The following is a 72,089-nucleotide window of genomic DNA, read 5'->3' as shown; positions in this document are numbered from 1 at the left end:
TATCGTATTTTTAACACCAAATCGTACAACTATTGCAATTCAGACTTGTTCATCAACCTGTATCGATGAATGAAACATTTTATATATCAATATGCGTTATTCTGTATAGATTCATGGAATAATTGTAACTTAACATCTTTTGCTCCCAAATTAAATTCAATACGTTGTTCACGATAAATGAATAATAAAATATGAAACTATAAAACAACAAGAAACCAACTTTTACTTAAATAACACTGCACGCAATAGATTTCAAAAGTTAAATCCTGAAAAAGGACGTTCTTGGCTCGGTTTTGCTTTCTACGGTTAATTATCGTTTTACTTTCACTTATCTATACAAGTGGAAAAACTATCGCCGTACGTTAATCCTATTTCCCATTTCCACGATCTCACCGTTTAAATTTCTCTCGCGATTAATTTCCGGTAGATTTATATTTCCCTAAAAATACACACAATGATCCATCGTGCTTGTCATTGTCTTTCTTCGTTTGTTATTTGCTCCGTTCATTTTTTCCGTAATGTACCAGTGTTGAAAGAATAGAATCAACGCGGGTATTTATCATTGGGAGCAAGAGGGAAAGGTGCAACAGAAAATCGTACGAAAGAACTCGTAAAGATCCTGGATGAAGACGATAAGGGAGCAGCGAGCACAGGAAACAGGAAAGGGAAGGGAGAAGAGAAATTGGAGATTTCGGTTGGAGTGAAACGCAACGATTAAAGCGAAGAGAGAGATTGAGATTGAGATTCGGATCGAGATTGAGAGAGAAAGAGTTGGAGAGGGGTGACGAAAGGGAGTAAGAAAAAGGCGGTGGGAGGGAGTTGAAAGTGGGAATGATAAGAAGAGAGGGAGCGAGAGAGAGAGAGGAAAAAAAGGGAGGGGAAGAAAGGCGCGTGTTTTCTGTGAGAAATGTGGCGCGTGCCGGCGCGTGCCCCGTAGTCACGTGCTGCACGACATTGGCGTAGTTCGTGTCGTTTTATTCGTCGACTCCGAAAAATCGTCTCCATTCGCGGGTACATCGTTTTCTTTTTCGAAAATTTCCATCAGAATGTAACTCGACTCAAGGAAGAACCTACTTAAGAAGAAACCTTAGGCTTTCGCTCTTACAATTTTGGTAAAACATTTCTGTTAGTTTTTCATAAAATTGTAGTAAGAATATTTTTTCGAAAACTCCATTAGAATGTAATTTGACTCAAGGAAGAACCGATGAAGAAACCTTAGGCTTTCGCTCTTACAATTTTGGTAAAACTTTTCTGTTGGTTTTTCATAAAATTGCAGTAAGAAAATTTTAACACAAATTTTGCTATTTTTTGTCATTCGGTTTTTACACTCGACTGCATCTTCTTACCAATGATTAATTTCCTTTCTCGTCGTAGATACTTTGACAGTTTACCTCAGAATGACAAGTTTCAAACTCCTTCTCCGAATACTTGCAACGATGATTATACTGCGTTCTTAATGTCAATTTGTATCGTTTTAAATTTCATACAAAATAAATCAATTATTTATACGAAATTAATACGTAAATTGTGCCAAAATAGAAGAAGAGTGTTCCATACGTACGAGATATTTGTAACCCAAAGATTTTCAGTGTACAGTACGTACGTAATAGTAAATAAATAAGTGTTAAACGAGTCAATTATTTTTGTCGTGTTACAAATTAGTTACAATTTACTGTACGACACATTCGAACTCGATTCGATCCACGATTCCTGTTACCTGGTGTTTCGAATTAGAACATGGTAATCGCGATGGTTGGAAAAGCAGGTGGTACGCCAATGGATGATCCGCTTACCGACCAATGGAGAGGGAAGTCGGATGCGCTAGACTGGCTCGTCGTGTCGGGTGCACGTTCCGCTCGGTGCATCTTTCATGCACGCGCCTTCTCGAGCATGCGTGACCGCCACATTCTCGATAAATTCACGCCATCTAATCCCATGGAGTTTCACCTATGAAATTTCGCTCGATAAGAACGTTCCGATGATTAAACTTCCAATAATTGATGCGTCGATACTTTTCGCGCTGAAAATCGTCCAATAGTTATGGGATGAACCATTTATTAAAAATTGTGTAATAGCGACTATACGTGGCAAACGACATTGTAAACAACGTCTGTATTGCTATAGTCTGATTTATCGTTAACCGTGCTACTATGAGAAACTAATCGAGAAACAAGATTCTACGGTGGACGCGAAGCTTTGAAATTCGCGCCTATAACCTCGTTGATTATGAGATCGCTATAGAAGTATCTATCTTTTGGTATCTACCTCTACCAAGCGGAGTTGAATTGAAATAACTAGACTTCTTATCATATTTGAATCATCGAGGACTGATACAGGGGACTACAATCCTCAGTAGTAGCAAGCACTTTACTCTTGGTCCGTTTTTCCTGCTGGAGTTTAACAAACAACTCCATCAAAGACCTTGATTTCAAAAGAACATCCTAGGAAAAGACAATCTTTTAATTATTTTCTCTTTCCATTAGTTGAACATGTTGAAAATCGACACACATCATCTTGTGAAACAAAAGACCTTTTCACCCCAAATGTCCAACGGTTGTCGACATAACATCGAGGATTTTCCTAGAAAACCGAAGAAAGACAATCTTTTCATTATTTTCTCTTTTCATTAGTTGAACATTCTGAAAATCGATACACGAGTCATCTTACAGGACCAAAAACCTTTCTCCACCGAGTGTCGAACGGTTCTCGATGTAACATCGAGGATACGTCGCGTTAAGTTCCCTAGAAGGGCAAAAAAAAAAGCCCGTAAAAGGAATGTTCCGTACATGTAGCCGGCTGAAATTACGAAACTACGTGTGACAAGTGGCGAAACGAGTCTGTGAATTCCGAATGACTTCCGAGTGGCCGCGGGACTAACGGGAAGCGACCGCAACACGCGAACCATACGATCACAAATATCAGCCCCAATCTGTCTGTTCGTCAATAATTACGCTTACTCATTAATTGCCTCTCGCACACCTACTTTTCCTGCCGTTCACTTTTTTGCAGCTGGAACAGGGGGCATTATCGAAGTTCGAGTTTTCTCATCGACAGAATTTTTACCTGGATCCGTGTCGTCGCTGACAGAAGGGGTTTCGCAAAAATTACAGAATCCCAGCGGCCGAGGAAGTCGTTTTACACCGGCCACGTCAAAACTCATTTTGATCCGTGGGCCAATTTGCGCTTTACTACCATGTTGCAGTACGCAGATGTACAATTATCTTGCAACGGCCGGCAATATTTTAAAGGCCATTTTTCAGCGATACCAATCGTACCGCGAACAAACCGTGGATAGCGTTGAGAAGAAAACAATAATTTTCACGGAAATAAGCGGTAAGAAAACATTTATTTATGAAAAAGCGCAGCTGCGTTCGAGAAAAATTTCCTTCCTCGAGGAACGTCGTTCCATTTTTCGAGGACACTTCGGCCTCGTTGACATCGGAACGTTGAGATTTTTCTATAAACTCTCGAACCGACGTTACTCTTTAAATGAAAATATATGCAACGATGTTTAAATCGGTCCTTTCGTTGTAATATAAAGTGAAAAACATAGATTCGGTACATTCGGCACATTTTTTACCCAAGCACTTCGTGCAGTCGAAGAAAAGTGGATGCTTTGAGGTTAGGTTGCAGTGGATTCAATAACCTTAAAACTTGTTCACCGCAAGCGACCTCTACGTGATTCAAAGTAAATACAGATTACACAGGACTTCAAGTTGTATAATATATCTTAAGGGCAAGGTTGTCGGTGAGATGCAATTTTTTATGAATAATTGTATAATACATTTTTTCGTTGACCATCTTTAATTTCTTTTTTCACGAAAATACATATATACTGTAAATGTGCTGATCGTGACTCCGAATGCTGTGATTTTTATTCCTGATTAGATTCGAAAGGAAAGCAATCTTATTTACTTGTTTTTACAATTTTAAAAAGTGAAGGTAAATTGGATAATCGTTGTTCCAAGTTATCCACATCGTAACAAAATTCTTACTTTACATTACTTTTCAATTAAACAAAAATTTCAGATATTTTTCATTTTCTCCAGTACTTCTAGATATTTTTCAAAGTCATTGCATTCAGATATCCCCCTTTTTTATTACTTTCAAATATGTTACACTTTTCGTTGTGCCTTCGAATATTTTTCATTTTTTATTATTACTAAAAGTTTGAAGTATAATACAAAAATTTATCAATTCCTCCACGATATTAAGCACAATTTTTCGTCCCTGCCCTCTGCCGCAATTTTATATTCGTCTTGAACAAACTGGTATTCCAAACATACGTTTCATCGCGTTTCTTCTAACGTATCGATAAAGTGTAAGTCGATCGTGTAGGTCGTGTGTTCGACAGGTCTGATTCACACGATGTCGTTGTCGGTTGTTTTTCATCCGTTAATAATCTGACGTAAATATCGCGATTAAAAATCCAATAACACTTCTACGGCAGGTACCTGACTTACAGTACGTGTAAGTCTTTTTCTTTTAAGATAAAAGCACGGGAAAGTGACGTTGATTTCTCGAGCATTCGATCGAAAAGAAGATAATTGAATTAAGGTAATGGTAAATGTTCTCGATTATGCTCCACGTTGCGAATGCAAGCTGTTCCGTGATAATTGTTCGTACTCGTTAATTATTCCTTTTACTGCTGAACCTCACCCCTCAAGCTGCGCCCGCTATTAGGTATTCTTCTTTGCACCTGCATTTTAAGCACCGTTTCGTAACGATCGCTTGGATCTCGGCGACAGATTAAAAGCTTTCGCTCGAGACAAATCTGGATATGCCGTGCAACGTGGGAACAATAATTAACTGGAACTAAAACGGCTTGTACGCGGCACGGTAAAAACCTTGTTAATACGAATTAATCGAGGGAGAAAAATGATTACAGGTTAAACGTCCGATCGAATCGAAAAAAATAAATGACAGCTTTGCCACTGAACTTCGCACAATGACTGGTTTCAACTGCTTTTACAAGGAAACTTTTTCTTTAAATTGCGTGGCCTATTTTCAAAAGACGTTGTGATTTTTTCTAATCTATACACAATAGATTGTTCGATAAATTTTGTCGTTCGATGAAACTTATTGAACAGTATAGTACTTTTATCGAACGACAAAAGTTATCGAACATAAAAGTACTATACTGTTCAATAAGTTTTATCGAACGACAAAGCAGGGACAAAAAAAAACGTTTCGTGTCCGCGAGTCGCTCTCTCGAAAGTTTTCGGTTTCGAGCTTTCCTCTCGAAAAACAAGTTTCGTATTCACAAATCGCCCATTCGAAAGTTCTCGTTTTCGAGTTTTCCTCTCGAAAAACGAGTTTCGTGTCCACGAGTCGCTCTCTCGAAAGTTTTCGTTTTCGAGCTTTCCTCTCGAAACTTTTCGTTTTCGAGCTTTCCTCTCGAAACTTTTCGTTTTCGAGCTTTCCTCTCGAAAGTTTTCGTTTTCGACCTTTCCCCTCGAAACTTTTCGTTTTCGAGCTTTCCTCTCGAAACTTTTCTTTTTCGAGCTTTCCTCTCGAAACTTTTCGTTTTCGAGCTTTCCTCTCGAAACTTTTCGTTTTCGAGCTTTCCTCTCGAAACTTTTCGTTTTCGAGCTTTCCTCTCGAAACTTTTCATTTTCGAGCTTTCCTCTCTAAACTTTTCGTTTTCGAGCTTTCCTCTCGAAACTTTTCGTTTTCGAGCTTTCCTCTCGAAACTTTTTGTTTTCGATCTTTCCTCTCGAAACTTCTCGTTTTCGAGCTTTCCTCTCGAAACTTTTCGTTTTCGAGCTTTCCTCTCGAAAGTTTTCGTTTTCGACCTTTCCCCTCGAAACTTTTCGTTTTCGAGCTTTCCTCTCGAAACTTTTCGTTTTCGAGCTTTCCTCTCGAAACTTTTCGTTTTCGAGCTTTCCTCTCGAAACTTTTCATTTTCGAGCTTTCCTCTCGAAACATTACGTTTTCAAGCTTTCCTCTCGAAACTTTTCTTTTTCGAGCTTTCCTTTCGAAACTTTTCGTTTTCGAGCTTTCCTCTCGAAATTTTTCGTTTTCGAGCTTTCCTCTCGAAACTTTTCATTTTCGAGCTTTCCTCTCTAAACTTTTCGTTTTCGAGCTTTCCTCTCGAAACTTTTTGTTTTCGATCTTTCCTCTCGAAACTTTTCGTTTTCGAGCTTTCCTCTCGAAACTTTTCGTTTTCGAGCTTTCCTCTCGAAAGTTTTCGTTTTCGACCTTTCCCCTCGAAACTTTTCGTTTTCGAGCTTTCCTCTCGAAACTTTTCGTTTTCGAGCTTTCCTCTCGAAACTTTTCGTTTTCGAGCTTTCCTCTCGAAACTTTTCGTTTTCGATCTTTCCTCTCGAAAGTTTTCGTTTTGAGCTTTCCTCTCAAAAACCGAGTTCCGTGTCCGCGAGTCGCTCTCGCGGAAGTTTAGAGAGAAGGTGCTCGGTTTCGTCACTCGATGAAAGAAAAAGAGAGAAGCTCTCGTTACAGGTGGAGCCTCCTCGCGCCGAGCATCGGTGTCGTAACACGCGAGGATCGTGTAGCGAGTACCACCGACCGAGGAGAAACACACTTTTGAAGGCTTGACGCGCTCTTTCCGCTCCCAACAGCGGCGAAACGCGCGAGAAGAAAGATCCCGTGCATCCTCTCGAAATGACAGGAAAGTTTTGCGGTCGGATCGTGGGACGTCCATTCACAGAGTAGCTGGCCAGAGAACACGCAACTGTGTCCGAAAATGTCACGATGCGCGTGTTCAAAAGAGAACAAGGGATAGAAACATCTCGTTTCCATTCAATGGACGTCGACAACGAGTCTCTAGGATTTCGAATCGTGTCTATTTTCTCATTTTCGTTTCTATTCCGGATCACTGTTTTCCATCAGTGTCCAACACACTGTCTTCCATGTTCGAAGCTCGAGTGTTCACCGTGCAGGATGAAAGATGGCCAGAATGATCGGCAGAGTGTGGATATCCAGGATATACAATTTCACCATTGATATTTGTCACTTGTTCGATTATTCAATGTTCGAAATCACATTTTCGAGTTGGTTTTCATCTATCCCTTTCTATTTCTGGTGGCTGTTTTATATCAGTGTCCAACATGCTGTCTTTGATGTTCGAAGCTCGAGTGTTCACCGTGCAGGATGAAAGATGGCCAGAATGATCGGCAGAGTGTGGATATCCAGGATATACATTTTCACCATTGATATTTGTCACTTGTTTGATTTTTCAATGTTCGAAATCACATTTTCGAGTTGATTTTCACCTATCCCTTTCTATTTCTGGTGGCTGTTTTATATCAGTGCCCAACACGCTGTCTTCGATGGTTAATACTCGAATGTTCACCGTACGGTACAAAAACTGATCGAAGAGTCATCTGCGGAGGATGTCCAGACTGTACATTTTCTTCAAAGTTTGAAATCATACTTTCGAATTGATTTTCACTTTTCCGTTTCTATACCAGACGGTTGTTTCTTTTTTGTTAATGACAACTCAGACTTTTTTCAGTCCTATGTATCTCAAAACCGGTGCTCAAACCTAGAGTATACACTTGCTCCGGTGTTCCTCTTTTTTTTTATCAATGAAAGCTCGAGCTTCTCTCGGGTCTATGTATTCGAGTCTCCGATGTTCAAGGCTCGAGTGTTCGCCATATGGGACGAAAATTGATCAAAGAGTGATCAGTATAGTGTGTGTTCCATTCAGGAATCTTTTACCACCCAAGAACAATGAAATTCGAAAGTCACCCTTTCCGGAGGAATTAAGGAGGTCCTTCAACCACGTGCTCGTCATCCTTCAGGTACCGATCCAGTGAATGTAGTTCACATCTGCACGCCAGTCATCGATCTGGACACTATCCAAGTTATACGTCATTGACAATTTTCCCTTAAACAACAACTATCACTACGAGGTATGGTAAGCTGTCAGAACTGCTGTCCTAAACAACTAAAAGAGAAAGACACTTTGATCAGCTCTTTTGGATTTCCAAGTACACGATGATTTGGACTCTCATCGAAACAATCTGACCATTTCTAACATGGATTTTGGCAAAAAATGGAAAAGAACATTCTTGGCCAACTTTTCCAAATTTTTAAACACACGATGATCTGGACTCTCGTCGAAACAACCTGACCATTTCTAACATGGATTTTGACAAAAAATGGAAAAGAACATTCTTTTGGCCAGCTTTTCCAGATTTTTAAACACACGATGAACTGGACTCTCGTCGAGGTGACCTGACGATTTCTAATATGGTTTTTGGAAGACGAAACGAACACTTTTAGCCAACTTTTCAAGATTTCCAAGTACACGACGATCTGGACTCCTGTCGAGACGATTCGACTATTTCTAACATGGGTTTTGGAAATCGAAAAGAACATTCTTGGCCAGCTTTTCAGATTTTTAAACACACAATGATCTGGACCCTCGTCGAAACAATCTGACCATTTCTAATACAGGTTTTGGAAGACAAAACGAACACTTTTAGCCAGCTCTTTTAGATTTTCAAACACACGATGATCTAGACTCCCGTCGAGACGACCCGACCATCTCTAGTATAGGTTTTGGGGGACGAAACGAAGACTTTCGGTGAGCTTTTTCGGATTTCCGAGCACCGTGCGCAGGTTCGGCATTACCTACTCCGGATACGATCGTCACGTCGGGAAGCACACTTGTTCGGGCAAGCCGGCCGGTCGAGCGACCCGGCGCACGCGCGCACCTTGGAAACATCGCAGGTGCAGTTACCTGCTGGTCGAGTTCTTTCCTCGTCCCTCCTACGGCAGCCAATTATGCAAGTTTCACTTATCCGAAGTAACCGGGTAGCTCGTTATCGCGAGACGCGAGACCACGAGTGGGTTAAGGACATCGGGACCTGCTTTCAATACATTCCTCGATACGCATTCTTATAGCACGAAGGCACTCCGTATTTCGACAATGTATACCGTTCACGGATTTTCCATCCATTCTTCTTGCGTTCCTTCGTCTTCGTACTAAATTGTCAATTTTTTAACTGGTAAAGTTTTCCACGTGCACGCAATTCTACCATTTATTTTTGTTAATAGTGTACTTCTATTTCCATACTTCGAAAGAACAATCTCGTTACGTTGCTTATCGAATAGAGCTGATAATTGTTTCAATTTATATCCAATTCCGAAATTTCTCGTTTCATAGTAAGTAGTAACCAATTTTCGAACGACACAAGGGAAGAAAATGACAATCTTTTTCCTGTTTTTATTTCCCTTGTAATTATTATTAATGTATTCTTTGTATTAAAAAGAAGAAAGAATTTAGTATTGGAGTACGTAAGAACGAAGCAACCAAAATCACTAAACATCGAAATGTCTTTTTTCGAAATGTCTTCCGAATGAAAGTAACTCAAAAATTTCTTTAAGAATATATAATTATATTTTTAATCGTACCTATCTAATTTACACGAAATGTCTTACGAATGAAACTAACTCAAAAATTTCTTTAAGAACATGTAATTATATTATTAATCGTACCTATCTAATTTACACTTTTGTTCCACAAATATTAATGTTATTTATGATTTTGTTCGTCGAAACGAACAGTTTAGTCTTACCGTGCTCTCGATAATTGCTTACTTTGTTTTAAACCTTTTCTCTGTCTAGCGTAAGAGGTCAACTACTCGATCAAAAACGGGTCAAGTATTATAATTTCCAATGTCCATAGGTGTCGACTACTAACGCGTATTTAAGTTTTCCCAGAAAATTACATACATGCCGTTTACGATAACTTTCAACCTTGTAAGATGATAAAGCAATAGTCGACGCGTTGTTGTACAAATTTCGCGCGTTTCTTCTATAAGAATTGAAAAAGATATATCATTTCTTACAATTTTCCTCTGGAACGATCAACCACTACCGCTTTAATTAATTATCGTAGACTTCTAAGCTGAAAGTCATTTAAAGGTCATTGAACTTACTATATTCTTCATCGGTTACATGCATCGAAATAAAAAATATACAGTGCTGTTTGAAACAATCAACGTCAATTGTTCATCGTACGAAAAAATTTGTCGAAACACCGAAGTGAATTCGAATTCCATCGAAGCACCGAGTGAATTTCATTTATTAGCATAAATTCGGATAAAAATCGTGGTAACCGTTACGATGGACACACAATAGATCGACTTCACGGATGTCAATGAACGAGTGAGATCTAAAAGTTCTCTTTTAAATTGGTCAAATAAATACAAAGAAACACAGTCCAACGTACTATATAATAACTTAATCGGCGCTATTAAGTTTATTCGCTAATAACGACCTCTTTCGAAATTACTTCGTGTATACACGCGCATTTATGTTGCAACGTTACTCGTTATCAGCCACATATCAGATTACGTCCCGTTACATCTCATTATCTTACGCGTTTTACGTTACTCCGGACACGTAGTTAGTTTTTAAGGTTATCTTATACTTCGTCTCTTTAATTAAATCGCGATGTTATTTGATTTTCGGGAGATTACGTTCGTACGAAGAAGGTTAAATTCGACGATCGAAACGTTGGGACTTAGGCACACATTGTCGTAAATGAAGAGTTGCTCCGAATGACCGGAAACGAACAAGTCCTTCATTTTAGACAGGGGTGACACTACCTCTGTTGTGTACCTAGGTTTCCCGAAAGAAAACCATTGAGAAGTCGATTGTAAATTGTCACGCCCTCGTAGTTTTAGTTACTAAAACTACCAACCGGAAGAGAGAATAATTGACAAAAGATTATTGTCATAGTGGACAAAATACACTACTCCAAAACGTTTCCTAGGAAATGAAATGTTTTAGAACAAGATACAGTGTTTAGAACTTTTTACAGCAGGTTGTAGATTACAATTTTGTTAAATACCCATTTGAGACTTATTCAAAGTATTTTTAAATTTATTTATATATCAAAATGGTGGATTTTTCTGGAGGTTTTAACTCTCGTGATTTTTAAATTTTCTTTCCCTGTTAGATTCAATTGCTTATTGTTAAGGTTTTTAGAACTTTAACAGTGACCGTACAAGAATAAGTAAACGATGATTTCTTTCTCACGGCTAAAAGGTAGGTTATTAAACGATACTTGGGATTATTTAACACTAGTTTGTCACACTGATTTGAAATTGACTAAATAATACAAAGTTAAGCTTTCGAAGAAAAACTAACAATAAGACTGAATAATATAAAGTGAAGTTTCCGAAGTAAAGCTAACAATAAAACTAAATAATATAAAGTGAAGCTTTCGAAGGAAAGCTAACAATAAGACTAAATAATATAAAGTTAAGCTTTCGAAGGAAAGCTAACAATAAGACTAAATAATATAAAGTTAAGTTTTTGCAGAAAAGCTAACAATAATACTAAATAATATAAAGTGAAGCTTTCGAAGAAAAGCTAACAATAATACTAAATAATATAAAATCAAGCTTTCGAAGGAAAGCTAACAATAATACTGAATAATATAAAGTGAAGCTTTCGAAGGAAAGCTAACAATAAGACTGAACAATATAAAGTCAAGCTTCCAAAGGAAAGCTAACAATAAGACTAAATAATATAGAGTCAAACTTTCGAAGAAAAGTTAACAATAAGACTAAATAATACAAAGTCAAGCTTTCGAGTAAAAACTAATAATAATACTAAATAATATAAAGTCAAGCTTTCGAAGGAAAGCTAACAATAAGACTAAATAATATAAAGTGAAGCTTTCGAAGGAAAGCTAACAATAATACTGAATAATATAAAGTGAAGCTTTCGAAGGAAAGCTAACAATAAGACTGAACAATATAAAGTCAAGCTTCCAAAGGAAAGCTAACAATAAGACTAAATAATATAGAGTCAAACTTTCGAAGAAAAGTTAACAATAAGACTAAATAATACAAAGTCAAGCTTTCGAAGGAAAGCTAACAATAAGACTAAGTAATATAGAATCAAGCTTTCGAATGAAAGCTAACAATAAGACTAAATAATACAAAGTCAAGCTTTGGAAGGAAAGCTAACAATAAGACTAAATAATATAAAGTCAAGCTTTCCAAGGAAAGCTAACAATAATACTAAATAATACAAAGTCAAGCTTTCGAAAGAAAGCTAAGAATAAGAGTCGTTTTGAATTCCGTTTGGCCAGGTTATGGCCTCGATGAAACGCCGCGTTCGAAACGCTCGCGCTAAATCGAAGGGAAGAGATAAAGCAACGACGAGGGAAAGTAACGCAGGGGGAAACGGTCGTCCGTGTGTTGCGGGTAGCGCGGAATATCGCGGTACTCGAGCGCGTCTATGGTCCTGACCTACATCGTGGTAATGTCGGTTGTAGGAACCACTACGCGACGCGACATTGCCTCGCCTCGCCTCTCGATGGATGTTCGGGACGCGATGTCGCGGGTGGTGGTTTCAAGGTCGTCCCGTTTAGCGTCCACCTAATCTAGATCCGGCTAGAGCGACGCGCAACAACCGCTCGAAGGTGGATCCAATTCTAGGAAGGCGGCCCAATAGAACGTGTCGAGTCGGCGCAGACGCACTCCCGGTCTCTCCTTCCTTGCGCGACTCCCGCCGAATCAAATCTACTCGCGGCGCTAGTATGCGCGCGCATCTTTCACGCTTTACCGTCTCGACTGCCTATTGGCCTCGCCGAAACGTCCCGCTTCGCGCTGACTACTTGCCGAGTTGTCATTAACTAGACCGCGCCGATGATTTTCCTCTCCGTCGTGCTACGATCCGTTCGCCATTTTCCTCCGGCTCCGAATCTTCACCGTTCAGTTCCCCCCCATCTTTGACGAACACGCGGACCGATTTTGCGTAGATTGTACTCGCGTAACTGCGCGATAAGTTTACGGAATTCTTTCGATCAACTGTAGAGGAATTGCAGCGTATTTGGAGGAACGGTTACTTTAAAACGAGCACAAAATTATGGTAAAGATCGAGGACAAAGACTCTCGATGGTTAATTTGGAGTAACGGTACTCCGATTTATCTTTGTTTTATAAAATTGAAGAAACAAACGAATAGGAAGATTGTTTCGTTTTACGATCCAATTAGAAACAAAGATCACATCATAAGGACAATTATCGTAGATAAATATCGTACTATTTACGTTCCATGGTTGAAATACTATACCGATTCTGCTTCCATTTTGTTTTCGCTGTAATTCACATTGCAACGTAAAAATTCAACCGATTTTAAAGCTAGAATTGTACAAGTTAAAAACGAATGTTATATTAATAAATTTGAAAGAAAAATTTCATGTTAGTACATATTTTTAAATGTTACTTTAATAAATTTCTTTAACACCGTTTCGAAGTTATTTGTACATCTATAATTTCTGATAATAAACGAGAACTAAAGCTACCTACACTTGACATCATACCACCGGAAATGGGTTAAACGGATAAAAAAATTAAAATTAAAATTTGGTAAACGTCGAATCTATGTGTAAAGTCATCGAATCGAAATAGACGGCGATTAATTCCAAAAGGACGGTTATGGTAACATGAAAGTTACGGGCAGTTTTGTTATACGTACGAAGAATCATTAGCATAAACGAGATCGTTATAATTCTACCCCCAAATATGGTACGGCTGTAAAGAAGCGGTTGCCGAATCTCCTCCTTTCACCGTGGCGTAGCAAATGTTTATATCTCGTTTTATTTGTAGTTCCCCCGTTACAGCGAGATAAAGTCGTCGAACAAGAAAGAATGATTAAATACTTTCCGATCTCGATGCACAATCGAGAAATCTATTCGCTCGATTACGAGTTAGAAGTTGGTAGTCGTTTATCATAGCTCGTCTAAGTTTGAGTAGAAAATCCATACGAGCAAATCGAAGCGTCAGATCGATGTTAACCGAACGACTATTCTGTAAATTCTCTGTAACTATTATTAACGTATTTTTCGTATTAAAAAGAAAACTTCCACGTTGAAACTCACAGTAACCAACCGTCAAACATCACCGAACATGAAAACGTTCTTTTGTCCTGAAATTAAACTTTCTACGGGGCCAAATCGTACCTTTTCCTTAAAAATACTTAATTGTATCATTAATTATACTTATCAGAATTTTTATTTTGTTCTATAATTTCCAGTGTTACTTACAACTTTACACGACGAAACAAATAATTTGATTTTCTATGATTTCGATCTTTCTTACTTATTCTTCTTATTTTACAGTCCTCTAATGTCAAAAACAGATCGAGTACTTGGATTTTGAAGTTTTCGCGAAAAGTTAAGTCTGGGGAAAATCCACCAGGTGATCGAATCGTCAAATCGAAGTTTATCGAACAACTATCTCTACAAATTTCCTTATTTAAGATTAATTGTCCCAACGTTGCTCAAAACGTGGTTCACATGAACATCTTTAAACGTGAGTTCCGTGATGTAGTAGCCATGAATACTAAAACTATTGCTTGTAACTCTACCGATTGGGGATCACGAAATATAGAAACATTTGCATCTATATCGCTAACATTCTTTTTGTCGTTAACCATGTTATTCTTTACTACGAGTAGAGTAGCATTCTCCTGGTATTCAGTAACTGAAAATTAATCTTTGTTCGAAATTTCTTACCTCGGTTCGATTGATTCTTTGAAGTGTAGTTCCTGTAATTCCAGAGTGTTTGTTTATTATTCTCAAGGTAAGTATCTGTGGCCAGGACAAACTGTGGCACCAGTCTTCTGTGCGTGAAAGACAGTCGCATTAGGTAGCTCGTGGAAGAAAGACATATCTTCTTTTGAATAAAGTATCATCGGTATAAAAGAAAAGGCTGATTATATATTGCAACGAGTAACCTGTAATCCTTACATCGCCCTAAGGAAACTATTTCTACCGGTAGAAGACTATAAAGAAGACCATTCTCAAGAAACATTGCACAGTGGAGTATCTAGACTACAAACCTGGCAAAAACTATTTTAAAACGTGGTTAATGTTAAACTGTCGCAACTTTGTTAAAATTCGAACATTTTACTTTCCGAATTTATAACATAACGCACTTTAAAGCAGAAATTCGTACTATTTCTTCGCAACGTATCAAAATCAAGGAACTTAATCCAAAATCTTAACAAGGGACAGTGTTCTAGAAAATTGTTAAGACAGAAACGTGTATCGTAAAATATAACAATTTATGTCAAACTTGTAAAATCGACTTTTGAGGAACTTTTCGGAAAATATACTTCCCTGTGCATTAAATATAAATTATAGATCGACAAGAAAGTGATAAATTAGATCAAATTCGTAAACTCGACTTTTGATCAACTTTTCAAGAAAAATACTCTCCCGTGTATCGGATAGACATCATAGGTGAACAATTTACGTCAAATTTTAAAAATCGACTTTTCGGAAAATACACTCCTCTGTGCACTCAAATTTACATTACAGATCGACAAGAAAATGACAATTTACATCAAATTCAAGAGAAACACCCTTCGGTGCATCGGATAGACATAGTAGATAAACAAGTCAATAACAATTTATGTCAAACTTGTAAAATCGACTTTTGGGGAACTTTTTGGAAAATATACTCCCCTGTGCATCGAATATAAATTACAGATCGATAAAAAACTGACAATTTAGATCAAATTCTTAAACTCGACTTTTGATCAGCTTTTCAAGAAAAATAGTCTCCTGTGCATCGGATAGACATCGTAGATAAAGACGATAAAAATTAACATGATAATTTTAATGAAATATCGCTTGTCGAGCAACTTATCGGGAAAAACACTCCCCGTGCGTCGTGCACGGATACCTCTAGGTAAGCGCCGAAGAGAAGGAAAAAACGGAGCGCCTCCACCGAAAGAGGATGAACAGGGGGGTGGGGGGTGGGGGTGGGGGAGATCGTCCGGGGGGCAGAGACGTAGCGGCGCCCCCACCAACGCGGCGCTAGGTTCCCGTGGGCTAGAGTCGCGTGCAAGCGCGGTGGGCGTGGCCTCCAGGTAGCCGAGACGCGCGCGAGCCGGCGGGAAGCGCGAGGTGCCGCAGGTGAGAAGAGAGAAACCCGAGCGCGTAAACGGGCCGAGCTACCGGCAGACTGCGACGCGCGCTCCACGCGAGACCGTGCGTGTACCCTCCTCGGCCAGACCGAGGTCAGTCAGGGTCCTGCTCTTAGCCAGGACGCTACGAGAGCATCTTCCTGCGGAACGATCGCGGCGGACAGCCTTGGCCCCGGTGCTCCACCAGTCGCTCGAACACCACCGGTGACCACGATCCATTCGTCTCACGAGTCGATCGTCCCCCGTGGGGGTGGAGTTGAACGCTCATCGATCCCGGAACCGTCCTCCGTGTTCCAGAGGCGCAGTGTCGCGTTCGAAAGGAAGTGTATCCCCGATCCATCGATCGATCAACGGTGCCGACCCAAGACATTCGGGCGCCGCGAATCGCCACCAAGGATCCACCCCATCAAGGGGAGAGATCGAACTGTTCCAGCGATAACTCTCGACAGCCATTGGAACCGAGTCTGTGGATTTGAAACATTTGTGTTTAATTTGTGCGCGAACCGCGAAACGATAACCCAAGGTGACCCGTTACCGAGGACCCTGCTCCTGGAATTACTGTTCCTCTCCATGAACAGTCGGAAGCTTTAACGCCCCATCGATCGATCAACGAGTCAGACGCAATGTGCGGTGAGTCTCTCTTAACGTGTTTCCGTATTTCTCCGGATGTGGGAGTATCTTTCTCGTTTATGTCGAAGAATCCAAGTCGGGTTTTAACCTAGATCGTCGACACTTTTGTTTACTGGAAGTAGGAGAATGTTAGTTCAGATGCTCGAGTCGAAGATGGTGAAACTTTGTTTTAGAAGTTAGAAGCTTACTTGGATAGGTTTGTTAACTTAAAGCGGGCGAGAATATTGGTTCAGAGACTCGAGTCCTGGGTGTACGAACTTTTTGGAGTTTTCGAGGTCCGAGTTAGCTTAGGACACGTTCAAACAGCTTCCAACCGAGATCACCGAAAGTTTGTTAGCTCGACACGGGCGAGAATGTTAGTTTAGATACTCGAGTCGAAGGTATGGAAACTTTTTCGCTCGCTAGCTATAGTACACAAGTTTGGGTTTATGCTATGGACTCGCATATGTACATCGATTTTTCGCGATCGAGCTTTTATCGGTGATCCAGAAGAATTCGAGCGTTATGATCGATGTTTCTCGGTTAAACATTAATCGGAGAAGAATCTATGTTGAAGAGTATCTATTTTTTAACAAAACCTTCCACGTGATCGTAAATATCGACAAAATTTTCAATTGAATTTATTTCGAACGTTGAACGACTTTTTCGAACAAATTTAACGTCACGAATACGGATACATTGAAATTGACACCAGTGTTCGAAAATAAATCAATTTCTATAAATAGTACACCGATAAAGCGAGCCAAAGATATTGTTGTACAAGTGGACGACCGTTCAAGTTAAAAGTTTCTTCCGTTCGACCGTATAAAAAACTCTTTGAACCAAAAATATCCCATATGTATCGAACTCGTGTTTGTAAATTTTCAATACAAGAAAAAAAAGAAAATTCCGGAGCATCTATATCGATCTCTTCGATAAATGCATAAATGCATTTATTTCGCCACGGTGGGAGTGTTTCAATTTTACAGGATCGTATTTTACAAACGAGTACTAATTTTGCAAGACTATAGCTATTAGTTTATAAACATTATCTCCATAAGATTACAGATATCTGTTTATAAGTATCGTTTCGAGAAAACTGTTGTTATCAGTTTATGAATATTCGCTAAGATTATAGTTATTAGTTCACAAATACTGTTTCGAGAAGACTGTAACTATCAGCTTGTAAATATATTGGGTTGTTCGGAAAGTCGTTTCGTTTACCAAAATATAGAATATATGATTAAATAAAACGTTTATACGCTCTACAAAAAAATCGTGTTTCATTTTCACTAAAAAAAAACGAAATGACTTTTCGAACAAGCCAATAATTAGACCATAACCGATGAAAGCATCGTTGATATTATCTAAAATAATTTCAATTCTAAAAACAACAGTATATTACCGGAAATCGATCGCTATAGACCAGAGGAATGCAATGGTGAAACGTGGAAACACAGAGACGCACAAAGTGACCTAACAGTTGCCTAAAAGCGGGGTTCATTCGCAACTATTAATATTCAACGATTCCACGTGAGAAGGTACCCTTGAAATTTGCACCCTTTTGAGAAACGAAATCGTCAACGGTTCGATGAAACGAGAAACGTAAAAATTTTCACAACTTTTCCGGCTGTTTTCACCGCGAGAAAACACGGTTTTATTTGTCACAGTGACAAATAAAATTGCCCGGCGTTACGTTCAACGTAAATGGCAGTCACCGGGATAACCGGATAAACGAGGTTATACCTTCTCACTGCGCTTTGTTTTTTCCACCTTATCTAATTTTAACTAGGCATGAAAAACATAACATCGAAACGAAGTCGTAGCCGTTAATCGAAATGCACGAATTGAAGTGCACGAAGCGATAAATTTATCCCTGGCTACAACTCGGGGATGTGCAGTTCCTTGCAAAGTTCGAATTTTTTGCACGAAACTTTACTAAAAAAACTCGTGTTTTGCAACATAAAGCGACAGACCCGACCAATCCGTCAATTCGATACCTCGTGTTTCAAAAATACAAAATTTTCAGACTTTGGAAAAGTGGAAGTTGAGAAACTTCTGTGCTCGATATTGAAAGACACATTAACAAATACAAATACGTAATATTTATTCGAAGTATATAAATGTACAAAAATGTAGAAATATACGTAAATACAGTGGAGCTTTGAATCGATATGGAGGCGCGTAAAGTATTCGAATAATTAATTTTTACAATGAATATTAATATGATCGCTCTTTCGGTATTGAGCTTCGTTTCGTTTGAATAGGAATAGATCCGACAGTTTGGTTAAATATTTAAGAATCTTTTATCATTGCAACAACTGTATTACGTAAATAATCGTATATTGGAGCATTCGGATACGGTGGGGGATACACATAAGTGTATGCAATCTTCGTAAAGTGCTTACTTCGAAGTAGAACAAATTACGAAACGATGACGGGCTGTCTGTTCAAAAGCGTCGCAGTTCGAGCTTAAGTACGTTTCCATGATAAATGTGTTTCTTCGTTATTTTCACCCGTGAACAATAGACGTTGACGTTCCTCGGCCGAAATTACATCCACGGAAACGTATTAAATAACCGAGCAAGGTTGCGCGTCGAAGAAGAATTTATTTTCGTCGTTCAGGTGTTCCCCGTTTCGAATTTTCTTCGTTTGAAAAAGAAAACGAGAAAAAAAAAGAAGGAGAGAAAAAAGGAAAAAATAAAACGAGCTGTTTGCGCAACCTGTTCCCGTTGTAGCTACGCGTCAGATTTCAGTGAACATCTGTTCTTGTCGCCGATTCAGAATCTTTTAGCGGGGGCGGGCCCAGAAGCGTTCATTAAGAGAAAGAAAGGAATACGCGGAGACGATCGTTTACCAACGACACTTGTTTACACATTCTTAATCGACCACTTGGTACCACGATGTCGAACGATCGATATCTGGTTCGATGTAGTTTTCGACGTTTCACGAAAAATCATTGTTTATCAGCTTGTTCTAGCTTCGATGTTTCGCGTTTAATTCGAAAAGGTAGATAGTCTGTTAAGAGCCCCTCGAGTTGAATTAAATAGCAAGAGGACGTAAGGAGAATTTAGGGGTACCATTTAGGAGACTTCGACGCCATATTGTTTTTAGGAGTTTTCGACGAATATATACTTTTTATAGTTTTCACGAAAAATCATTGTCTTTAGTTGGTTCTAGCTTTGCGTTTAATTTGAAAAGGTAATTGATCTGTTAAAAGCCCCTCGAATTAAATAGCAAGAGAATTTAAGGGTACCATTTAGGAGACTTCGACGCCATATTGTTTCTAGTAGTTTTCGACGAATATATACTTTTTATAGTTTTCACGAAAAATCATTGTCTTTAGTTGGTTCTAACTTCGCGTTTAATTTGAAAAGGTAATTGACCTGTTAAAAGCCCCTCGAATTAAATAGCAAGAGAATTTAAGGGTACCATTTAGGAGACTTCGTCGCCATATTGCTTTTAGAAGTTTTCGACGTTTCACGAAAAATTATTGTTTTTAGTTAGTTCTAGCTTTGCGTTTAATTTGAAAAGGTAATTGGCCTGTTAAAAGCCCCTCGAGTTGAATTAAATAACAAAAGGACGTAAGTAGAATTTAAGGGTACCATTTAGGAGACTTCGTCGCCATATTGCTTTTAGAAGTTTTCGACGTTTCACGAAAAATCATTGACTTCTGGTGATTCTAACTTCGAAGTTTCATGTCTAATTTTGAAAAGTAAATAATCTATTAAAAGCTCTTCGAGTTGAGTTAAATAGCAAGAGGACGTAAGGAAAATTTATTTGCCATATTGTCTTTATTTTTTATATTGAATTCTTATAGCGACATTGGTTAACACTTTCTAACATGGAGAAACAAACATGCCCAAAAAGACACAAGGAAAAGAATATTTTATCGTTTCGAGGAAATAGTTATCTACCTATTTTCGATAGTGCATTATTGACACGATATTTGTTAACACTTTCGCGCAAATAAGTGGACGCAAGGCGATATACGAGACGCGAAAATCGATAAGCTATAAGAATTATTAATACAATAGTTCGATGTTATGTTTCTTATTTCGTGTTTTCAATGAAAGAAAGGTGTTCAATGATTAAATATTTTTATATATTCGACATTCGATAGTTTCGTTATAGTAGAACACCCCTTAGTACGATCCAACGTGTACAAAGATCGTTGTGTTTAATTTAAATTACTATATTCTATTCGATTATTACCGTATTCGAGTAAAGAATACAAAACGAATTCGAAATTATTCGAAACGATCGGAATTTCCAGCAAGTGTGAGACATGTTTATACTAAGTGTAGGTATACAACCTAAAATCAAAGATAACGTTAACTGACACTAGATAAGAATTCATTCTCGAAGGATATACTACCTACGTAATTTGCATAAAATCATTTATGCCACTGATAGCTACGCGAACCTCTTCTTGCATTTAGAGAAAAACACAGAGTATCGGACAAATGTACAGACTTTCGTTAATATTTCTAAAAAATTTATACTTTTATTAAAATTGGTCGAATCTACCATTTCAATTTATTTATAGTTTCTTCTCCCTCTGTGGGTAATTTTGTTTATTGAACGACAACCAAACAATTAAGAACATTGCAACGTGGATAGTTCCTCCTTATTATATTTATAAAGTTATTTCATTCAGCAAAAATAATATTAACAATACCGATACAATTACACGAAAAATAATTTTTATTAGCTTGTTATACAATGCACACGACCATGAGTGGTCAAACGGAGCATTTACCCCAAGTCTCGCACGTAAAGACTCCATATTCATTATTCCACATTTTATACAAAATAAACGAACACAATTGAACTAGCTGAGAAATTCAATTCTTTTTAGTGTACTTTTAAAAATATATTATTCTTGTAGTAAATTTAACTTAGAAACTATACCGAATTGAGATGTACCGTAAAATAAAGTTTCCTGAAAAGTATAGAATATTAAAGTACATTGTACACTATAAAAAACTCCTGAAAACTTTTTATCATTACATTGGAATAGAAATATCAGCATTTGGATAGAATGTAAAATTTAGGTTAGATAAAAGGGCACGCTTCTTTTATTAAAATTTCGCGCTATTAGTCTCCGTTGTACAGGGATTGTAGAAGATTATATTAATTCATGTTATTGCGCGAAATCCCCGGAAAATTGTGCAGTTAACGAAGTTAACGAGCGTCCGGTAGCACGTATTAAAGCACGACATATTTCCTTCGACTGGCAGACATTTTGGAGTACGAACGCTAGACGAGTCGGTTGACGGCAGGAAATGATCGCTTATCTAAAAATGACACAACCCGATCAGTATATTTAATTTAAACTTAACGAACCGTTACTTGTCTTGAAAGAAGATCGAGTTCTATTAATTCGAGTCGACCGAAAATTAACCGATACGCGTTCGAAAATTTAACGGTGCGTTGTCCAGTATACTATATATCGCCATCCATCCACGAAGGGTTAAACCATTGGTCAGACGTTTATTCCACGCGCTAATAGAACTTAAAAATTAACGAGGGAACGTTTAAAACTGAATAACTACCCATTTATTAAAATTAAAAATTACAAAAGTGAAATACTTCCAACAATTACGATAGCATTGAATGTTTGAAAAGTGGATCGAAGTTGGTTTTTTTTTTGAAAATCATTGGCGTAACCATATATATTTAAAAATACATATTTAAACGTTTTCAACCGTGCGATGTATTGTGCGCTAAATTTGACGTTTGGCGGAATTATCGAATAGTTTATTATTGTTCTCGATCATTACACTTCGGTTTTCATCGGTAAAATCGTAAAATATAATCTATAAATTATAATAAATCAAAGATTAATGCCACGAAATCTCTGTATTGTAATTGATACTCTATTTAGTCTCCACTTTGGAAAAAAAGAGTTGTGGATAATTATGCAAATATTTCCACTTGTAAATTCCGTTCGATGTTTATTCGAATAGTACTTTGTGTAATTATCGAATAAGGAATACGGAGAGATTTAATATCAATAATTGCAATTGTATCGATAATCGAGATATATTTGAAAATACTTTGGAAAAATGCGAGGCAAATTTTGCGTAATTTCTATCTCAATTTTGTGTTTTTGGTACACCTTAAAAGTTCCGAAAACTGTAACCAATTATTTACTTGCAATCGTGTGTATTTTTTAGTGACGGTTATGGAAACGACAATAATTTTACGCAATTGTTATCGTTATCGTAAATGTATTTATAATCGTTCTTTGAGTACGAAACACGCCGATCACGTAACCTATTTCAATAATCTATCCTCCCGATGGGAAACAAGTAAACGTTAAAAAACCAGAATTACCATAATCTCGCTCTACGTAGTCCAAATAAAATTAATATAATATTATTCGACGATATTTAAACGTACCAATAATTTCGTTACTTTCAATGCATCTTCGAACCATTTTGCGTATTAAAATTGCTCGATAATATTCGCGACGAATGTTCCTGGATCGTTGCTGGTAAATTAGCACGTTTCGGTAATTTCTAGTAACAATTAGAATCTAACATCATTCGACAATATTCAAACACACCGACAAACAAATTCGTTGCACTTAATGCATCTTCGAACCATTTAAGGTACTAAAATTGCTGGATAATGTTCGCGACGAATGTTCCTGGATCGTTGCTGGTAAATTAGCACGTTTCGGTAATTTCTAGTAACGATTAGACGTGTACGTTGGTACGACGAGCAACGCGAGTTTTTCCTTCTTCGCTTTCGCGGAATAACGCAAACAGCGTTAAACTCGGCGATAAATAACGGTCGGTGATTGACATCGAACTCGGGCAATATACCTCCGCTATCTATGCTAAGCAGGTACGACATATACGTGTATCTTGCACACCCGTGTTTGCAAATCGTATTACAGATTTATTCAAACAACGAGTCACGATTATTAGGTACATTTACGCGCGAGCGCGCCCGTTATCTCTCGAGCAGAAAGCCTTCGCTCGCGGCTATTACCATTTTCTTGTACCATTGGCCTAGCGACAGCCTATGTGTGTTTACCAAATATCTAGGTTCGCTGTGTAATTTATAATAACCTTAGAATTCTTTTACGCAAAGAAAAACTTGTCTTTGGACACGTTGGATTTCAAATTATAGGGTTAAATGTAAAAAAAAAGAAAAAACAGTTGAAGATGATCTTGTAAACGAAAACGCGCGAAAAATCAAACGTCTACTCGAATGTTGCGAATCGCATTATCCGTGATAAATAAAATTTCTATTTGTCCACTGGTGTACGAGAAAAATTGAATCCATCGAGTTAGGCGATCCATCTTGTTCTTATTTTCGTTCGTAAACTTATTCGAATTTTTTCTATTTCTTATCACGGTGTAATTAATATTCAGGTAATCAATATTCTTCTTTACCCTCCCCTTCTTTGATTTTCATCATGTTTACAATTTTTGTTGTGTAATTTACAAATCGTTAATTGAACTTTAATATCTAAGAGTCGAAACGACAACGTAAATAAAGCTTTGTTTAAGAGTGTTCGTACGGGTTACTTATTGGTATTATCTGCAAACGTATTATCTACCTTCTGGTATAATTTTTATCTATTTCTACTCGCGAAACTCGTCTTCCTTGTACGATGTGTTTTCGAACACATATTACGATCTTCGTTGTAGACACGTTTGTAAGTCGATCGTCGTCCGTGAAACAGAGACACATCGTTAACGTTTGCTAACGAAAAAAAATTTTTTTTTTTATATATATCTATATACATTAAAACAATCGATTCTTGTCAAGAATTTTAGGCATTACAGCTAGCACGAGACCAGTAGTAGCACGATAAACAACTATAGTTACGTACAGATCGTTAATTAGAATCTATAGTGTTCAGTTCTGTTAGTGAGCTCAGTGATCAGAGGATTAGGGAGATCATAGTGAATGCTACATTTGGAGATTTTTTTTTGTTTCTTCTTCGACTGGAATTCTTACAGAATTTTGATATTTGAGTGACTGGCAATATCGCATAATTAAAAGAATTTCATACTTTTCATTTATACATCGATGATTGGAACACCTACAGCCGAATATTCGGACATCAATGACTTATTCCTGGAGAATTTAAATTTAATATAAACGATATAAAAGAAAGTGCATACAAAAATATATCTATCGATAATTGTGTCGTTCGTTGTTGATCAATCTTTAAGTTCTGAATGTCTGAATAGGTGAATAGAAGTTCACTGGCTTTCCGTTACAAACAAAACCGGTTATACAATACTATAATATGGACAAAAAATAATAATCAGAATTTTTCCTTACCGTTCAAGGTGACAATTATCAAAAAGTATGTTTACCGATAATTAGATAACTCGTTGATCGATTCTTAGATAAATGAAAAATTCTTGAATAATTTCTACAAATCTGAATAAACGAATGAAAGTTTACTCATCCTTTACTACACTATGAAGAGAAAATAATGGCCAAAATTTTGCATTATCTTTCGAAGTGACTTCAAAAAGTATGTTTACCGATAATTAGATAACTCGTTAATCGATTCTTAATTAAATGAAAAATTCCTGAATAAATTCTACAAATCTGAATAAACGAATGAAAGTTTACTCATCCTTTACTACACTGTGGAGAGAAAATAATGGCCAGAATTTTACACTATCTTTCGAAGTGACAATTATCAAAAATCTATCGACAAATGAACTGTTTGCCATCGATCGATTCTCAGGTTCTAAAAATCTGTATAAACGAACAAAAGTTCGCTGGCCTTCGGTCTGCCACGAACGAATCTCTCTGAACGATCACACCTGTTTCAGCTTACGATTAGCCAAAGCTTTTGTCCTCCTTGTCTAGAACGTCCACACGCACGCGTAGTCCACGATATATAATTCATAATCGTTGCTCGAGGGAGGAACACGATTGTGATTTTCTCTATAAATCTGATAGCTGCGGCTATCTATGGTACGCAGGAATAATGCATTAACATAAGCTCGCTTTTAACTACACCGGACACACGTTCCGTTTCTCTCGTTCCTACGAGCGTAATCGCTCGTCGCGAAACAATCTCTGGAAACTAAAGGCGAGTTTAGTTACTCGCAAAGCAAACACACGTTGCAATAATATAACATTCGCGAACCATTTGAACGATAAATGAAGAAAATACAATCGCGAAACGATAAAAATAGAAAAATATATTACAATTCCAACCCTGTGATCCATTCGATTGTACAGAAAATTTTCTTGCATTTTCAATACATTTAATTGGACAACAATTTAATTTCTCCTTTGATTCTTAATTTTTCGGACGAATTTCAAACTAATACGTTCAAACGATCGATCTACTCGGTATTGTACGGTATTCCAAACGATCTGGTATTTATTTAAAAAGTATTCCTACCGATCAGATATTTACTAAAACAGCTATATCCACTAAGATAGCTACTGCGCATGCGTGAACTAAATGATAGGACTCCACCGTCGATAAATATTAGCAACGATACAAAGATTGTTGGATACACGGGGGACATATCGCACGTTCACAGTCCACGTTCGTAAGCCTGAATAATAAAAAGTTGCATCAATTTTCACAGAAATAAATACTCTACCCTATTTTCTCGACCATACGTGTCTTCACTTGTATCAACCTACGTTTTGCAATTCCGAAGTAGCTCACCGTTCGAGCGACGATCGTTGAACTTTGAAACGACCAAATTTCAATTTGTGGGACCGTGAACGTGTCAAGATGGCCACCGTTTACGCGCGAACTATGCGGTAGCAATTTGCTTGTCGTTTGTCCATTAGAAGCGGTACCACGGACTTGGTACACGAAACCAGAGCTCCACTGCAGTGGCGTAGGAGTTCCAGTTGGCGCGTTGTCACCCCCTGCGACACTATCGCCACCTAGCAGCCCGAGCGTTACATTGCCACCATCGCCCTGGAGTCCCGGCGCGGCAGGAAACACCAACAGCATCGCGACATCCTCCCATCCTTCTTCGGTGTGCTCATCGAGTTTGAATCAACCGTCCTCGGATCGTTTCAGCGCGTTCACACTCGTCTCGACGTACAATCCCGACACGAGACTTCAAACTCTGCCATCGACGACCATCGCCACGACACGAGGTAACGCAATTTTCATTTCGCGCGTCGAGCTTCGCGAGGACCATCGACGAGCGACGTTACATACTCGATCATTTCTTGGAAGATATGGTATCGTGGAGTATTTTAGAATATTGTATTATTTTAGTAGTAAATTGTGGAGAACAAAATGGTGAACCACCGTTCTATTTTCGGTTCGGAAATTTTGATTAGTTTGTAGAAGAGATGGTATCGTGAAATGTTTTATATTGTTTGAGTAGTAGAGAATAAAGTATCGTGGGATATGTTCCATTTGATAATTTCGTAAAAGGTATAGTATCGTGAAGGATTTTACAATATTATATTATTTGAGTAATAAATCGTGCAGAGTAAAATGGCGAACCACCGTTTTATTTTCGGCTAAAGAATTTTGATTATTTCGTAGAAGAAAATAATAGTATCGTTAGATATTTTATAACATTATTTTACTGAAAGATCACGTCGAGTAATATTCTCATGAGCCATCGATGAACCATGTTTCACTTTGCGTTCAGAATATTTTCACGTTACAATTTCTGTACGGTAGAATTTTTCATCCTAGAATTTTCCTAGGGAGTTTAATATTTTTCAATACTCCACACGCGTTTCAAGTTTCGTAAAAATCGTTCGATCTTCCTTCCAAAAAACGTCTGACGCAACGCAAGTCGCAAATTCCTTCCAGGATCTGATCTTTCGGGCATCCGTCAATAGTCTATAGGTTGGTGAACCGAAATTTGATCGATTTCAGAGCTACGGTGCGGTCTGATGTACGGTGGTTATGGTTCGGCGGGGGCTACCTGGTGGGCTCGACACGTGAGTCTGTTGCTGCCCCATTCCCTGCTACCGTCCTCAAGAATTCCTACTCAACAAACCACGCCGGTCACGAATTGCTCGCCCATTCATCTGGAACCTCTCAGCCCGTCCAGAGCCGGCTCGCCACGAAGATGCACACCGGAAAAGACTAAATTCGGTGAGAATTATTAATTTTTATTTATTTATTTGTATATAATCTATAAACTCCCTAGTTTATGTAGCGTATGTTACGATAGAAAAAGAGTTTGCAAGTATAGAAAGTAAATTACTTAATTCTACTCGGTGAGAATTATAATTTTTTATTTATTCACTTGTATAATCTGTAAACCCTTTAGCATACAGAGTATGTTACGATAAAAAAACGAGTTTGCAAGTATAGAAAGTAAATTACTTAATTCTACTCGGTGAGAATTATAAAGTTTTATTTATTTACTTTTATAATCTGTAAACCCTTTAGTATATAGCGTATGTTACGATAGAAAAAAAGTTTGCAAGTATACAAAGTAAATTATTTAATTCTATTTGGTGAGAATTATAAAGTTTTATTTATTTACTTTTATAATCTGTAAACCCTCTAGTTTATATAATTACGATAAAAAAAGAGTTTGCAAATATAAAAAGTAAATTACTTAATTCTACTCGGTGAGAATTATAATTTTTTATTTATTTATTTGTATAATCTGTAAACCCTTTAGTATTCAACGTACGTTACGATAAAAAAGTAATTTATAAACATAAAAAGTAAATTACTCACAATTCGTCTAAAGGTGTAGATAAAAAATGTTAATATTCCCGCGGGACGGATTAACGTTCTTTAATCGTTCTATCGATACAATTAAATTGACCGTAAAGGGTTCGGTGAGATTCCTGCTTAAGAAGGAAACGGTGTCTTATAGAGGCCCCTGATGTGCATAAATTAAAATGAATTAAAATTTCAAGGCTATTTATAGTATCATTTAACGTTTCCTATGCAAAAGTTGAATCAAGCATCGAGCGTGTATATTCAAGTGTCATTAGATTTAGACGGTTTAAAATCCACCAGTACTTTATTAATGTCAATAAATTTTGTAGATTTCCAAATTTTTTTCGCTTTTCCAATTACCTTTTGAAACAATATTATACGATTGTTAGCCTTCGTCGATGGTTCCGTATCATTTTTCTGAATTTTTGTTTCTCATAAATAAATAACTAAATCAACAAATTACTAATATTTAAAGTAACTTTAATACCAGACACGCTGTTACGTGTCAGTATCCCCTAATCATCGATGCCACTGTTCGATAATGTTTCGATCGATTTTATTTTTCTGAATTTTTATTTCTCATAAATAAATAACTAAATAAATCAACAAATTACTATTATTTAAAGTAACTTTAATACCAGACACGCTGTTGCGTGTCAGTATCCCCTAATCATCGATCCCACTGTTAAATAATGTTTCGATCGATTTTCTTGGCAATTTCACCGAAACGATTTGGTATACGTCGTAATCGTGGAAAAAGTATAAAAGCACGTTTGAAAAGTGACCCTCTCGCTGATCATTTCCATTCGTAAGCGAGTAACGACGATTCCATTCCGCCGACGGTTTGTAAATACTTCATTATCGTCATTAGTGTCCGTGCGTATTGTCGCCAGCGACAAAAGGAAAGCCTGCCAACTAAACCAATTACGAATCCTTCTCGGCGTCGTACGACATCTCGATTTCGAAAATTGCCGCCAATTACGTGACGAACCTTTTTGCGCGGTCTGTGAAACGATAACGAATTAGGTTCTTGTCACGATAACGTAATACCCTTACAGTATGTTCACGCCCGATAAATGGCCGTTTTTACAAAATTTTTTTTTTTTGCATTAATTTCGATCGAGTTTGATCGTAACGAACATACAAATAACGCATACGTAAACATACGTAACTTACATAAACAATACGTAAACTTCCGGGTACAGTTTTGTAATTTTACGGGCACGTTTATCGTAGAAATTTTGTAAAATTGTTGAAACATTGCAACGTTAAATTTGCGAGCAAACGTCGATTTAATGATACGGATGTAGTACGATCGTTTGAAATTGATATTGTTTTTAATCAAAGTGTACGTTTCGTTCGCGTGTAAGTTTTCAAAAATTGCGAATAAATATAGGAATGCCGTTTGATGTTACAGGATATAGTTTATTATGTATATACGAATATAAATATTACGAAGGTGTGTAATTAAATTTTTTGTTTTCTTCTTTGATAATTTCTCTTCTTTCTCGAATCTATCGTTTCGTCTCCTCATTGAGAATTAATCGTCGCTGATGTAGCGAGTAACGGTTACAACGAAGAAATTCTCTCCCCTATCCACTGTGCTCGTTATAACCAATTTCAATTGTACGTGCGTGGTAAAGCATCGACAACGGTACACTTAATGTTTCGATCGTAATTCTCGTAATAAAAATTGGCACGAGTGTACAAAATCTTTACTTTCTCTAAAACTTTCATCAGATCGAATTTTATATTCGTTTTTTCTTTTCATTTTATCGATTTTTGCTCATTTTTATATTACTTCCTCTAACTGCTATCTTTTTGTATCAAAAGATCTTGCTGAAAACAAAAATAAATTAATAATAAAAACAATAATAATAAGAATAGTATAAATAAGAATAATAAGAATAAGAATAATAATAAGAATAACTATATAAGAATAATATAAATAAGAATAATAAGAATAAGAATAATAATAAGAATAACTATATAAGAATAATATAAATAAGAATAATAAGAATAAGAATAAGAATAATACAAATAAGAGTAATAATAAGAATAACATAAATAAGAATAATAATAAGAATAACTATATAAGAATAATAAGAATAAGAATAAGAATAATACAAATAAGAGTAATAATAAGAATAACATAAATAAGAATAATAATAAGAATAACATAAATAAGAATAAGAATAATACAAATAAGAACAATAATAAGAAGAAGAAGACTAATAAGAATAAAAATACTACAAATAAGAATAATATAAATAAGAATAACATTAAGAAAAATAATACAAATAAGAATAAAAATAATAAGAATAATACAAATAGTAATAATAATAAGAAGAATAACACAAATAAGAATAATAAGAATAAGAATAAGAAAAAGAGTAATATTAACAGCAATAATAATAATAATGATAATGATAATTATGAAATTGTAACGATACGTTTTTGATCAAATATTTCGATGCAAATTTCAGAAGAAGAGGCGCCGCTAAATTTAAGCACCAAACCCAGCGACGTTTTGTCTACTGTCGAGCGAAAAAGTAAAATTTGGTCACCAGGAACGGTTTGCGAGAGAGAAGCGAAGGAAACCAGGGTACCGTCTTCGAGGAGCCCCTCTCTGACACCTGTAGTCACCCGACAAATTCATCATTCACCGTTGACACCACCCTCCTCGTCGGAAAGGACTTTCCAGGTGAGTCTTTTTTTCCAAAATCCTCGAATTCGTTCGCAAATTTCGATTTGCACGCTTTGGTTCTTATTTTTGCGTTCATTTATTCACATCAATTTATTCATTTCTATCGAACCGATTCAACGTCATCGTTCTGCAAGCTTTGGTTCTTACTTTTACGTTCATTTATTCACATCAATTTATTCATTTCTATCGAACCGATTCAACGTCATCGTTCTGCACATTTTGGTTCTTATTTTTACGTTTATTTATTTACATCAATTTATTCATTTCTATCGAACCGATTCAACGTCATCGTTCTGCACGCTTCGAATACGAAATATCGTCTCCGATTTTCCTCGAATTATCTTTATGTCGATTCTCCGAATACAATAGAAGAAATTACCAAATTTGAATCGCTTTACGCATTTTCGATCGTAATCGGAGAATTAAGTACGGCCCAAAGGAAAATAAATCGATCGTTACGTGTCTCCTCGACCGGTGTAATTTCGTTTCTGAAAATCATTGCGGAGTGTTGAGAAAAAATTATGAATTCAAAACACGCGATCGGTCCAACCAAACTGGTTTCCCAACATCAGCGGTATTCTAACACGGAGTTGATAAATTACAAAAACGACCAAATTTTCAGAAGAAAAATTACGATAAAATGCAAATATGATACAAATCGAATAACATTGAACGCGATACTTATCATTTAACTTTTCCCGGATTGCCTCCCGTTGCAATTTGTACAAACTGTTTGAAATATGTCACTGAATTCTAGTAGGAGAGAAAGTATTAAACAAATTTTTATTCGCCAAGGAATGGAGACAAAATTCATGAATAATATATTTTTATTTTTATTTGTGTAATTTTACCCGATACCTATTCAAATGCAACACGTGGTATAAATTAAGCAACTTTATCGAGAAAATAAAAACAGATGAACCTTGACTTTGTATTAAAATTTGATAGTATTATAGTAACATTTTTATAGGCAATCCACGTTGTCGAACGAAGACATTGTCCCTAAATTTCAAATTATAATAACGATTCAATTTACACGTCAATTAGATCGAAGCAACCCTTTCATATTATACGTACACGATTTGTGAGCCAATAATAGGGGTGAAAATTTTTTTTTTTTTTAAATTAAATAATTTCTAAAGAGAAAGGAATAGATTCGCGCGACAAAGTTGATCGAAAGTCGGTGAATAGGTTTTCGGAGAACACTACCGATATCGTTCTAGGAAATCTCCATCGACGAGCTTACTCACTGAGAACAAATGTGCTTTACGACCTTCGCAAACACTCGTCGCAGACTTTTTACAGGTTCGACACCCTCGAGCTCGTAAAGTGTACCGCGATCAATCGAAGTCGCGCTTCAACAACTCGAGCGATTCGTACTCTACGTTTACCTTGCCTCGAACAGCGAAACATTTCGCTATAAGCGCGAACTCTAATCGAACGAGTGTCTAGATGAAAAAAGATTACAAATTTACCTTCTGAAAAATCGATACATTTTTAGATTCCGTTTAGCGTCTGTTATTAATAAATTACTTTCGAGTATTACTATTATTCAAAATGGAAGAAGTGCATATGTTACAAATTTACCTGTTTGTTATTGATAAATTATTTTCTCGTTACTGGACTATTATTTATTCTTCAAAATGAAAGAAGTGCACACGTTACAAATTTACCTTCTAAAGTTTCGTACATTGTTACACCCCATGTAACGTTTGTTATTGATAAATTACTCTCTCGTTACTGGACTATTATTAGTTTTTCAAAATGGAAGAAGGGAGTACGTTGCACCTGCTGGTCCTTCGATCGCTATAATGAGCAATAAATTGTTTTTAAATCTTTTCATACATTTTACGAAAACTATGTATCGCTGTGCAGCTGATCCCGATTATGGTAATTTAGGCGGCAGCAATTTGGATATCGTGATTCGATGAGGAGAAATCTCCGGCAACTCGGTTAGAGGAGTCGTTCGACGAACCAAAGATCCGGCTTCGGATACCGGTCCAGTAAATTATATCGATTCTTTTTCTCTTTACGCGTTAAGACGCGTGCATAAAGTGTACGGTACATTTTCGTGGTAAATATACAGAATGAGGTCAAACGGGTGGCACAATCGGGGAGGAGATTATTCTAAATGTAAATAGAGAAATGGAACATTCTTTTCGTCCGAGGCTTCGTTCTCGAGAAAATTGAGTTGAAAAATTCTGGGCCCACCAATGCGTGCAATTGTGGGGGTGTAAACACTCGTCAGCCTTCTTCTCGTAAACGAACAGTACATTCTCCTTGATCCACGAATCATCTTTCCAACTTCCAGTTGTACTATCCAGAGCTGGAAAAAACACCCCCAGCTCGCTCCATTTATCCCCATCATACCACTAACATACACCAATAAAATTAAACACACATTCCTTAACCTCGACTTGTTTTCAACTCCAAATAATTGTTTTCTCGTCACTATTATTGTAGTGAGTCACTATTGAGCCAATTATTACACGCGATCGTTTCGATCGATAATGTCCCTTGCATTCTGACCAATTAGATCCGCATTCCTTCCGCAGGACATCTTGCTAACCGTGCACAGTACATTATCGAGCGAACTGTTCGAAGTTACGCCCAAAATAAATATTCCTAACCAGGAAAATAGTATGCACGCGTACTCTGTAGAATTTTCCAGTTCAATTTTCTCTAAAACTCTAGCCTTCGAACGAAAAAATTTTATTCTTTTTCTTCGACTTGTACAGGGTGTCCCAATCATCACCGGTCGATTTGAATTTCGCGCTATTTTTGAAACGTTCAACCGATTAAGCTGAAACTTGACAGGCGTCGACTAGACAGCTGGTAAATTAATCGTAGAAAAGTACACGGTGAAAGAGCGCATAAAAATTATTCAAATATATTACGAAAAATCGCGATCTTGAACGCTGACGATTCGAGAACTTCGAAATCACGTGCCGGTGAAAAGCACTGCGCAAAGTTTGGTCGTCATATTCATCGAAACTGTTCGAATGTTATACAAAAAGTAAATCGATCTATGTTGATCAGGACACCCTTTATTTACACGTATTAGCAACCTCTCGTGTTAAAATCAAACCAATACTTTTGTTTGCAAAACAACGTTACCAACACCGATGCAAACTTTCAGAAAGCAACGAGATTAAAAGTCAAACTTTCGAAATAAATACACAAAATCCAAAAAACGAATTCTCAAATTCCATGGAAGGACCTCTCTTCTATCCGTACATTTTTTTTCTTTTATGTACTTAACCATGTATCGACCCCGTTGAAAAAAATTATCGTTACGGAACAATTTTCTTCGCCCGTACCGGACCTTCGCGAAAACCTCCGCGCACGCTCGATACTTTCGAAGAACGATCGTACGAACGACGGAAGAACTCATTGTTCACTCGGGGATAACTCCGGTTGGCCGAAACGTGGCACCACGACGTTTAATAAGTCGCCTCCGGAGAGGGAGATCCTTTCCGTGGTATTCGGAGTTCCGTCGAATCGAATATTTGCATACGGAGGAGAAATCCGTCCAAGTCACGCGATGGGAGTTTCGCGGTGGCGCAAGTGCCCCAAAGTGCACCGCGAAGCGACGAAGAAGGGGGTCAAGCGTTTGACGAATGTCGGAACTCGACAAAAGGCAGCGGCGCAATTACCGGCTGATTGAATGGGAGTAGAAACTCGACTGGCTACAGTTTTACGCGCGACACGTAACAACGAGTCGGACATATTAGGATATCTGGGGCACACGCGCGTCATACGATCCTGATTCCGGCCGACAAAAGCTCTCCTATCCCCACCCCCTCGGCCCCGATTATTCTCTCTTTCCGCTCCGTCCCTCGAAAATTGCTCGCGATCTCGCAACCCCCACCACCGCTCACCGACGCTCACCGACGTTCACCGACGCTCACCGGGGCACCCGAATCTCGCAACACGGAAACCGCAACCCCGACACTCGCTATTACGCGACGCGTTTCTTTTCAAGGAATTTTTCAAAACGTTCAGCAATTAACAACGGTGCACGCAACAAAGGCGATTTCGTCGTTTATCGTCGTTCACGGTTCTCATCTTTCGCGAAAGTAGGTCGAACGTTTTGTTACGGCGATGCGTATCAATTTGTTCTTTTCTTTTCTTTTCCTTTTTCTTCTTTTTCTTTTTTTCTTTTTTTCTCTTTTTCTCTCCCCGTTTCCGTTGCAACAGGAACAACGATTCGATATTGGGTCGGTTCGCGAATCTTCGCGTGTTTTGCTTCAAATACTTTCTACTCGAGGTGTACAGGGTGTATGTGGATACGTGTGTGTGTACGAATGTGTACGGGGTGAGTCGATGAGAGCTGATGTCCGATAATAACTCGTTAACTTTCGATTCGATGAAACAAAACGTTTGAGAAATACATTGTGTTCGAGGGGGATCATTTAACCTTGGCTTTTCAATATCTTTTCTATTCTCGAAGTTCGTGAGTTTTTTATGCTGTATATTTCTTTTTAGCACCGCGTCGTTGTCGATAGAAAGACAAATTTCACGATCTGTGATATCTACGGTGATTTTGAAAAACATGCAGGGTCGTTTGAAGTGCATCGCCTTGGTAACTACGAAAATATAAGACACAGATAATTGAAAGGCATTTGTTGGATAACGAGAGTTTTCGGTCTCGCCCCATGTGGCTACGCCTATGCGGACAGCGTCGATTCACGAATCCACACGAATCCATAGGATTTCTTCCTATCGCTGGATTTATTGAGCGAAAAATTTCCTATTCGAGCGAAATAGAAATATAGAGTATATCGAGACTGAGACTACTCGCGCTATTCGTTGATCGCTGATCCTACTTTGCTAATTCTATTTCCTACTCGTAACTATGAACGCAGCAATTTGTAGTCCGTATATTATTATATAAATTAACTTTGCTCCAGTTGAGCGATATCATCTTCTTTTAAACATATTTCCTACTCACTGATTCTACTTTACAAATTGCTAGTTCTATTCGCTACTCACTGATTCTATTTCGCAACTTCAATTCGTTACTCGCTGATTCTACTTCTCAACTTTTATTCGCTACTCAGTGATTCTACTTCTCAATTTCAATTCGCTACTCACTGATTCTACTTCTCAACTTCTATTCACTACTCGTTAATTCTGCTTCTCAATTTCAATTCGTTACTCTCTGATTCTACTTCTCAGCTTCTATTCGCTACTCACTGATTCTACTTCTCAACTTCTATTCCGTACTCACTGATTCTACTTCTCAACTTCTATTCACTATTCATTAATTCTACTTCTCAATTTCAATTCGTTACTCTCTGATTCTACTTCTTAACTTCTATTCGCTACTCACTGATTCTACTTCTCAACTTCTATTCGCTACTCACTGACTCTACTTCACAGCTTCTATTTACTACTGGCTGATTCTACTTCTCAATTTCAATTCGCTACTCACTAGTTCTACTTCTCAATTTCAATTCACTACTCACTGATTCCACTTCTCAATTTCTATTCACTACTCGCTGATTCTAGTTCCCTACTCGTAACCACGAATGCAGCAATTACTGGGTCACGATTATTGGCCACTCTGACATTCATTACTGCACAAATATTCATCGTTCTCGACAACCCAATCCCCGATACCGAGGTCCGATGAATAACCGCACGTGCCAAGCGACTTTTACTCGTCGTTTGGCAAACAGCCCGACAAATAGTTCGCAAAGAGGCAAATAATCGTGCAAATGGATGTCGATAGTCCTTTGTGAAGTGTAATCAATGTACTCTATCCGGGAAAACCTAACACCTTCGAGTGCCATACCTCGGTTTCATCGAGCGGGGCAGAGCAACGCGCGTAAAAGAGAAGTCGAACGTATTTCTCTCATCTCGTGTAACCGTGATACCGCGTTTTGACCTCGATTAAGTATCTCATTTACAGACGTTTCACGATATTTCGATGCGCAACATCGATTCGAGTCACCGATACGTTTTACCGTTACGTACGGACGAGGACGTCCCGTAACCTCAGATTCCGTATTCAGTAATTGCCGAAACGTCGAATACCTAATTGTTAACTCGTTTCCACACTGGATCGCGAGTCCTTGTTTCTCAGCTAAGAGTCCAATACGACGAGACGTGGAAAAAAATGTATCAAATTAAACGAAGCAATTGAACAATCACCTCGAAAATCGTCGTCAAAATGGAAGACCTAACCTCTTCATTCCTTCGATAGAATGTTAAACCTAACCTTGAATTTTCGTTCAAATATTTACACGCTCGATGATTGCAATTTGTAACTTCGATCTAAGCAGAAGGAACACCATAGTTTAACGATGCTCGAGATAGAAATTTCTTTAAGACTTTAATCGTTTTTATTCCATTCGCGAAAAAGACCGAACAAATGGACTGAAAATCGAAAGCTTCCTTTTCAAGTCCTCCATTTTGTACAAAACTACAAATAAATCCTTACTCCACAGCAACTGACATAAAATTACTCCATTTTAAATACTATCGATCTTTTGCTTCAATTTTCACACGATCGGTAACGATCGAGCATCGAAAGCTCCGATTTAAACAACAGAAAATACAATTTTATAAACGAAACAATTCAGTACAGCTATCACGTTTCCAGCGTGTTCAAATATTTGATGCTCGGTGTGTTTCCAAGGAGTGGTGCAAATTCTACGGTCGCTACCGTGTGTTCGATACTCTGTGGAACGACAAAAACCGAGATAGCGATAATCAACCCTCGCGCGTAACGCGAAAACGTAACCCACCGCGATATATATCCATGGTTAAAGTATTTCGCGTGGAATGCAACGATTCTCGAGCATCTCGAATCGTGTCTGGTCGACCACAGCGGCGCGCCGCCGTCATTCCGAATGCGCCTTGCGATGCACTGCTTTACTGCATTTGGACGACATCGAAGAAGTTCACCGAAACTCGTTCGCGTGTCCCTTTGGGAGACCGTAGAACGTGTAATGGTTCCTAAAGAGCTGATAAATCGTCGGTACCGAGGTTTCTTCGTAGAAGCATCGTTCGTTGCAAAAAAGCAAAAAAAAAGGGGGACGCACACCGAGTCTCGTTGGATTTAATTTTCTCGTCGGTGCATTTGATGTTCGAACGAAACAATCTCAAGCATGACGTTCCAAACGAAAACCGATGACGAAACCGAAACGATTTTCGAGCTTCGAGAGCCCGCGATTCTCTTGCGATACGCGTCTCTTCGAGGGGTGTGCATTATTCGTGTTCTTTACCTTGAAAATTGAACGATACTTGAACCTTTCTCTTTATCGGGGTACAGTATCGAAAACTGTGTTTGAGAGTATTTTTTTTCAGGGAAGATTGTCAACAGGTCGTTTTCAAATTTTGTTATATTTACCAAGTTTGAGAATTTTATGAATTTCTTTTTGCTTTTGGAGAAAATTGTCCCGAATTGTTGTTCCGAATCTATCGGAACTGTTTTTCGAATGAAACTGTCGGAACTTGCTCGATCTTCCTAAAGTTTTTTTAAGAAATTTAAGCAGAATTTATGAAACGTTAAATTATTTGAACAACAAGTTTTATGTAATTTAAACAAAATTGTTGTGCAATATCTTTGTAAGGACTATATTCAAATGTGATAAATGTGACATTATTTAAAAATCGCAGAATTGCGTTTGCGTGATGTAATTCGCTTAAGAACTGATCACAGTTCGACGACCGCTGTGCTAGAATTCTAAAAACCATCGATCTCTACCCTAAGAGACATGCGAACAATACCAAAACTATTGCTATTCTCTCAAGCACCAGCCTATATGGTTATTTAGATAACTATGGGAGACGGGGGCTGAAAGTATCGGAGATAGGTTATAAAGTAAATTGTGGATGTCACAATCGAATACAAAGTCCTTGTAATAAGTAAAATTGATGGAATACCTGGTTATTTGCAAATTTCTTAACGAACTTTCGTCGTGATAACTTGCGTCGTTGGGTATATCACAGTTTTGCATAATTTGAAACCAATTTTATTGGCTCTTTAAAAATGTCATAATTTTCAAAAATGTCTCTAGGTTACAATTATCGAGGGAAGAATACACCGATAACAATCTTGCTTCACTATTATAAAAAAGTATTCTTCGAGTCTCAAACTTGAAAAAATTCAAAACAAAAAAAATCTACTTTTCAAAAATGTCAGAACGCCCTCTTAACGAGTTTCCTCGACTCTAGGTTACAATTATCAAGGGAAGAGTACATCGATAACAATCTTGCCTCAATATTATAAAAAAGTATTCTTCGAGTCTCAAACTTGAAAAAATACAAAACAAAAACATTTACTTTTCAAAAATGTCAGAAAGCCCTCTTAACGAGTTTCCTCGACTCTAGGTTACAATTATCGAGGGAAGAGTACACCGATAACAATCTTGCCTCAATATTATAAAAAAGTATTCTTCGAACCTCAAATTTCGAAAAAATTCAAAACAAAAAATCTACTTTTCAAAAATGTTAGGACGCCCTCTTAACGAGTTTCCTCGACTCTAGGTCACAATTATCGAGGGAAGAGTACACCGATAACAATCTTGCCCCAATATTATAAGAAAGTATTCTTGGAGCCTCAAACTTGACAAAAATTCAAAATAAAAAAAATCCACTTTTCAAAAATGTCAGAACGCCCTCTTAACGAGTTCCCTCGACTCTAGGTTACAATTATCGAGGGAAGAGTACACCGATAACAATCTTGCCTCAATATTATAAAAAAGTATTCTTCGAGCCTCAAATTTCGAAAAAATTCAAAATAAAAAAAATCCACTTTTCAAAAATGTTAGAACGCCCTCTTAACGAGTTTCTTTGACTCTACTATATGTTACAATTATCGAGGGAAAGCTTTCTAATGTCGGTATCGCTAAAACGTCGGCTACGGAGAACGGTGCGGTTCTCCGCTAATTGCGAGAAGAGTGGAAACCCATTAAAAAGATTATCGAGGGTCAAACACCGTGCAGAATTAATATCGTTGTAATATCGTTTCTTATTATTGATCGGCGAGGGTCGTGAATCATGCGTACTGGCGGCACTCGCGTCTACCGGTACCGGTGCACACTCGTAATAATATTCCGCGGTGGCGCGTTCGTACGCGATTCCACGCATGTACCTATATCCTATGCGTGTATCGTGAAAAGAGACACGCCTAGGTCGGCAGCATTGTCAGGCCTGGCGCCCATGCGACAATTAGTCGAGGAGAAAAACCGAGGCTCTGTGAACACAGGTGCGCCTGGCGCGACCGTCTCGCCGATCGTCTTCCTTTTGCAACATCTTTCGCACCGATTTCGATGCTCGAACCAACCCCTCGTTCCACGCGCTACCGTGACCGATAATGCGACCAACCGAGTGCTATTCGATCCTGAGATACTCTCCGATGCTTCGAGCTTTAATCGAAGCGATCATTCCAAGAACGTTGCAAACGAGAAATTAACAATTTTCGAATAATCTCGAGATTATATACAAATTTAGTACAGGGTCGTTCGATTTTAAATTTCTTTCCAATGCTTCGAGCTTTAATCGAAGCGACCAGTCCAAAAACGTTGCAAACGAGAAATTAACAATTTTGAAATAATCTTGAGATTATATACAAATTGAATACATGGTCGTTCGATTTTAAACTTCTTTCCAATGCTTTGAGCTTTAATCGAAGCGACGAGTCCAGAAACGTTACAAACGAAAAATTAACAATTTTTGAATAATCTCGAGATTATGTATAAATTAAATACTGGGTCATTCGAGCTTTGATCGAACTGACGATTCGAAAAATGTCACAAGTCGAAAATTAGCCATTTTTTAATAATCTTGAAATTATATATAAAATGCATAGAACTATACGTTAATACCTCTGTATCGATGCTTCAGATAGTCCTTTGAGCTCAACGAGTACAGAAAGTTGTTTTTTCAAATATCTCAAAATATAGTTTTCGAACTCGTGTCGTTCCTCGACTCACTCAGTATAATTACGAACTTGATTACGAACGAATAAAGCGACATACTCGATGCAAAGGGAATCGATAAATATTCGAACAGAAAACTATTCGAACAGTCTTATATTTGTTTCAAACGAGGTAGCTTTTTTTCTTTTGTTTCAGTGTAAACAATGCGGGAAAGCATTCAAACGATCGAGCACGCTCAGCACCCACCTTCTGATCCATTCCGACACCAGACCGTATCCTTGTCAATATTGCGGCAAGAGGTTTCATCAGAAGTCGGACATGAAGAAGCACACGTACATTCATACCGGTGAGTCTCGAGGGTGGTACCCTTAGCAATTCTAGCGATTTAATCAACCACGGGGGAGACCACGCCTGGGTCTAAACGGACCCGTAATTCGATCCTGCGCAAATATTTCCAATAAAAGTTCTATCATTTTATCGTAACCTCCTCAATTTCTAAAGAAAATTATTTTGTCTGACCTTTCTCAATTTCTAAGAAAATTTATTTTATCGCAACTTCTTTAATTTCTAAGAAAAGTCATATTATCGTAACCTTCTTAATTTCTAAGGAAAATTATTTCCTCAGACCTCCCTCAATTTCTAAAAAAAATTATTTTATCGTAACTTCTTTAATTTCTAAGAAAAATCATATTATCGTAACCTTCTTAGTTTCTAAGGAAAATTATCTTGTCGGACCTTTTACATATTTAAACAAAAATTATTTTATCGTATCTTTCTCAGTTTCTAAGAAAATTTATTTTATGGAAAATTATCTTGTCGGACCTTTCTCAATGTTTAGCAAAAATTATTTTATCGTAACCTTCTTAATTTCCAAGGAAAATTATTTCGTCAGACCTTTCTCAATTTTCAGCAAAAATTATTTTATCGTAACCTGCTTAATTTCCAAGAAAAATTATTTCGTGAGACCTTCCTCAATTTTCAGCAAAAATTATTTTATCGTAACCATCTTAATTTCCAAGCAAAATTATTTCGTCAGACCTTTCTCAATTTTCAGCAAAAATTATTTTATCGTATTCTTCTTAATTTTCAAGGAAAATTATTTCGTCAGATCTTTCTCAATTTTTAGCAAAAATTATTTTATCGTAACCTTCTTAATTTCCAAGAAAAATTATTTCGTCAGACCTTTCTCAATTTTTAGCAAAAATTATTTGATCGTATCTCTCTTAATTTCCAAGGAAAGTTATGTTATCGTACTCTCTGGGTCCGAAAAGACCCGGACGTGGTACAAGGGGTTGAAAGAAGACCGTGCCGTTTATAAAGTCGTGTTCACCGCCGGCAACGATGTATGCCCGCAGTTAGGGGAAAATGCCTTCCCGACGAGAGTCTCGCAAATGGAGAATTATCTAGTCGATGACGAGGAAAAGTTTCTTCGTTGGCGATGCGCGTCTAAAAGCGCGGCTAACTTTCAAATCGAGGAAACTTTGGCGGTCGTTGTTGAATTATTCACGCGTACCGTCTCGTTTCTAATACGCTCGTTCTCGCTCGTTGTATTATTCAAGACGACCATTGTTGTCGTGCGATCGTCGAAAGCTTCGAGCATCGTGGCTCCCGCGTACAATCGAGAAACAACCCTCGAGAGTTAGCAACTTTTCAAGTTTCCGTTCTCCGGCGCAAATCGCGCTGGTAACTCGCGACGTACGTCGACGCTTTTTCCGCATCGCGTCGCGGCGACCATCCAAGATGATAGTTCGACGCTCGAGCGTTTTTCTTTCCAAGTTTGAAGAATTTTCTTTCGTATTTTTATCCGGATAAAATTTACCTCTTCGTACAGAACGACGATTGTTAAGAGTACTCTTGAAATTTATTCAATGTAAAATTTCTTAGTTCTCTTATGTTACTGAACATTAATTGTATCATATAATCCTCAAAAACTGGTAGAGTAATTTATACTAGTAGAGTATAAATCTTCTACAATAGTAGAGTACAAGTACAGTATGACGATTGTTAAGAGTACTCTTGAAATTTGTTCAATATACAATTTCTTAGTTCTCTTATGTTACTGAACATTAATTGTACCATATAATTCTCAAAAAATGGTAGAGTAATTTATACTAGTAGAATACAAATCTTCTACAATAGTAGAGTACAAGTACAGTATGACGATTGTTAAGAGTACTCTTGAAATTTGTTCAATGTACAATTTCTTAATTCTCTCATGTTACTGAACATTAATTGTATCATATAATCCTCAAAAACTGGTAGAGTAATTTATACTGGTAGAATACAAACATCTACAATAGTAGAATACAAATATAGTATTTATAGCTAAAGAATGAACAAAATTTGAGGGTAAAGATATATTTTACTTTAGCGAAAACGAATAAAATTAAATTAACCGTTCCAAATAGACGGGGGGATGATTGTTGAAAAAATGTTGAAATTTATTTAGTATCGTTTCACTTTAACGCAAACAAATAAAATTAAATCAATCGTTTGAAACTAGAAGATGATCGTTAAAGTGTTTCGAAATATTTTTAATATTACTTCTCAGTTCGTTTATTGAATTTTAAACTTTTTAATACGTTCTATTTGTACACGGTTTAAAGCATGCGTTAAATATTATTACTACAAATACAGAGTCGATTATAGTGAATTGAACGATGGTAGGGAACGTGTTGACGCTTTGCATCTCGTTTTCACGAACGAAGAAAGTTTCACGTGTTCGTAATTACCAATATCTCCTGTATCGATAAGCATCCTATTTAATTGTACTATGTAACCATATTCAATTTTGATTTATACGATAAGTCGTACGTTGAATTACAACTCTGTATTGCTGACCAACACGTTCGTGTTGTACGACAGGTTTTACAACAACTCGCTACTTTTTCTAATTATCGTTCGAAGAGTCGTGCAAACGATAATTGTACACATTATTGTAGGAAAAATCGTTACGTTCGTGGTCTGTGCAACTGTTATAAAAGTGTTTCCTAAAAGTACAAAACATCACAGATTTATTTGTCACGGTTTGTGTATCTATCAATTAGAAATTGTAATAGTTTCCAGTACATTGTTTCTAATTTACTCAATATACTTATAGAACGATAAATCAATTTATACGGTTTACTACTTTCACGTAAACGTAAACACTCTTTCGATAATTGGACTTCATAGTGCTATATTTATATAGAAAACATTCGATGTAGGCCGTCTTTTTATGTTCGAAGACTCATTATACTTTGAAAACACTACCTAGAAATGCAAAACTTACACACTCGATAAATAACCGGTAGTTTCGACGGTAGATTTACGTCTTCTTCGGTATAAATGATTACGTATTTAAAATGAAAAATTATACAACGATTAACATCGAACAATTAGGTTACAAGCATGAAAAATTAGTTAATCGTCAGCTTACGTGACAATGTTGAAAAGAAAAAAGGATTCTTTTTCCCTTGCAATTACTCTTTTCTTGCTCTTTCGTCAATTTTGCATATATATAATTAACACGTTGATGTACACACCTCGATTGGTTCCATTTATTATCATCGTATTCGTATTTACAATTATTGCAAATTTCTCGCCCACGTCTCAAAATCTCGTCCATCGTGCTCGGATACATTGATATCAACAAACAATAGAATTTCACGCGTAAAGTATTTCTTTGTACTGTTTCGAATTGTGCGACGCGATCCAACTTGATTGAACTTTATCGTCGAAATTTTAGGTTATGGGTGCCATTAAATAGTAGTATATGTATATATTCATATATACTACATATATATACTCATACGTGCATTCATATATATTACATATATATATATATATATATATATATATATATATATATATATATATATATATATATATATACTCATACATACATTCATATATACATACATATACATACACTCAATATACTACATATATATATACATATACATACACTCAATATACTACATATATATATATACATATACATACATTCATATATATTACATATATATGCACTCATATATACGACATATATATGCACTCATATATACGACATATATATATATACACATGCATACATACGGCAACCAGAGATGATTTTTGTTGTACCGTCTTTAGACGGTATTGGAAATTTACCAGAACGGAACAAAGTTCTTATCGGGTCGGTTAGATTCGAGGCGTGCACGTTCTCTCGACCGCGACGAACGATACCGAAAAAGCCGGTGTCGTGGGTCGTCATACAGACCGCGCCTTTTTGATCCACGCGCCGCGTGCATGTTAACGCGCACTGTACAATGCGATAGAACGCATCCTCTACGGGGTGCATCCGCGCTCGTCGCTCCTACGTCTAACGTGTGTCCTATTTACGTGTGTACGTAACGTATCGCGGACGCCTCGGCGAGTGTCATATGCCTGTGAATCACGCACGGATTGTACAGTTTCGTACCCCGCGTTAGGTATATTACTATTTTTGTTGCCATCGCTACATGTGTTTGACAGGAAGCCGGTACGAAAGGGATTTCGCAGTGGCGTAGCAATCGCGACATTTCTATACGCAACGCGTATTACGAACATGGATTTAGGATTGTCAAATTTTTTCATATTATCGTTCTATCGTGTTTTTTCATTGTTGCCACCGGTCGCGAGGAATTATGAAAGTTAACGATCGTTCGCGGAACACCTAACGGGAGAATTGTAAACGAAAATATGAAAGTTAACGAGGAAGTATATTTTGTGAATTATCGAAGGAAAGGAGACTTTGTTAATACATTTGCAGCTCGCAAACGTTGTTGTAACGTTACTCTGGTTTTATGACACGTGTTCGATGCGAAATATCCAGACGTTGATTATTTCAAGCAAAATGTTTCTGTAAAGATTGTCGCCCAATTAACAACGCAGCATTGGACTAGTGGCGGTCAGTTGTCCGTTGACATGACTCGTCACGTTGACATCGATACGACATTGATATACTGTGTAACATTCCAAAGAAAAAAAAGTATATCGAGCTTCGATATTCGTGAAATAGCTTCAGTAGAATTACTACACGACGAAAATAATAGAAGAAAGAGTTATTTTTTAAATTGTTACTCTTTACATTGAAATTTATTGTAATCTCTATAATTACTTACCTCCCTTTCGTTTTCTCGAATATTTCGCGTCAAACTTTTGGTTTCAGTATCGCTATATTTCGAACGACTCGGGTCGCATAAAATTGAACACGAGCGAACCAATTCTATTAAGTTTTCGTCCCCTATCGCGTCAAAAGCAATAGCAACTGACCGCCTCGTTGCCACAAGCAGCCCACGATCAGCATGCGATCAACATGCAATCGTCGTCTAACTGACAACAAATTTTTACCGAGAATCTTGCTACCGTTGAGACAATGCTGTGCTGTTACAAGTAGGTGAACGCATCTCTCGAACTAATTGAACCGCATATAACAATCTGAACACGTTCATTCACGCGTGATATGCAACTGAAAACTCAAAATAAAAGAATTTACCAAATGTCCAGCGAACGCGTTAAATCTCGAGTAACCGATACGAACAAAAATATTGTTGATTTAGTCGTCGTTTAGTAGTCGATTTAGTGTCGTTCGTGTGCTGTGTCGACAAATGTCGATCTCAAGTCGTCGTTTGTTGTAAACGTTTTGAAACACGAGACGACGAGAGGTTCCTGGTTGTTGCTTCGTTGTGGATGTAGCTTTAGAACAAGAAGAAACGATCGGACGACGTTTTTAATTTGTCCTGACCGGGTGGTCCCGTAAGCCGGAAAAGAAGAAGATCAGCATAATGGAAAACAGATTAGCTTTAAATTTGATTCGTTCGGGCCACGTGCGTTCAACATGGATCGCGACAAACGTATTTTACGGATCATCGTTGTACTTTTAGCCGCGAAATATACGCGCATGTATTATGTATCGTAACGTGTCACGCGAGCTTAGCTATGCTTTTCCATCGTAAATCGTCGCGGTTTCGTGTCATCTCTCCGGTCTTCGTAACGTCGCATCCATCGTATCGGGAAACGAACGATACACCGTGTAAGATTGCTCTTATCGTGGAGATCGGAAACCGACGAATCTCGAGGTGACTTTTAAAAATGAAACAAAAGAAAATCGTATCGTTCATTGTAGGTACGTTTGGTGAAAGAATAACGGTTAGATCATTGTTTTCGAGTAATTGTTGATGTACGTAATTTTAAATAATTTCGATAAAATCGTACGATTTGATCAAATGAATGGTAGCAATACGTAACGATAATCGTCACCGTGAATTTTACGTTCTCGAATTGCTTTTTGCAAATATCTTGGAAATTGTATAATACTGGAACAAAGATCATGTTAACAAAGTACGTGTGAAAAAACATGGTTAATCATGGTCTATCTTTAACGCAATCTATATTCTAGATGAAACTATTACGAAGACGATCGCAAAAAGCTGGTCGATAAAGGTTGAATATATTGTTCGTTAAGAATTGGCGATTCTTGTAGGTTTATAATTGAAATTCTCGGCGATATGACACGGCAAGCTCGTGAGTCACGATTTGCAAACAAAATTTTACTCGAGAGCTAGAAACCATAGGTACCGAGGTACTCGCCCAGTGTGCAAACATTCAACGTTTCTCTAGAGAAATAATCGAATGACTTTTTCAAAAGGTATGGATGCTTTGATACACTCCTCGGTAGGTCATCCCGTATAACGTGCACCGTCGTTCTTGCCCTTTATAATTTACTTGAAACCATTATGTGTAATTTACCGAGAACCGCTAAGTAAAGTGAACGCAATAATTCATTTCACGAAACCGAACGACGACATTCGAGAAACTAGTCGTGAAATATGCAACACTTTTTCGAGACAATTGTCGTTCCATTTCGATGAAGTTCTCAAAGACCCGACAGGGGTTGTCGAAGGGTACGGTAGTTACTAATTTCACGCAAGTGTGTCCCGGTAATCATCGTTCAAGATTGGATGCATTTATCTAATTACTCGAAAACGATGTGTCGTAATTACAGTACTTAGGTTTATTTGGTAACCGATCGATAACCTTGCCGGTGTTCTTTTTCAACAACCTTTCAAAATCATTGAAACGATAAATCGTTAATTTATAATAAAGCAAAAATCGTAAGTACGGTAGAACGTCCGATAAACGAATTTCCAATTTAGTTTCATTGTTATATCAATAGAATATGTTCTTACAGAGTACCCTTCCTCTTATCGAAACATTCTTCCATAAGAGCAACTTAGTACAGAATAACATACATATAAAACATATGTTTTAAAATCACATCGAACGAGTCAACCTCACAACTCGATTATCAATAGTTTACAATTAAGAGAGCTATATATACTTTCTCAATTTTTCTAATATTGACAATTCGTTTGTTAACACGTACGATCTGTACTTAAAATTCTATGAAAATAGAAAATAAAGAAATCGATCGTTTCGAAGTTCCAGACCAGATTACCCCCATTAAACGAATGGCAGTACCTCCATATTAGTTCGCATAAGAGAGTTCCTGCTATAATGTGAAAAAGATCCCGATATCGTCGCAGGAACGCTTTAGGGACGATTTAATCGGGTTCTCCCGTGGAAACGACCGGAAGGAGTACACGACTGATGGGAAACGCGCTGTTTGTCATGGTCCGTGGTAGCTTCCGGTTGGACACGTGCCCGCCACGAGACTCGCATCCTTTTCTAATTAGCGTCGACACCGCTAGGGCTGAAACCGTGCTCCCCCTTTTTATCCAGCCGTGTAAACGTTTCTGGCCCCCTGCTCCACAAACCGCCTAATGCAAATTTAATCGCTCTTCGTCGCGATTTCTTTCCATCGATTTGTCTTTCCTATCGTACGATGAAAAGTAGCAAGAAATTTTAATCGAATTAAGCGCGCGTCGTTCAACGTGTATCTAAATAATTTTTCCACCTAGAGAATTCCGTTCGTTCGTTATTGTACGTCGATGTTTTCCCGCGTAACCAAAAGTGTCCTTTTACCTTCGAATTATGTTCCTCGATCGAAATCGAAAATTTGAATTACCTATAGAATATTTTCCAATAGAAACTTACGTCTTCTGAATTAAAGGATTACAATCGAGGTGGGTACGTGTTTCGAGAAACGAACACAATTTTTAGGTTAACCTCGTTAAAAGGAACAGTACCAACTGTAGATAGATAATATGTACCAAGTTTCAAATTTGTATCTCAACGTTAAAGGAAAAATATTGAGAAAAATCACTTCCAAATTTCTTACTCGAAAATTTTAATCGCAAACAACAAAAAACGCAAAATATTTTTTAAAAAATGATCGTTATGTACCGTTGAAGACTATTTGAATTTCAAGCTACCCTTAGACTAGCCTTTTCTTTTTCACCCGTGATACGTTTTCTTCGATGAAAGTCTCGACGTGGAAAAACGTTCGATATTTATTTGAAAATCTTTCCCGAATATTTTACAAATATTTTCTCTTCGAATGTAAACCTAATTCGGACCCAATCAGACCAATGGAATCGTTTGGAATGCGATATTCGCGGTTGTATGAATTCCCGTGGATTTTCCTTGTCTGGAAATGAAACTCGTTCGCGGCGAACCGTTTAAAACTAGACGTCGTGTAATTATCGGTTAGATAAAATATGCTGCGCGTATTACGTAATGTAACCCTGGAGTACGGTGTACACTCTTGTAGTGTTTCTAAGTGTACCGCGAATCGCGCAGTTAAAGGCATACATATGTCGTCTTTTCAACAGCGCCTCTGCTTTTCGTCGTGTTTTGATAAAAGCAACCTTGACGGATAATTGCGCTTAATTGCTAGGGAATTATTAAAAAAACACACGCACACACACACACATCGGCGACCAGTATCGAATTTTAATAGGCGTGACGGAAAGTTTAACGAAACAAGCGCGAGATAAAATGGCCGTTAAACGAGACTATGGCTAATTTCGGAAATAGACGTTTCGAAAATATTCATTCCCGGTTGGATCGATCGTCGTTCATCTTATCGATTGGTAGTTCGGGACGAAAGTTTCGCGTTAGATTTTATTAGGGTTTTTTCATCGGAATGATCGTTTCGATGAACACGACGTGTTCCAAAATGTTCGAAAACCGCTTCGAAAAATAAAAGAAAATTTCTAAAACCCGAGATACACTGACTCGAATAGTTTATTACGTTTATTTTAATTCGTTCCAAATTTCGTCTCTCTTATCGATTTTAATTTAACGAATTGTTCGTATGTACAAGAAGAAACGATCGAGAAGTATTTTTGCATAAATTTAAAAAGTATAAGAACTCGACTTTAAGTGTTTCCAGTGGTGGTAACTTGAAAAGTATGAATTTTCGTATATCGATATCGACTGGACAAATTTTTCAAAGCAAATTTAAAGAGTTCGCGTATTATACTCGAATACGATTTCGTCGATCACCATTTTCATATTTTCTTCTACCAACTCGATCGTTGTAAATACAATTTATCACCATTTATATATATAAAATTCATACAATCTTACATCTTGTAATTTCTCAAAGTGCATCGTTTAAAAAATGATACGCAGACTTGCCAAATAACCTGATATTTATTACCAAAGATAATCATTTATTGTCTCGTCGACAAATCGAATCAAATAGCGCGCGATATTTTCAGTATGTCGTAATTAGAAGTATATAGAACCTATTTAGAAGTTTCAATGGATAAGCAAAGAAATTGACGACAGTCTTCAATGGAAAAAGAACATACTAATCGGATTGGTTGGTCGATTCGTTGTTTCCATGCCAACCTTTTATTACACATTGTGTTAATTAACTCTGCTTATAATCGAGCTAATTAATCGACGATATAAATTGTTTCGATGCTGTGACGCAGAAAGGTAAGCAAGGTATGCATAACTCTTTCGCGACCGATGACGTATGATGGTATGCATCGCGTCTTTTCATAAGCCGAAGCTGGGCGCCTTTGACGTAATATTACGTCCATCGTCGTACAGATCTCTGGTTAACCTTCGAGCATTCTTCGATTCAACTGTACACGCAAAGTCTCCAGAGCAAAAACATCCCGAATGCGAAGAATCCAGATTTCTATCTTTCGTTCTTTGCATACTGAAATTTCACAATTCTCCTTTTACAATTTTTTATATATATTTGTCATTTAATCGCACGAAACGTTCTCATTTTTACCGCAAGAAACAAAGTTTTCTACTTTGTACATGTAAGCGTATGGGAAAAATCTATTTCTATTTTTTAATGTTCAACTGGAATATTTTGTTAAAGTTAAGGCATCTCTACGTTTAACTGTCTATGCATACAAAGTTTCTGAGACAAAAATATCCCAAATGCGAGGAATTCGAGTTTGTAACTTTCGTTCTTTGTACATTAAAACTGCACACTTCTACATTACACGTGCAAGCATAACACGTGCAAAAGAAATCTATTTTTTCGTTTAATCTCAGCCTAGAATACTTCCTTAGCCTTAAAGCGTTCCTGCGTTCGACTATACGCAATAGACAAAATTTACCGATACGAAACTCGGGGTTTCTAATTTAACAACACGATGAAACTACCTAGAATACACCAGAGCAAACAGTTGCATCTATTGCAATAGAACAGCTTTAGATTATAAAAAAAAAAAACCAGTACAAACTAAGGATACAATGGGTCGAAAACTCGAGGTTAAGAAACGAACTCCAAAACTCGCTAATATATTAACGTTTAAAATTGATGAACGGTTGCCAAAGTTGATGCTCGTTCCTCTTCTGAAAATAGTCACGTGAGAACACGTTTCATCGAGCACGAGGAGTTCGTTGTTCGAAATCGTATGAAAGTTTGCCCAGTGAAATACATATAGGCAACACTATAATAACCGTTTGAGGTAATAAGTACGATTCTCGGTCTGAAAAGTGGTTACACGCAGCTTGTAAATTTTTTGTCGGAGTTTTCTGTGGCGAAACCTTCCCCGTATGAATAATTCCCGTGGGAGACGGAGCACACCTCATCGCCACTAACATGCGAAGTAGCCACCCTTTCTCGGCTCGACAATCGGATACTCGGAATCCGGCTTCAGATTTAATTTTCAGTTAACGCACAACTGATTCTCCTTTCTGGCCGTTTACGCGCACGCGATGCGACACCTTCCATAGTTTTTCTTTAATTGTTCGCGATAACGTACTCGCGCGAACTCGGTTCGTTTTCGTGGCATAATTGGATCCACGACACGAAATCCGAGGGTCTACCTTTCGTTCGTTTCTTTTTTAATACTCATTTCGGTTCGTCTCTCTCAACTCTGGTAGATTCTTTTTTTTCGACCCTTCGTGACCTCGTAACACAGATATCGTAAGGTTCGTTTTTATTAATATTCGTTTCGATTCGTTTACCTCGAACCTGCTGTGTTTCTCGAGTTTTTTTTTTGACCTATTGTAACTTTATAATATTTACATATCATTTTTTCACCAAATGCTCGATCGAGTTTCTAAATGTACTATAACCGTGGACCGTATGGTTTTGTACGTGTTTTTATTTCTTCTTACATTAGATTATTTGTTTCTCATTTTTAATATATACTTACAGGATACTACACGGTATTAATATCGATAGGATACTAAGTACAGATTTCGATAACCTTCGGTATACTTCCTATTAAGTATTCTCTTTCGAGTATTCGTTCGTCTCGAATATTGTCAACTATTAAAAATTCTAAATTCTCTTCAGTAGCTCGCGAATCGGGATATTTTTATATCATTTGCAACATTAAAAGAGAAGGTAGAATACTCTCGATTTATAATACTTTTAACCGTCGATCAACGCAGAACCCCAAGAGCAGCTTTGAACATTTACGATTTACAATATCGATCGATACACGTAAAAGTACTTTAACGATACATCCACGGTAGGGTTGCCTACTGTATTTGTTGATCACTGTTCCACATGAAGAGAAAAATACGTGGAAGAAGGGTACGCTCACTTTGAGGAAATAAGTTTCTTATGGACGCTCGTGGCGGACACGTGACAGTCAAGTTTTCTACGCGAGTGGCGAGGTGCAATTGAAAGAAAGACATAGAACAGGAAACGGTCACCCGGGAAAGAGTATCCGCGAAGTTTCGCTCATGATGTCGTTTCATCGCTGATACGCGCGTATTGCAAGAAATTGTAGACTCTTATATTCGCATTCAGTGAATTTCCTCCCGTGTAACAACCGGCAAGAAAATATCCTTGCCCTATTTGAAACGGTGGTGTATATCGATGAATTTAGCGTGATCGTGGTTAAATTAAAAAGCTTCGATCAAACGCAATTGAAGATCGTTCCACTTTTACTCCATCAATTTGTGGCGCTAATCTACCAACCGATCGATAGTTTATTACTTTTATCGCTGTTTCTTCGTCGTTTCCTAGCCGATTTCCACTCGAAAGAATAACAAACGTACGAGAGCATTTTTCTTCGATAAGAGAACCCTGTGAAAATCGTGTTTGTCCTTCTCGAGGTAATAGGAAAAAGTCATTCGTGTTTTACCGACGATTCAAACGGTCAAATGTATAATAATAGTACGTTTTATTAGTGAAAGTGACAAGAAGGTGTTGCAAACCGTAAACCGATCGCTAACGAGCATTTATCGAGTGGAACTGTTTGAGAAATGTGGAGAACAACGAAAATATAAAGTACATTTTTTCTATACAGTAATTTTAAACGTAGAATTTTCCATACAATAATTTTAAACGTAGAATCTTCTTAAATTATAAATTTTTACTTAAAAACCGAACGAATCTTTCACACTGAAGGCGATCGATATAATTTCTGTAACGTTCCATTTCCAATCGATCATTCTTGTCGATCCAAAATGGACGTCATTGAAAAATTACATTTCGTATATTTCTTTTTATTCTTTCCGAGGAAAGAATGATCGAACACCCTGTGCATTCGCGCGTCATCGATCATTGCGATACAACCGCCCTCGTTTACCATTTGCTTCCAGTATATTTCATTACGGGGTGACCGAAACGATGATTTCGATCTTCGAGCTAACCTAGAAAATTCGATTTCATCGAAATATCGTTCGATGGTCGGGCACAGAGGGATTTCGATATCTCTGTACAAGTATCTCAGTCGGGGCACGAAATCGATCTACCCGGTGTCGTTCTCGTAATCCATGCAACGCCATTACATGAAGTTCATTAAGCGATCACTGCATAATTAAACGGGGTGGCTGCTGCCAAAACACACATACGGGATACGCACACCTACGAGGAACGTATCCAGGTGCTATCATTAAAATCGGCCACGAAGTAAACGTTACAGTCGGTAAATATTTAAGCCGGCCGGTAAGGGTTCGGTAATGAGAGTCGAGATGGATCGATACGAACGTGTATAAAACGACGTGTGCGTAGGTACGTGTTCGTCGGTCGCCGACACTCTCGATAAATATTGCCCATCGGCTGAAATTGCTTTTCCATTTTTACCCCCGACTCCCCCTAACCACACTTTACACACGTTTACGCAATTGTAACTCAATCGCGACTAATTCTTCGCGAGCCTCCGCTCCGTCCACGAGGATCCTAACCTCACTTTCTTCGAAGTGAGCGCCGCGTTACGTTCGTTCGCGACGAACCTTCCACTGGAAATTGAACGGATGTCTTTGAAAAATATCGAGAAGAATTTTACGAAAATATCGATTCGTATACGTTGAACGACAATGGCAAAATTAATCTCAACATTGATAATAATAGCATTTCATTTTAATAGCCAAGATATTACGTTTACGCCTTCTGGATTATATTTTAGGTTATGTGTATTCATCTAAGGGATTTCGCTAGACTGTATTATATTTTCGAGTCTTCTTACATGGAATATTATTGTACAAGAAATATTGTACAGTAATTATATTGTACCGAATAATTTATATTTTTTTCGTAAAAACGCGTTCGCTATTTCTATTCTCTGTGTACTGTATATTATATATATTATTTCCAACAGAATTTAAAATTTCCAATTTTTTTCTGCACGAAGAATCTCTACTTTTTCGGATGTAACACGGTTACTAAATAATCTAAGGAGTGGGAGAAGGCAGCATGAGCGGAGTGGGAGAAATAACGAGTGTTTCTACTGTATTGTAGTTAAGTATACCTTCTACCCTGTATACAATATTATATTATAGGTACACCATTGTACCTTGCATATAACATTGTATTATATTGGGTTGTTCGGAAAGACATTTCGTTTTCCAAAATGGAGAATATATAATCTAATAAAATGTTTATACACTTTAAAAAAATCGTATTTTATTTTCACCAAAAAAAACGAAATGACTTTCCAAACAACCCAATAATATTGTATCATAGTTCGATATATCATCACATCTGCTATACTTATAGAGTAGGTGCATCCGTTACTTCTCCCACTCTAATTTATCCTGCCTCCTCCCATGAAATTCAACTTATTTTTCCCCTACACTGATCACGAAGCCTCTGAAACCTCTGGAGCCCCTGGAGCCTCCTTCTGCTGTAACACCATCCGCCCCGCATTCAATCGAGCCATCAGCTGTTGCATTTTAATTGCTGGTAACCTTGTCTCCAACTGTTGCATTTTCTAAATTTTTTAATGCACGCCCTGCGGCATTCTCGATCGAAGGAATCTCATTTCTGACACGCGTTACTTCGACCACCATGAGACATTACTCTTTGAAATGTATACGAGTATGTACTCGAGGGTTGAGAAACTCTTACTATAATAGGTTGCTCGATTATTTTGTCGTTCGATAAGAAATGAAACTATCAAGTTCGTCGTTTTATTTTTCTAAATATGATACTACTGTTCGATGAACATGTGCGAAGTTTCACGTAGATCTCTGTCGACTCTTTCGTATATTTACAGTTGTTCAAACGTTGAAGTGTCGTAGTATTTTTTCACAATGGAACAAACAACGAAACTTATCGAACAACCTATTATATCATTCTAAGAGCGAAACTCGAGTTTCTATTATATAAAACGCGCATCGAGATCTGCGCTAAAAGCTGACCAATCAAGAGCTGGTTCCTTTTCCTACCAAAATCGTCAAAATCGATCCTTCGAGAATACACCTTTTCCCAACGTGTTATCGTTAATATATTTCGTATCGTAAAATTGAAAATTTCCTCTCGTTTTTCATTTATACAACGATATACAATTCTCGTGTAATTTCCTGTAGTTCAGAGTTCACTGTGAGCATCGATACCGTGAACAGAACGATGCAGAGACGCGAACAACAGTGAGTAAGATCGGTGTATACACACGACCTTGGCGTGGAAAATATGCGCGTTAACCAATAAACTTGGTGTATATATTTTGTAACGATCTGTTGAATTGCAGCGAAGGAACATTTGGGTAAACAGAGCGATTACCAATTTTTGCCAGTGCCTTTTTAGTTCTGATTGCCGTTGCAACATCACGTTTGTCATACTGTCACCCGCATACAAAGCTACGTATGTACGCGTCAGTTTCGCGGCCTTATCTCCTGCCCGTGTAAACACAGACGCGAATTACTTGCCGAAACAAGTAAAGTAAGAAAAAGAGGAGGAAAAAAAAAAATCGCAGCGCAATACGGGCGCAGGTAAAGCCGGCGCATAGGGAACGTAGACACACGTCCGTTCAAGTTCAAGAATATTCGATACGTGGAATATTGCAATCAGAGCGTAAACGATGGAAAATTTAATCACGTTCGAACGAAATCTTGAACCTTTGAGTGCACAGTTTCTTTGGGAAATTGTAAATGAAATTGAACCAAATTTTTTCACTCGTAATAATTACTCGAATGAAACATTAACCTTTGGATTCATAGTTTTCTTTTGAAAGCTTTAAGTAAAATTGAATAAAATTTTTTCACTCGTAATAATTACTCGAACGAAACATTAACCTTTGAATGCATAGTTTTCTTTCGAAAATTGCAAATAAAATTGAGTAAAATTTTTTTACTCGAAATAATTACTCGAACGAAGCATTGACCCTTGAATGCATAGTTTTCTTTCGAAAGTTGGGAATAAAATTGAAAAAAATCATTTTACTCGTTATAATAAGCATTCAAAGATCAAATATTTAACATACATTTAAAGTTAGTGTCTCAAACGATTTCTTGACCTACTTCTCGTACATGTATCTTTACGGGATGAGGAATGAGCTCAAGTCCCTAGGAAATGTAACTAAACGGTGCTCAACGTAAAATCATTTTCAGTGGACAGCGATTAACAAAATATTTCTATGCATAGAGAATGTTAATAATCTATTTTCGATGTGAAAATTTTATCCCCGAAGCGATAGCAAATTCATCGGGTGATACCGCGACGTTTTCTCCTTTCGAGTTGGAAAATGGAGATTCTCTTCTCATTGTCGACAGCTGAAAGGGTTTTCACGAGATATTATACTTCCGTTGCGGTACGCTATTCCTCTAATATGCAAAGTGGAATTCTGTGATCGGAATAGAAAGACGCGACCGATTCAGTGCCGTCGCGTCCCATCCGGTTCGAGAGTTTCACCTATAAACACACCTATTTAACGGAAAGTTAAAAATACGATGGTTAGAATGCAAAATTAAACACACGGGACAGTTTACAAATCTTGAAAAAAGAACACGTTTCGTTATATACATTGCAACGACAATATATTATTGTACAAAGATTTCATCATACTTCTTACTATTTTTACTTAACATTGTACATTTCAGGATCAGATATTTAGAACTTAACAATTGACCTCGATCTATCGAAATTTCTTATTACTAATTTATATGTCCGTAATTCTTTCGAGTAGATCCGAAAAGAATATTATATTTCTTATATATTTTTTATCGTTCAAAGAAAACGTTCTTCGCGTTTCTTGAAATAGAAACAATAATAACTATGATAATAGTACGTCTTTATCGCGACAGAAATTATTTGCAATATGAAATGTAGTAAATATTAACTGAAAGAAAGAAAAAAAATATATATACAAGTAAAATATACATTTACGATCCAAGGACGAGATTCAGCTATGTTATTAACCTAACCTCTTCGAAGCGTGTCAACACAGGCGTAATCAAAAAAATGAAAGCAAAATATTCGTAATTAAAAATCCCAATAATATAACCGGGCAACATCGTCGCAAAATACATCAATATTATATATACATATATATAAAATTAAATTTTTGTTTCTTTCGTATAAATTGATTCGTCCTTAACGAGATCTAAAATAAACTTATGTTGGTTCTGAACGTAATATTCAATTCGCACGAAGAATATGAATTTGCTAATTCATATGATTAAACATTTTTCTTTTTTCAAAAATCGAAAAACAAAAACAAAGTTCTCAAAACTGTACATCAATCTACCGATGTTTTATCAGAAAAATTTAAACAAATGTTAACAATTACGTGATTCTACACCATACTACCGCTAAGCAACGTGTATTTGTTATTTCTTATTGTATTATACATTTCTTTTAATTTATTATATTTGATTTTCGTTACTATACAATACAAACGGTATTATCATACTCGTTTATTAATTTCATACTGTACGTTTGACGTCGCAATACGCTATTTTTAATTTGCACGGAAATCGTTCCGATAATAAGATGAGACTCGATTCGAGAAAGGTTGCAGACAACCATCTTTCATTAGTTGTAAAAGGGTTGTAGATCGAAAGCTGACCGAACAATTACGATAATGGTATTTTTCCTTGCGTCGTCCTAAGTGGTGGCACAAATGAACCGGTGCTTGTTATAACAAGGTGTCATCGTCACCGTGTTGTAGCATTGTTCGTATTTATAGCAAAGGCGATAATTCTGATGGTACACCACCGGTGTGAATCGATGACACGTTAAAATGGGAAAAGCGCGAGGACGAGTCCGGTGACATTTTCATTATTAGAGAAAGCTTTGTTGCGTTCTCTCTCTCTCTTTCTTACATGGGTAATCTCTCTAATAACGATCGTAAATAAATAACGTCCAAATTTTAATTCACACAAAAACGTTATCCGTTCGCGAGCAACATCTAGAGTATAATTCTTATAATTCGAAATATCAACGTGCAAAAATACCGATCGAAGAAAATTACAAAAATCTAGAATACACATGCATATTTACCGTAACAAGAAAATTTGAATATTTAATTTCGGTGGAAACAATATTATTAAGAACTTGTATGCATTTACTTTTTTCCACTATACGATAAATGTATTTCTTTTTAAATTGTGCACATCTCTGTAAATGATTACCTTCAAGTTTCTTAAGAAACGTAATCTCCACTTTCAATTGTTCCGTGCATTATTCTACATAATTTTTACCTATTGTTGCGTACGTTGTTACTTATTACATTTTTCACGATCTTGAATTCAATTCTAATATCTTGTCTAACGATCCAGTACAGTTTCGACAACTCGACAAATAGAAATAAACAAAAATCGACTTTTAAGTTCGAATGGCGCGTTGGTTTATACTCGAGTGGCGACCTCCAGCGTTGTTGCGTTAACGTAAAAAATGTTGTGTCAATTAATGATCACCGAGCGGGGAATTAAAAGGCCAACGAAGAAGATAATCAACTCGGGTGGACAATTTTTTTTCTCGCGAGTTTATGCACTTTAGATAAAGTCCCTTCGGGTGCGTCAACGCGAAGTGGCTCGTAACGTCGTCCCCTCCCCCTCCCCCTCCCTCTCCCCCGAGCAAAATTAATTTCTTCTCGATAGAATCTTAACAACGGGTACCGTCGTACGGTTTGCGCACGGCCAGTTATTATCAGCGTTTTACAATCGTTGAACCGTTTGTTTGGAATTTCGTCGAGAGAACAGCTGTTTGCACGAATTATCGAACGATCATCGTCGGTCGAGCAATCGAGGACTTTCCGAACGAGCTTTTCCTCTTATCGGTAACCCGATCCGTACGAAAGATCGTTCTTGAGCGACGTGATAATAGTTTCGAGCAAATATTTAAATTTCAACGAATTCCTTCCACGGCGTACGAAGAAGCTCCGGGCAACTTGACCGGTTCCTTATTGAACAATTTGTACAAAATAACGCGTCCACCAGTTATTAATGAGTATGTTTCTTTTTTCATAGATTTATACTTTCTGTTAACGATTATGATGGAAATTAAGGGGTTGCAACATTGTATGTGTACCTGAATATACTTGCCCTGGGTGATTACTAATCAAACACCACGTGTGATTACTAGTGATATTAAAAATATAATAAGCATACGAATTATTAACGTGTAATAGTTTTTTCATAGATTTATACTTTTTGTTATCGATTATGATGGAAATTAATGGGTTGCAACATTGTATATGTACCTGAATATACTTGCCCTGGGTGATTACTAGTCACACACCATGTGTGATTACTAGTGATATTAAAAATATAATAAGCATACGAATTATTAACGTGTAATAGTTTTTTCATAGATTTATACTTTTTGTTATCGATTATGATGGAAATTAAGGGGTTGCAACATTGTATATGTACCTGAATATACTTGCCCTGGGTGATTACTAGTCACACACCATGTGTGATTACTAGTGATATTAAAAATATATTAAGCATACGAATTATTAACGTGTAATAGTTTTTTCATAGATTTATATTTTTTGTTATCGATTATGATGGAAATTAAGGGATTGCAAACATTGTATATATATTTAAATATTTGCCAAACGCCTAACACCGAGTTGGCACTTTTGACGTTTCTTGGCCCTTAAGTATCGTTTGCAATTACTTCCGTCTTAAATAAGTTAATCTATTGATTAACTTTTTCGCATGATATCCTATGCGACTCCGACCTCACATGATCATACATTTACATTTTCCAAGCGTGATTTCACCTTTGCACCGCTTAGCACCGATTTACCTTCCGATTTATCACGATTGTTTTTCTTTTTTAATTTCTTATCACGTAACCGTCCACGAAAGTTACAAAAATTTGAGTCACAGACGGTTAGGAAACATTTTTTGGAAAATATGTGCGCGTATTTCCTTGAAATTAAAAAATAATTACGATTGTGTGAATATCGTGTCTAAGAAAAGAGTACATTTGACAAGTGTAATCGATCAACTCCTTATTGAATCGAAACGATCGATTTTCATTTATAAGTATATATAGTTCTAAGAACGGAACTCTTAAAGTAGAAGTATAGTAATTCAATTTCCCGATCGTGGAATACGAAATCATCGATGTTCGTTTTCCCAGCTTGTTACCGAATTGCTCTTTTAACGTTTCTTGTCCACAGAGTGTCGTTTGCAATTACTTCCGTCTTAAGTAAGTTAACCCATTGATCAACTTTCTCGCATAACGTCCTATACGGCTCCGACCTCGCATAATCATATATTTACATTTTCCAAGTGTGATTTCACCTTTGCACTGCTCCGCACCGATTTACCTTCCGATTTGTGTTACCTTACGATTGTTTGTTAATGTCTTATTACGTAACTTCTTACAAAGTTTAAAAATAGTACGAGTAATGGAAAATTGAAAAACATTTTTCTCAGAAAATGTTCTCGTGTGTACTCGCTCTTTAAATTCGTATTTAAATTCCCCATGGAAAGTCAAAAGTGTCCATAGACTTATAAGAAATATTTTAGAAAAGAGTAACGATCTCTCTCGAGACCAAACGATAGCAATCATATTAAAGATAGCTCGCACCAGTATCACCGAATCGAACATACAAATCTCTGTTGAACGTAATCTAGACCAGTGCTTCAAACTTGGTACGAAAAGAACGTAATACGATATAACAAATATAATAAAATAGATCGATGAATAAACTGCAAGAATTTTTTCGTAAGAGTATTAAATTTCTCGAGAAACATTGAAATTTACCATCGAGTGTAAAATCTGCAACACGAGCCATTGCTCCAAATATCTTGTGGTCACTAGCAACCTAAGTGCACGTGACTTCACCAAAACAAAAATGGAGTATATTGGACAACTCGAGGGACGATTAATTCCGTAGTGAAATTGAACGATTGATTCTAGTATAGGTGGTTCCAAGAGGGAAACTCTTAAAGTAGAAGTAATTCGGTTTCTGGATCGATTCTCCAGTTTCTCTGCTCGCGACCGAATCGCTCTTTTGACGTTTCTTGTGCACCGTGTATCGTTTGCAATTCGAAGAAGGAAAGCATGGCTGCTCGTCGCCGCATTGAAAAAGGACATTGCGCGTCGCTGACGTAAACGGATTGTTCGAACTGACGGTGATAAAACACCCGTCACGATTTATAGGTTGATTCAGGTGCACTCGATTCACCTTGACTCATTATTCCAAGTCGCGTCCCGACGCTTTCCACGTATTTTAATCGAATTTGCATCTCGCTTCGAGAACCGCGTGTATCCGTCATAAGTTCCAGCGAATCAACAGCCGATAATTGATTCGCGAATGGCGATTCGAAATATTGTTTAAGAAACGCGCCGCGACTGTCTTTGATATCGTCTCGAAATAATCCATAAAATAATATCTGTGCTTGTCCAAGACCTAACCCAGACCTAACCCATAAAATAATGTCTGTGCTTGTCCAAGACCTAACCCAGCCCTAACCCGTAAAATAATGTCTGTGCTTGTCCAAGACCTAACCTATAAAATAATATCTGTGCTTGTCCAAGACCTAACCCATAAAATTAATGTCTGTGTTGGTCCAAGACCTAATTTATAAAATAATGTCTGTGCTTGTCCAAGACCTAACCTATAAAATAGTGTCTGTGCTTGTCCAAGACCTAACTTATAAAATAGTATCTGTGCTTGTCCAAGACCTAACTCATAAAATAATCTCTGTGCTTGTCCAAAACGAAACTACAGAACGTGCCTACAGGGCCAATTGCATTTCTCGCGTTTCGAGCTCTTAACGTAGAGTAAAGCGAGACATTTTGATTTCATTGTTAACCACGCGACAACGTTACTCACATTCTTGGTTTTGATGAAATTCAATCAACAACTATTTATCTTTCGTAAATTAGGGTATAAATCGAATTTAACAGATTGAAAAGAATAATTCGTGCTTAAAAATCATCCACTATTCGTAAGAATATATGCATTTAGAAACGTGGTTGTACTAGTAGATTAGTTATCGCTCGAATTTTCCTAAATAAAGAACAAAGGTGGAAATTATGTAAATTATAGTGTAAATTACTTTCTCGTACAAAATGTTTTAAATTTTAACGGATAAACAAGTGTGCAGAAACATTCGAAGTAGTAGAGAACTTTATATAATATAAATGTTTGAAATCTCTTCGACCTCGAGATACAGGTAGGTATGTAGTACGATACAATAATGTCGCGATTGTGAGTCAGATGGCAGGGCATTATCTTACTTACGGCGTGGAACATTTAAATAAACATAAACTTATCGAACTTTTACTTCAATCGATAAGATTTATTTCTGCGAACCAGAATGTTTCTTTCGCTTTGAAAATTGTTTCGACAATACTAACTAAGTTCACACCGCTGAAACAAAGCGATTTCTAGCGTATGTTTAAATAAATTTAATTTCTTATTTCCGGGCATCCCTACATTTTATCGAAATTTAACCATTGGAACTCGAAACTGGTGATACAAACCATGATATAGTTATTCTACTTGAGAAAATGTAGAAATAGACTTTGAATATTTTTCGAGTACACGCGTTTTACAAGGGGAAAGAAAGATCAGGCCCAGAAGAAATTACGAATCGTTCTTCGTCAAATGTCATAGTCAACCATAATAAAGCACAAGATTCAAATATTACTCAACACTCAACAAAGATCGATATTTCTTTTTCCCCTAAATACTCGCATCTCTCGAATAGATGAATTCTTTTTCTTAAAAAGAAACTCCTATAAGAAAAAATTGCCTTTTACACTTTCTAATCATTTCCTCCATTTTTCTTTACACAAAACAACGCTCTTCTATTTTTCTCGAAAAGAAAGTCCCTTAAGAAAAAATTACCTTCCACACATTTTATTCATTCCCTCCGTTTTTCTTCACGTCCGATAACACCCTGTTCCTTGTTTCTCAGGAACAAAGTCTCGTGGAAAAAAATCCCACTCCACACTTTTACCCGTTTCATCGCACGGATTACATCGTTCCTCGTACCGTCACTTGCTATCGAACACCCTGTACAACCGACACAGTCGGCCCACCAACGTGAAATCTTTCAAACCGAGTGTCGCGATTTCTGTTCCAGGCGAGAAACCGCACAAGTGCGTGGTGTGCGGCAAGGCGTTCTCCCAGAGCAGCAATCTCATCACTCATATGCGGAAACACACCGGTTACAAGCCGTTCCAGTGCGGCTTATGCGACAAGGCGTTCCAGAGGAAAGTGGACCTAAGGAGGCATCGAGAAGGACAGCATCCAGCAGCGCCGGCGCTCGATTATCGCTCCCTTCAGTTACCCTCGCAGTCGAGCAACGTTCGACACTCACCCCCGCTTCAAGCGCCCTCGGCCTACCACATGATACCAATACCCGGTAACAGTTGAGATTCTTCGACGTCCGTCGTATGTCTCGTCTTCGATTCGAACTTCACACCGACCCATGGCGGTTTCCCGCGCAACTCGATCGCCGTTATTTCCCCCTTGCTTCGTCTCTGCGCGACCAATGGCGCACAAGAACGATAAACGGGAACCACGAAGACGTCGAACCGCGCGGAGTTCGAAGAAACTACTCTCGGTGTACGAGACACGTTCGCTGCACCCACGCGTGGACGTGAATATCGAAGGTCGATAGTGTGTTACGAGAAACACCACACGGAGTGCACACTCGCCGCGGAGAATACTTTTCTAGGGATGAAAGGACGATTGGAACGTACCGATCGGGATTCACAGAGGCAAGTGTGTTTAAAATATGAAAAAGAAGGTGAGAGTGTCACTGGAGGAAACCGAGTAACGTTACTAGTATGTTTATTAGGTAGGTGAAATACATCGCGTGTAGTTACCCCTTTTATATTTGCAAATAGAGAAAGTTTTTGATTCATTTCGATAGATAAATTCTAGGGAAGTCTATCCGAAGTTTCAACAATCGTTACTATTACGTTTTGCTCAATAGATTATTTTAAATCAAAAAAAGTTGTAAACGTTATGGGTTTTGGTTCACGTGTTTTTGATTCGTTTCAAAAAAAAGATTCCACGCGTAAGTAATTTAAGTAGAACAATTTTTTACTTTCGTGTATTTCTTATCGCTTTTTACTAATACGGACCGAAAACCTAAGTCAATTCGAGCGTTTCAACGATGGTTGCTACTCAGCTCTCGTAACCTCGTTCCAACGCGGTCACTTGCAACATCCCGCAACTCGCCCTTCGTTCGTGAACCGAACTACGTTTAATTCGAAAAGAAATCGACCAAGGCCTTTAGTATAATTTTCAATTCAAAACTACCTAACGAACATACTGATAAATTCGGTTCCCTCCCAAGACAATCGTACATCTTAGAAACTCGCTACAAAATTGCCCGTGCCACGTTGCAACAATCCGAAATGATCGAAAATAAAAAAAAAATAACCAAAATCGTAAAAATAAGATTCATTGTACGGAAGATGAAAACTCTGCGTTACATTCCACGGTTGGTGCACGCGTGACACGAATTACCTTCGCGTTGTAAGGTCAGTATACCGAGCATTCTTCGTGTAGCTCGCATTCTCGTCGCGTACGCGATCGTGGACGAGGGAATTCATTGATGCGCGAACGAGGAAAGGAGGAACTCGATCGATCGCGTTTGTACGTAGCTTGTATTTAGATTTAAACTAGGCGAAGTGATCCGTCGTAATCGACGGAAACGCGAGCTCTTAAAGAGCGGCGTTCGTCGCGAGAAGCGTCGTTTCAACGAGAAACGATCTCTACCCCGTCCCCGAATGTTTCGTGATCGAGAATTTTTTTTAGTTCGCGTTCGATTCGTAGGTATAGCATAAAGCACACCTGTCCCAAGTACATGGCCCTGCTGGTAACCGGTACTTACTACGTATACCTCCCGAATTTTCAACAATGGAAAAGCGCCTTAGGGGAGCCACGCTTTTGCATATATTCTTCGAGCTGAAGCTGTAGTCATCGGCAAAGTGAACAAGATTAGCCGTTTTAGGTAGGGAATCTTCAACCGTCCATTATTGCTGTACTTTCGATATGTACGTACATGTACATATATATATATGAATATATACTTATATATAGATATATTGCAAAAAAAAAAAAATTATATATATATATATACACGTTAATTTAGAGACGCAAAGATGTGTGTGTATGTATACGGCGCGATACGCGCGCGAATGGAAGCACAAATGAGATAAACGATCGAACGAATCGAGATCGTTGAAATTGGAAAATTTTTGCAAATTACAGTGTAGATACACGCAAGTGAACACGATCCTTTGTTCAACGCGCGACTATTTTCAATTTGTACATTTTATTCTAATGTTTTCACTAGCTACAGGAATTTTGTCGAGTGGAAAGTAATTTTTCGAAAACGAAAGAATCGAAGAGTTTTTTTTTATTTGCTATCGGTCCAAAGTAAATAAAAACGCGCGAAAATTAAACGAGCGACGATATCGTAACAAAAAATTCATTTTTTTTTTGTGTGTAAAATTTCTTCACCAACGTTCAATTCGTACGATAAAATTTTAAGTGGATCGAGTTATTTTTTCTCCATTTGTTTTTTTTTTTATTGGAAAAAAAAAGCTTTGAATTTACGTACAAATTTGAGCTACGATTACTTTTTTAAGATTGCAAAAATTAAGATAACTCGGAACTGGACAAACTCTATAATTTTCAAAAACAAAAATAAAATGCAAACGAGAGAAACAATATCCATCGATACGGTGAAAATTTTATATACGAATAACTATATAACCGTGTAAACGAAATGTAAAAGAATACACAAGAATGCTACGTGTCTTTTCATAGAATCACGGTTTACGCAATTGTGCCTCTATACTTGTATTTCTACGTGCGTGTGTGCGAGTATGTGTGCATCCGCGCGCGTGCACGCGTGCGTGTGTGTATGTTTGCGCTTATAATTTTCGTACATACGAGTCAGCGTTACCAATTGCACGTGCAGGGTTTTAAAATACTTAGATATGTATGTCCACTTACATTTAGAAGTGATTTATCGATCACTCGAGTGGCAACGCGGAACAATATTTTAACGCGGTTACGTTCGATCGAGGAATCGTGTCGGTGAAAAATCAATTTCGAATCGAAACGAAAATCGAGAAATATCGAGAAAATAATACGAAATCATCGAACAAAATTCGTAATTCCAAATACAAGTACATTTGTTCCAACTGCGAGAAAGAAGGAGCAACAAATCAAGATCATGTAAAAATAATTTATATCGTTTTCAAATTTCGCGTAAAATATAATTACGTATCGGGTAATTTTTGTATTGACATAGTTTCGAACAATTCGCGTAGCTGATCGGATTTAAAAAGCGCCAAGACACACGGGAGATTGTAATCGTTATCGATCCTTCGAATATGGACGACTTCGTCGTAAAACGCGCACACCGTGCGGAAGACCTCCTCGCATACGAAGTAAGCGTGCTCTTCGAACGCCTATAGGCGTTCTCAGCACGCGAACGACCGCCAATAGTCCAAGAATCGAAACACGTGTTTAACAACGAATTTAAGGAACCGTAACCACTCGATCGTAACGTCGACTTGCCACTTAAGGGATTAGGAAATAAGAAGTACTTTTAGAGTGTGTTTTAAACATTGTTCGAAGGAAACCGTGCGTTGAGAAGGCTAATGTCTACGAAACCACAGTAGATCCGCTCTTATCGCCTAAACGACGCGACGCGATCGATCGACCATCGATCCTGCAAGTTGTTTCGCGGCGATTGCTCGTTAATCGCTCGCGTCTCTTCATTTCGTCGTTCTGGCGGGAAAACGGGCCGAATAGCGACGCAATAATCGATGTTGTGCATCAATCATCTCACTGTATACGTTTCCATGCTGCCCAATATTTTACGTAACGATCTTCGTGCTTTCTACCTCCTGAAATCGGAATCACGGACGGTGCAGAAGGTTCGTTTTCGTAGATCTACGAAACCGAAATGCCGCAAACAAAAAAAAACAAAAAAATACGTGCCTTATTTCGACAAACGAACAACGAGTAACAATTTTCACCATATTCCCAACTGTTCGAACGTTTCGCGCCAGATTGAGGGATACGCTTTGCAAACACGAAGCTCGCGTTCAAATTTTTTGTTTTTACTTTTTTTAAATTTCGTACGTGATAACGAGTGTAACAAAATTTGCACGAGAACATGTGAAAAGGAAGGAAATTATTTTGTTTCCTTACATATGTTCTCGTAGCTTTCGATTTTAAGTTCGAAAAGATTAGATTATTGATTATTAAAAGAATTTCATTGTTTGTACGTAACGAGTGTAACAGAGTTCGCGCGAAAATTTGTGAAAATTGAGACAATCGTATTTTTTTAATTTTCTTTCTTCGTTTCTGTTGTCGATCAAAGGACATATAATATATACAAATTCGAACGATAAAATAACGAGAAATTATTAAAGTTTGTTTTCTGTCCATGTAAATCTCGGATACGCTTCGTGTTTGCAATCGAAGCATCCCTTTCAACGACGATATCGATCGTTGTGTCATTCTGGAGGAACAAAGTGCATCGAAATCGCTTCTCTAACGGATCGAACTCGTTTTATGGTCGCACGGTTTTCGTGCTGTCGATTCTCTTAGACTTGGGTTAACGAAGGGACCATTTAGGAAAGAAAGTTGAATTTCTTTGTCGGTGTTCGTCCGACGCGTTGGGTCCTCGAGTTTGGAAGTAATCGTCGAACGAAGTCAAGGGTCCGTGAAAGTTTAATCTTAATAACGTTAATAATTCGTCGATGGATCTTCCCTCGCGAATTGGATCGATCGCGAGAGGGAAAACTAGATGGAAAAGTGAGCAAAAATGTCTCACCACCGTGAACAATGTTTCCGTGGAACGAAAAAAAAAACGGGAAACAAATTTAAGGACTGGAAAATTTTTCTAAAAATTCGATGTCTGACGAAGAATCATAGCGGCTAGAGGACCAAAGATAGGATAAGCTGGACCTAGTCGAACGGTACTGTTCGGGTTTTCGAGGAATGAAAAATACGAGCAAAATTCGAAATTGTTTTGTTGTTTCGCAATCGATCGATTCGGATCGATCGAGAACCCGAAATTCACCAAAGGCTTTCGTCCTTCGTGCGTACGTACACATTGTATTATATAGTTAGTCTTAAGGCGATCGTTTGATCAAGAACACAGATTTCGAGATCGAGGGTATAGTTTGTGTGTGTGTGTGGCCACGATACACGTACCATGCGCGTAAATTTAATATTTTTCCAGTGTATCTTCGCGATGATCGACTTACGAGGAAAAGAAAAAAAAAGAAACGTAGACGATAAGTGCATCGAAACGATCGTTTTACAATTTGTTAACATCTTCGCGGCCGGGGTGGGTTTCACTGTGATCAGAGTCACGACAACGATTTGGAAAGTTACGTTCTCGCATCATTTTTGCCTCGAATCGATTTCGAAAATTGTAATAAACCGCAAACAATGGAAATGATCGATTTTCAAAACGGAATTAAATGTAACAAAAAATGGAACTATTACGACGAAGAAAAAATCACCAAGACGCGATAACGCGTCGAAAACCGCCAATATGTTAACATTGTTTTTTCGTAATTACTAAATTGACTCACGATTCGCTATTTTTTTTATCACGAAGAGATTTGTTTAATCGAACGGATCGAACGACAATGAACCAGCGCGCTTGATCGATTCTCGAATCGTTTGTTTAATCGAATCTCGCGTTTTTTTTTTGTTTTTCTTTTTTTTTTAACAAGCTCGATCGTTGTATTAATCGTGCAAAAAAAATTGTGCGCAAATTGTTAACGCAAATACGTCGGTACGGGGAAAAGAACAGAATCGCAGTCAATTTTCGAGGGCGTTCTACAGGTAACGTTTTTACTTTTATTTGTAATCCACTAGATTTCTCGTGTATTCGGCGTGACTTTCGTAAATGATACTCCGAGGGTTAAGTATAAATAAAATGTAACAGATAAGAGGAGACCGACGCATAGATAAGTAGACTTAACTTAAAGCAAGCGTGAGATACAAGCGACTGTCGACGAAATAAACGCGAGTGCGAGTGTAAATGACAAATTTATGTTAATCGGTAAAACCAAAAAATATGTTTATAATTGGTATAAAGACGGTATCGATTGAATAAATTGTTTTTCTTATAAACTGTGTGTTTATTTCCAACGATCGGGAGGAACGTTCCTTGAAAAGAAATCTTCGTTTCGTTGTTCCGAGTAGGTGTAACCCTGATTCCTAAAAACAATTAATAACAATTTTTTACCAAACTTGAATGATGTCCAAATTACAGCTGTATACAGTGAGTACTATATACATACAGTGTACATTCTTCAGAATACTTTGAAGTATAGTAATCCCCGAATACTTGAAACTGAAATCGTTTCAGTTTCAGTTATCCGGGGAATGTTCAGTTTTCTTTCCAGGAATCGCACTTTTCTGTCGAGCATATATCTTTTATTGAAAATAATGATCGAGATTGTATTTGCATATTTTGTCACAATATTATGTACATTTTCGTACCTGTCCCCCGTTTTTTAGTTAATATTGGTGCATAAATTTCCGAAAAGAACTCCAAGAGTGGCAAAACGTCAAATAGTACCAACCCTAGTATTTAATTATCCACCGATATCTTGAAAATAGAATCTCAAGTTGCAAAACGATACAGGATTTTGGATTTCATTTAATACGAGACATTTTTCTATTTTTACTTGTACACCGCATATATCACAGTTGTAGAATAGCATAAACGTTGCTACATAACGTGTACTTCCTTTAAAAAAAAATACGTATCGTTCTGCTTTATAAAATAAAAATAAAATCCAATATTAATATTGTATATATAAATATATATATACAATATTAATATTGTATATATAAATAATATTAAAATCTAACAAGCATTGATACATTTCCAAGAAAAATTGGGATTCTTCCCATTGTTTCGAGCTCATATTGTATATGTATACATCTAGGTTCGTAAATATGCATTAATTTGATTAGGAAAACACGCCACTTTGTGAAAATACTGATCATAAAAATCTATATATTTTTAATCGTTCGTTTGTAACTCATCGGGCCAAGGAATGTGTACCAAGTCACTAACTGTAAACAGAGTGCACTGAAAATCATATGTATCGTTCGGTGTGCAGCGTAAAACAGTGGTGCTCAACCAGTTTCGCTGGCTAACCAAATAAAATAAAATAGAAATTAAAATAAAATAATATATTTCCATTCGGTATAATATCGAAAGTTTCTAAAATATATATATTCCAAAATTTATCATTTCTCTTCAACGATTAACCGTATAAATCTTAAATACACTTTAACATTTGCCCACCGCAAAGATTGCAGCGTTGCATAATAATATTCAAACTTTCAAATTTCAACCAATGACACATTTCGTTTGTATTCGTAATCTTAATCAAAAAATCTCGTTCACCAAGATACGAGAATAAGACTCGAGTCTAGTATTTTTCTACGGTATTATTCGTTTAAAATTATCAACGAAGCCTGTTGCACTGCAATTGCAACGATTACGCGCTGTCTCATTTCGCGCAGATTTTTGAACCTGCGTTCAACATTGTTTTCAACAATTTCTCGGATAAACTCACGGCGAAGATCGTTCGCCAGTTACGCGATGGAAATAACGTGGTAACTTGCGCTTCGTAAGAGTCATCGTGAAAAATAACATTAATAATTTCTTCCTCGGTTCTCTAGGTTGGTCACGTGAAGCGAGTAATCGTGCAGAGTGTGGGTTTGGTGGCGTTTCGCTTATCTTTGCCATACCGGTTACCGGTTAACGCGGCTCAATGCGACACAGTGCGGTTATTACCAATGCCTTCGCTATATAAATAACGAGTCGGTAAACAATAGCGTTCTCCCTGAGCAACACGCGTCACGCTATGCGCGCAGTGACTACGATCACACTGGAATCACAAACGGTGTCGTTGTTGCATAAAATTTACGTTTCACGAGTTTCGCGTCGACATTAAAAATTCCCCAGGAATTCATCGGTTGTCGATGGTGACAGAATTTTCGCACAATAGGTAGAATTTTCACACTCGATTCTAGTCCTCGCCTCGGGTCTTTTTTGACCCGTTGTGTCGTGTTCCCGTGATTTGTCATTTATTTTAAATTAAAGGTGGTTACGTTAAACAGAGATGCATTGTGAAGTTACAGAGACGAATTTTAGACACTTGGGATGTTTCTTAATCGAAGATTGAAAGTATAGTATACGAAAGAATGCTTGTAAGACTTATCGATCGA

General features: G+C 37.4%; 1 protein-coding gene across 4 annotated transcripts; it reads left to right on the top strand.

The window, feature by feature from the left end:
• The first annotated feature begins 15,959 nt into the window (after nucleotides 1-15,959).
• Nucleotides 15,960-69,965, top strand: LOC143148653 (uncharacterized). Of its 4 annotated transcripts, none has more exons than XM_076315223.1 (6): nucleotides 15,960-16,553; nucleotides 26,340-26,654; nucleotides 27,397-27,618; nucleotides 30,690-30,907; nucleotides 40,999-41,149; nucleotides 63,925-69,965. In XM_076315223.1, exons 1-6 carry the CDS (start codon nucleotides 16,547-16,549, stop codon nucleotides 64,215-64,217), a joined length of 1,206 nt encoding a protein of 401 aa, XP_076171338.1. In that variant the 5' UTR covers nucleotides 15,960-16,546; the 3' UTR covers nucleotides 64,218-69,965. The 4 variants fall into 4 exon arrangements, with proteins under 4 accessions (XP_076171338.1, XP_076171327.1, XP_076171320.1 ...); XM_076315212.1 differs by having other exon boundaries at nucleotides 26,337-26,654; nucleotides 30,693-30,907; XM_076315205.1 differs by having other exon boundaries at nucleotides 26,337-26,654.
• The last annotated feature ends 2,124 nt before the right edge of the window (nucleotides 69,966-72,089 follow it).

This window comes from Ptiloglossa arizonensis, chromosome 1, assembly GCF_051014685.1.
Source record: "Ptiloglossa arizonensis isolate GNS036 chromosome 1, iyPtiAriz1_principal, whole genome shotgun sequence".
NCBI lineage: Eukaryota > Metazoa > Arthropoda > Insecta > Hymenoptera > Colletidae > Ptiloglossa > Ptiloglossa arizonensis.
Note: the sequence above shows the minus strand (reverse complement) of the source record. Positions and strands in the feature narration are given on the sequence as shown.

What these genes read in the sequence shown, in the direction of transcription:
- LOC143148653 (XM_076315205.1), top strand. An exon ending in GACCATCGCCACGACACGAG is followed by an intron (nt 26,655 to 27,396) that starts GTAACGCAATTT and finishes GATCGATTTCAG; the next exon opens with AGCTACGGTGCGGTCTGATG. An exon ending in GCACACGTACATTCATACCG is followed by an intron (nt 41,150 to 63,924) that starts GTGAGTCTCGAG and finishes TTTCTGTTCCAG; the next exon opens with GCGAGAAACCGCACAAGTGC.